At 41.5% G+C, this 72,089-nt stretch overlaps 1 protein-coding gene across 2 annotated transcripts; it reads right to left on the reverse strand.

The window, feature by feature from the left end:
* Positions 1-13,261: 13,261 nt before the first annotated feature.
* mgat1b (alpha-1,3-mannosyl-glycoprotein 2-beta-N-acetylglucosaminyltransferase b) lies at positions 13,262-46,912 on the reverse strand. Of its 2 annotated transcripts, none has more exons than XM_034160878.1 (3): positions 46,625-46,912; positions 27,548-28,745; positions 13,262-15,154 (listed from the first exon to the last, which is right to left on the reverse strand). In XM_034160878.1, exons 2-3 carry the CDS (start codon positions 28,388-28,390, stop codon positions 14,453-14,455), a joined length of 1,545 nt encoding a protein of 514 aa, XP_034016769.1. In that variant the 5' UTR covers positions 28,391-28,745; positions 46,625-46,912; the 3' UTR covers positions 13,262-14,452. The 2 variants fall into 2 exon arrangements, with proteins under 2 accessions (XP_034016769.1, XP_034016770.1); XM_034160879.1 differs by lacking the exon at positions 46,625-46,912 and adding an exon at positions 46,044-46,486.
* Between the last annotated feature and the right edge of the window lie 25,177 nt (positions 46,913-72,089).

The raw sequence follows: 72,089 nt of genomic DNA on the forward strand, positions 1-72,089 counted from the left end.
GTGAGCTGCAATCGCTTCGTGTTTGCTCTTTAACATCTTGCTTATGTCAAACACTGTCTGTCCTCTTTGTTCCAGAATAATAATAATAATAATAATAATAATTATATATATAAGATGTCTGAAATTCGGTTTGCTTTTATTAAATTTCACACATCTTAAACGTAGCAGACACGGACGGATTATTTACTTGGAATATTTGTTTTAGCAAGTTTTCAGGGTCTCTACTGCCATCTCCTGGCCAGTAGTAGAGAAGTTTGAATCTTCGACTGGAATGGGTTGCTTGATGCGAGGACGTTTCGCTTCTAATCGCAGAAGCTTCCTCAGCTAAAATTCTTGCCCCGGTAGTCTGACATCTGTCTTGACTCTTGTAGAGAAGAACAAACAGAAGCCACAAAAGCTGGAGTTTTAAACCTAACCAGACCCCTCCTACCGAGAGGCAGACTGCTATTGGCTAGTGACTAAACAATTGCTTTAATTAGCACCTATTGTGCTCTAGTTAACACCCTTCTAATGACTGGGTAGCTGTCCCTCCTAACGATGGGACTGACGCCTCTCCTGACGAGTCTCCTGATGACGTGAATGACTCATTACCATGAACAAAAGACTGAAACTGCTTTGACCTGAGTACCCCATTGTAAACAGGGGACAAAGTGTGTCTCAGACCCACTCCCCGGTTAAGGCTGGGTTTCAAATGTTTCACATACAATGCCTCCTTCACTCCTCTTTCTTCTCTCTGGCTAAGATTTTAACTTCCTTGTCCTCAAATGTGTGGTTAGTGTCTTTAAGGTGGAGATGAACTGCAGACTGAGGTCCTCCTGGCCAGAAGTGTTCATGGCAGTATTCACCCTCAGTACTGAACGTCTGGGCACCAGTAGATGGCAGTGTTCTATTTATTTTGACCCCGGTTATATCAGACGGTTGTCTAATCACAACTTGACTTTTGGCTTTTGCAAATGCCTTTTTTTTTACAAATAAAAAAAATGGCATGTTTTACAAAAGCACATTTATATGTAAATACCAACACACCTCACATTAACGTGTTGATTTTTACATACAATATATGAGTCAACCAATCAGTGTTAGTGGCTTTTGACAACAGTTTGTGGCTTTCTCCCTCACCGGGAGATTTTTTTTTTTTTTTTTTTTGTGCCATTTCCGGTTTGTGCCTCTGTCTACCATAGAGTGAGCCTTGCTCCGCTCATATTAATATGTTCAATGTTGATGACATTAATGAGCAAAGCTCTTCACTATCTGTGTATATCTCATCAAACAATAATTTAAAATTGAATGCTGCAGAACCTCAACATAATGATAGGCTACTTCACAACTGTCGTTATGATTCTTTTTTTATGACATATTTTATTTTATTATTACTTGATTTACTTGATTTATTATTACTTGATATTACTTGATACTTGATTTTTAAATAGACCACAATGGAAATGAACTTACTAAATAAAATCACGCATGCACGCTGGAAATGAGTGTGAGTCCAGATTATAATTATCAATGTCCAGTGTTCAGTGTTATTAGCTAAATAGTTTCTCCAAAAATATTAGTCCTATCAACATTCCATTTTGGTGGTATTGTCAGCTCTCCCCAGTTTCTCTGTGATCGAAGCCATACACAGGAGCGCACACACAGAGGCTACTTGGCTATTATTGAATTTAATTTTTAATTTAACCAGGTGAGTCCCATTGAGATCAAGATCTCTTTTGCAAGGGAGACCTGGACAATTATAAAGTTTTCAATTCACCTAATCTGCACGTCTTTAAATGTAGGAGGAAACCGGAGCACTCAGAGGAAACCCAAATGGGGTGAACATGCAAACTCCACACAGACAGGCCACAGGTGGGACTCGAACCCATGACCTTTTCGCTGTGAGGCAACAGTGCTAACCACTAATCCACCGTGCTGCCCAAGACTAGCACCTCCCTACTGAGCCAATCTAATTAAACCCTATGTCTCAGCTCATGCTCTGTGTCATCAGGATGTAGGACTACTTTATGTCCCCAAATTTTAAAAGAAGTCAGCAGACTACAGAACCTTCTCTTTCTGTGGGCCTTATTCGCCCTATTGAGTTTTCAAATCTCAGTAGGGTTTCTGATAACACTGCAATTTAACCGCTACACACTGAGAACAACATCAACATCATAAGGTAAAACTCTTTATATATTGTGCCTAAAACTCTCGTGAATATACTATTATAGCAGGATGAAGTCTGGATTGAAAAGACATTCCCGCTAGCTTGGCTCTTTGGCTGACCTGGTAGAGTTCTGGTCTTTAGTTGGAGCAGTCCGGGGTTTGATCCCACCGCCGTCCCGGCCTCAAAGGTCCTACGGTCACATTATCTAAGATTTTAGACATTGTTGTTGTGTTTGTTTTATGTAAACATGCAAGCATCCCAAGTGATTTCACAGTTATTTCCACCTGGAAATAACTTCAACAATTAGTGTCCTCAGTTGCCAAATGCCTCTTGAGTGTTGTTTGAAACGTGTTGCAGGCATCCATTTCAAAATGAGCAAATATTTGCACAAAAACAATAAAGTTTATCAGTTTGAACATTAAATGTCATTGTGGTGCATTCAGTTGAATACAGGTTGAAGAGGATTTGCAAATCATTGTATTCTGTTTTATTTACATTTTACACAACGTCCCAACTTCATTGGAATTGGGGTTATATGTCACATGACATGAATTATTCATCCTATTTGTGTTGCGTTGCATTTACGGTGCAAATTTGGTTCAATTTTCAATTTCAATTTATTTCATTTATATAGTGCCAAGGCGTTTCACACAAGTAAGCTCTAACCTTACCAATCCCCAAAACAAGCACACAGGCTACAGTGGTAAGGAAAAATTCCATCTGAGGAAGAAACCTCAGCAGACCAGACTCAAAGGGGTGACCCTCTGCTTGGGTCATGCTACAAACATAAATTACAGAACAATTCACAAAACGAATATACAGGAAATGTTGCACAAGACAGGAAGGTTTCAGAAACAGACACCACTCTAATCTCTGGATGGAGCCGCACCTCAAACAGAGAGAGAAAACAAAAAAACAGAATCAGGCATCAGAAAGACAACAAATACAGTATAATTGGTCAGCATTAAGCAACAAGAAAAACAGAAGAAATGCTAAGGTGATTGCTGGCTACTAGCCCTAAGCTTCACTAAAAAAACCCAGAATTTAGATAAAATTGAGGCCGCGGCCCGCTCCATTTCCTAATAAAATGAATTTAAAAATGTAAAAAGCATAGAAACATACTATGCCAGTATGCTAGCCATACGAAAGGGAAAATAATTCCGTCTTAATTCTGGAGTTGAAAGTCTCTACAGAATCTGATTGTTTTATTGATGCAGGGAGATCATTCCACAGAACACGTGCATAATAAGAGAAAGCTCTGTGACCCACAGACTTTTTATTCACCCTAGGGACACAAAGTAGTCCTGCACCCTGAGAACGCAGAGCCTGGGCTGGTACGTAGGGTTTAATTAGGTCAGCTAAGTAGGCAGGTGCTATTCTTTGAACACTTTTATAGGTTAGTAGCAGAACCTTAAAATCTGATCTCACTTGGACAGGAAGCCAGTGAAGAGATGCCAAAATGGGTGTAATGTGGTCAACTTTCTGCTTCGTGTCAAAAGTCTGGCAGCATCATTTTGACCAATTGGAGACCCCTAATGCTGGACTGCGGTAAACCAGAAAATAGAACATTGCAGTAGTCCAATCTAGAAGAGGCAAATGCATGAATCAGGGTCTCAACATCAGCCACAGACAGGATGGCACGAATCTTCGCTATATTTCAAAGGTGGAAGAAAGCAGTCCTCGTAATATCTCATATGTGGAGGTCAAAGGACAATGTAGGATCAAAAATTACCCCAAGGTTCCTCACTTTGTCAGTGTGATGTATGACACACAAACCTAGGCTAAGCTTTAGCTGGTCAAATTGATGCAGATGTCTCACTGGACCAAGAACCATCATTTCAGTATTATCAGAGTTTAAAAGTAGGAAATTGATAGACATCCAGATTTTCACTGATGCAAGGCAATCTTCTAAGGATTTTATGTGGATGAGATTACCAGCAGTTATCGGCATGTATAACTGAGTATCATCAGCATAGCAGTGAAAGGTAATCCCAAAATGCCACAATATGTGCCCAAGGTGCGCTATATAAAGGGAGAAAAGCAGGGGGCCTAACACGGACCCCTGTGGAACCCCAAATTTCATGTCACTAAGGTTAGAGGTAGTGTTTTTGTACAAAACACAGTGAGAACAACTGGTCAGGTATGACGTCATTCAAGCAGGGGCACTTCCAGTAATCCCAAAATGATTCTCTAGCCTGTCGAGTAGAATATGATGATCCACGGTATCAAATGCGGCACTGAGGTCCAACAGCACCAGAACCGTAGTGGTGGCGGAATCCATTGCAAGTAGATGATCATTCACCACTTTCACCACAATGATATTTTCTAAAAACAGACTGCAGTGGCTCAAAAAGATTGTTCTCAGTAAGGTGGTTCACGAGCTGCCATGAAACCACTTTTTTCCAGAATTTTAGAACAAAATGATAGATTTGATATCAGCTTACACACCTAGTGAGATACTATCAAATTCTGTAAATCTTGGTAATACCTCAGTAATGGCACCCACCTCAATAGCAGTGTATAGTGGCTGGGTTAAGGCATGCTGGGATAAGTTTAGCCTAATGTCTTCTATTTTCTTCTCAAACTAATCCAAGAAATATTGTGCTGTTAAAGGAGAGCGACTTACAGGTAGGTGGTTGTCCATGAATAAGTGTTGCCACTGTGTCAAACAAGAACTCTGAGTTATGCTTGTTTTTGTTGATCAAATCAGAGTAATAGTTCCACTTTGTAGCCAATAATGCATGCTTATAGTCTAAGATAGCATCACACCATGTGAGGTGTAATACTTCTAATTTTGAACTACACCATTTCCGTTCTAGACCTCGAGCCTTATGCTTGTGGTCACGCAAGTAATCATTGACCAAGGTGACTATGGTTTTTTTTGGGGGGGGGGGGTTAATATAGGTGGCACAATCATGTCGAGTGTAGTTTAGAGCTCTGAGTCTAAACTGTCCACAAGTCTGTCATTCTCCAAACATGAAGCTATCAGGCAGGCAGTCTAGCTTTGAGTTCAGTTGAGGAGTTGATGCATCACCGTAGTGATATATAAGGTTGTTGTTCCACTAAACACGGCAGTGGAACTGTAAACCTAATAAGTGAGTGATCAGAGTCCACTGATAAAAGAGGCATGATGTCAATATTTGTGACAGCAATACCATGTGGGAGAACCAAATCCAGGGTATTTCCACTAATGTGCATTGAGTCCTGAATACATTGCTAAAATCCTAATGTATCCACAATTTCTATAAATGATTTGCAGAGGGGATCAGAAGGCTTTATATGAATGTTTAAGTCACCAATAATCAGAATGTTATCTGCACTAGTTGACAAGTTACAGATGAACGCACCAAATTCATCCAAGAATCCACACATTTTCTACCATTGCACGCTGCGAACCCAGCCCACGCATACACTAGCGGGGGTGGCATTTAGCTAAGTTTGTTTGCTGACGGATGACGATTTTAATGAGCTAATTGTCGTTTCTAATTCTTCTAACACACACAAACACACAAAACATCTACTACGCCACAAGCCGTCTGGAGGCATGAAGAGCTTTTTTAGGACGAAAACCTGGACAAGTTTCTCAGAATCACAATCACAATCAGAATCAGAAGAATTTTATTGCCATTGCCAGTGAACAGGATTCACAGACTAGGAATTTGCTTCGGTACAATGGTGCAACATTAAGAAGAGATAAAATGCTAAGATAAAATATAACATATGTGTCAAAATAAGATAAAATCTAAGATAAAAAAAAAAGAAATATGAAAGGCTGTGTGCAACAGAAAAACAGAGAAACAGAAAAACAGTGCAGTGGGAGGAGTGCAATTAAAAACCAAAGTACATTGTCTAAAGTGACCCGTGATAAAATGATAAAGTGACAGAATTAAGCTTAAGGTGACTGAGTTATGAGGTGTTCATGAGTCTAACGGCAGAGGGGAAGAAACTGTTCTTATGGCGGGAGGTTCTGGTCCGCATGGGCCGTAGCCTCCTGCCCGAGGGGAGTGGTTTGAATAGACCGTGTGCAGGGTGAGAAGGGTCAGCTGTGATCCGACCTGCTCTGCCCAGAGTCCTGGAGACGTGCAGGTCGTGGAGAGATGGAAGTCTACAGCCGATCACCTTCTCAGCAGAGGCCACAATGCGCTGCAGTCTGTGTCTGTCCCTGGCTGTGGCCCCGGCATACCACACCGTGATGGAGGAGCAGAGGATGGACTCGATGATGGCCGTGTAGAACTGCACCATCAGCTGGACAGGCAGGTTGGCCTTCTTCAGCTGCCACAGGAAGTACATCCTCTGCTGGGCCTTCTTGATGAGGGAGCTGATGGTTGACTACCACTTGAGGTCCTGTGTGATGGTGGTGCCGAGGAAGCGGTGACAGACCACAGTTGGTGATGGGGCTGTTGGTGAGGGCGAGGGAGGGCGGGGGGGCTGTGGCTTTCCTGAAGTCCACGATCATCTCCACTGTTTTCTGGGCGTTGAGCTCCAAGTTGTTGCTGCTGCACCAGGTCACCAGCCGGTCCACCTCCCTCCAGTAGGCAGACTCATCCCCATCCGAAATGAGTCCGATGAGGGTGATGTCGTCTGCAGGTGGTGTCGTTCTGACATGATTTTTTTTGTTGGACTGAGGAAGTACCCCGTCTTTTTTTTAAAGTATCATGAACTACATCATCAGAATTATTTTTTAACTATCTAACTGTTTTTCAAAGTTGACAGAGTTTGTGTTGGACTGTGGATGTCAAAAAAACCAGTGACGAACACCAAAATGTAAGTCTCTTTTCTGTTGTTTATAAATTATTAAAATATCAAATCAGAAGGATCTATTTTAGCCATTATATAAAATAAATAATGAATGTTTTTATATTCTTTCAATGGTATGAATATTTAATGTGGTGAAAGCTGGAATGTTCCATTCCATTCATTGAGGCACCTCATTGAATGGAACATTCCAGCTTTCACCACATTAAATATTCATACCATTGAACTCATGAACATTCATTAGTTGTATTTCACAACACTGTGTGTCCTGTTTGTTCCAGTCGTATATGTCTGAAACTCAGTTTGTGTTTATGAAGTACCATGCAGGTTGAAGGTAACAAACACTGAGTATTTGGAATGTTTGTTTTAGCAAGTGTTCAGGCCCTCATGCATGCAGTCTCTTATAAATGTTATGAAAGGCTAAAACATTTTTACATTTTAGTGGTATAATGTTCGTGTATAATGTTGGTGCAATTTACGTCATGTGGTTTCTCCATGTTGTTTGGATTGCAGCACTTCTGTGGCGTGCAAATGGAAGGATTTCCCTAGAGATAAAACAGAGTCATTCTTGTCCAGACTTATAGTTCAGCAGATAACTGAAACAATCCCTCAAATGGTGATGCCAGCACCAAACTGGGCACAAATACTCCTTAGACATTATGACTGGCCACCTGAATTTTCAATAGGCAGCCAGGTAGGGATCAATTGAAGAATTACACAGGTGTCAAAATTAAAAAATGCTCCAATCATATTGAAAACGATACCACGTTATTTGTCTGAACATAAAGATTCCAAAACTGTATAGTTTGAACTACCTTTGACTGAATGTTATGGGGTAAAAACGGTGAGAAAGGTCAATTTCAGTTTGTACAGGGTCAAAAGTTAAAGTTGCTTCAATTTTGGTAAAAAAAAAAAAAAAAAAGGTGCAACTTATTGGTTGAGCTAATAGGATTAATAAATGGAATAGTTCTGAATGTGTTCAGTGCTTGGTCTGCAAAGTAAAGGTCAAACAATGTCAACGTCCACTGGATTCTATGAAATATGACACGTGTTACCCTGTAACATCATAATTATTCCTTTTTAAAAACACTATTAACTCAACAATAATTTGCATCATTTTTGACCAAAATTGAAGTAAAGTTTGACCCCTGTACAAACTGAAATGGGTATCGTTTTAAGGCCCCTTCACACATAGTACGTATAAGTACATATAGTGAAGCACGAAAATATCGAGCCAACATTGGGAGGGACATGTGGTCAGGCAGGCGTGAATGAGCCCGCTGCACACTCGTGCACAAAACCGTCACAGCAGGAACACAGTGCCAGTGGCTGGAGCATCGCACAGCTGCTGTGGAAAAAAATATAGATTCGGGATTTGGACCCACAGGATTCGAACTTGCAATTTACAAAAGCTCTGATTGCCAGCCAGGAACTTTACCACTACACTACCATTGCTGTCCTATAAAAAGTGCATAAAATGCCTGAAATCAACAAGGAGATATATGTATTTAAAAAAATAAATCCATATACCACAGAGCTCACACCGGTGACGTGACATTCAGATTGCTGTGCACTGAGCCATCATTTGTGTCTCTGGTCAGCAGCTGGGAGGTGCCTCCCCGTGCTGTGTGTGCTCTGACCTGGCTGTCCGGCCCCGCATGTGTTCATGTCTGTATATACATATAAGCATTTTATGCAAGTGTGCCCGAAACACACATACGCCACGTTTCAGGGGGCAGGGGCAGCGTGACACACGTGCGAGACACATGCACCACATGTATGTTGCTTTTTGCAATGCCACACTCGTGGGGTCACTTCGAGAAATTTCACATCCAGCTCAAAAGTGATCATCTGCTTACTATTTTCGTACTAACAGTGTGAAAGCCTACACATTTTCTAAGTGTCAGGTGAGCGGTGTTAGATGTTCGTGTTTGTCACCTGGAATTTGGCCGACACCTGCCGCGAGAGAGATCGAATGGGCTCTCACAGGGCACTCTCTGTCTTTCAGTCGCTGGTGTGCGTGAATAGTTGTAGCGACATATGTATGAGGCATTGGAGGCAGCTTTGATTTTTCAAGATTGACAGGCAATTCCTCCTTTGTGCACTAGTCGGCTTAAATCGTGTTATGTGTGAACAAGCCCTTAATTTTGATGCCTGTGTAATTGTTCAATGGACCCCTACCTGCCCCGTATTAAAAATTCAAGTGGCCAAACTTTTTTTTTTAAAGAGTAACGTATAAGAAGTGTTTGGGCCGAATTTGGTGCTTGTTTCACCATTTAACGGATTCCTCTGTAAATATTCTGTTATCTGCTGCACTATCAAAATTAGATTAGACAGAACTTCATTGATCCCTTGGGAAGACTCCCTCAGGGAAATTGAGGAGACTCATCTATTGTATTTTATTCTTGTATGGTCAGTATACCAGTGTAGTATAGAAATGTGTTTCCTCTCCTTCAAAATCATATTAATAGCAACAGAACAGGTCTCAGCCTCACTACATCTAAATTCTGGGTCTGTTAGTGAAGCACAGGCCTAGCTGCTAGCAACCGCTTTACTAATCTCTCTGCTTCCGTTGATGAACTAAAGCTTTAGGTGCTGTTATCTCCACCAGCTGATTCTGGTCTTTTTTTTCTGTCTGAAATGTTGACAGAATCACAGAGGCTGACGCTGCTTTCAGTGGACCAGACTAATCTGGCATTGGCATCTGACGTCTGCTATCAGAAGCATTCAAGAGCTGAAACTTGAGACTCTGTAACAAGGTGGACCATTTATACTTTAATAACTGTTTTTTTCATCTTCATCTTTTTAAAAAACCTTGTAACTGTTAGAATGCTCCAAACAGTGGGTCACCCCTCTGAGTCTGATCTGCTTGAGGTTTCTTCCCCAGAAATGCCAGAGGGAGCTTTTCCTTACCACTGTGGCCTGTGTGGTTGCTCTGAGGGCTTGGTAAGGTTAGATCTTACAGGTGTGAAGTGCCTTGGGTGAGCTTTCTTGTGATTTGGCAATTGCAAAATACTGCTCATGAATGATAGTCACTGTCTTCAAAGTTGTACAACAAAAAAACTGCTGCATTGGATTTTTCCACAAGAACCATTGGGGAGCCAAGATCAAGACCTTTCAAATGAGGTATGTTGTCCCCATTTAGCTCTTGGGTTAATTAATATTGAAATTCTGGGCCTGCCTCTACTTATCTATGTCCCCTGTAATTGTGAAAAGTATTTGTTTCATCTTCAACGTATTGTAAGTAATATTTCAATTCTGAATTTCCCGCCTGTGAATGTTAAAAATTTACAGGTAGAAAAAGTAGTGCTCAGATTAATAACACATTATTAAATTTCCAGCTTCTCCCTTTCTTCACTTGTGGTCACCAAAGCAGGTCCAGTATGGATCTGCATGTTGATTTGGCACAAGTTTTACACTGGATGCCTTTCCACGCCATGTTGCGTGGAGAATGAATATGGGTGGTCTTGAACTGAAAACCTTCTGATCTTGAAACAAGTGCTCTAAAATGCAGAATTAAAAAGCATTTAGAACTGGAGTCAAGCAATTTATGTAATGAACCCTGCAGCAAATCCCCCTTCATGAAGTGAAGGTGCGCCCTCTTAAAATCAATACCGCCAACTCTTTACTTTGTGCTTTTGGACCCACACCCGTTTTTCGACCATAAACAAAGAGCTTTTTACTCTCTGTCCTGTGTCGCTCTCTGCAGAGGGGTCCTGGGTTGTCCTTTTCCCCCCCCATTACAAGAAAAATGTCTGTGAAAACCCTCTAAGAATTGTGAGTGTCAGGGTGTGAAGTTGCTCTGTTTTGTTATCTGTTGGGTTGCTCTTGTTTGTCTTTTCCTTTGTGTGATCTTTTTCTGTCTCTCTTGGTGGGTGTGTCTCTGCTTTCTGGACCACACCCCCATTCTGGGCTCCTCCCCGCGCACCTGCTATCTGCTGCTAATCACCTGGATGTATATATACTGCTCATTTTGCTGTTTCCTTGCCAGATTGATGCGCCCTGTGCCTTCTCTCCAGCCTTCAATTCTGTATTCCTTGTTCTGCCAGCCTCAGTGTTCTCGACCTCCAGCCTGTTTATTCCGACCTCGTCTAAGCCTGATGTTTTTGGTACTGTTGCTGTGTTTTTTGGACTGCCTTCCCGTGTACCGACCATTGCTATTTTCTTCACTAAAGTCTTCCAACCAGAGCTACCTGAGTGAGCCTTGCATTTGTGTCCAAACCACACATCCTGTCAGTGAGACTTTGTAGATGTTGAACGTTAACAACAAACACATGAAAATATAAAAGTTACAATATGATCCCTTGTAAAAATGACGTCTGTTGATCAATTAAGACTTTTTCATTTTAAAACCTTGATGAAAAACACAAATCAAACATTTTTACCATTTGTAGTTTTAGATGAGCGTTAACATGAAAATATAAAAGCTACAATATCCCTTTTAAAAATGACGTCTGTTGATCAATTAAGACTTTTTCATTTTTAATCCTTGATGAAAAACATAAATCAAACATTTTTACCATTTGTAGTTTTAGAAGTTTCATAGGTGTGCTGTGGTGTGTAATTAATGATTGTTTAGGCCTTTCAGAGCAAAATCAGCAAAAAAAAAAAAAAAAAAAAAAAAAAAAAAACAGCGCTGCCCCGAAGATGACACAGGTGGAAGAGGGTGGATTGTCTCCTCTGCGTCAGGGGACAGTTATTGCTCCAAGTGGAGGAGTTCACATATCCTGGGGTTAGGATTAGGTCAGAATTCTAACTTTGTATGTTTTCTAGAGACCAACCAATATGGATTTGGTTCGCCGATACAATATAGGGGGGTAAACAAATTTTTGATACTGACATATCTCCTATCTTCAGCTGTGGTCATGAACTTTGGGTAATGACTGAAAGAACAAAGTCACAGGTACAAGTGGTGGAAATAAGATTCCTTCATTGGGTATCTGAGCTTCCACTTAGGGACAGGGTGAGAAGTTTGAGTACCCGGGAGGGACACAGAGTAAAGGTACTGCCTCTTTGCATCGAAAGGAACCAGCTGAGGTGGTTCAGGCATTTGGTGAGGATGCCCCTTGGTTGTTTCCCCTGGGGAGGGCACGTCCAACTGAAACAAGCCCCAAAGGAAGACGCAGGACACACTGGAAGGATTATATTCCCTAGCTGGTTTGGGAACACCCTGGGATCCCCAAGGAAGAGTAGAGGACTTGGCCGAGGATGGTAAAGAGTGAGTTGCTTGGTGAGCTGCCACCACAACCCGGTGTCGCAGACCGAACGGTCCGCCCCTACAAATCAGTCCGCCTTTTGCATCTGCGCATGCGTCATTTTGGAGCACAGCAGCACCTCTAAGAGAGTCTCTTCACCCAATGCAATCCAATGGATTAATGGGATTATTAAACATCAAATGACAAGGTAAAACCTCTTAAATCATTCTAAAGTCAGCGTTAACAGAAATTCGGCAAAATTCCGTGACACTTTGAAATGACCGACACGCAGTGAACGCATCAGCTAGCAGCTCGTTTAGCTGCGGTGCTCTGATTGCTTCATCTGTCTTTTATGATGAAATAATGCTGAATTTATGTGGAAATTGGGGGGGGGAATGGCACAGTCACACCCGTGTGTTGCTAGGTTAAGCCACTTTCGTGTGGCACTTAGACACTTTTCACAGACAGGTCGATTGTGGTCGCCTGCTGTCTACTATTGTACCAGGTGCGTGAATAGCCACGCCTTTTCTAAGTGTCAGGCAAGCAGTGTAAGATGTTTGTGTTTGATCCCTGGAATTTGGCTGACACCTGCTGCTGAGATCGAATGAGATTGAATGAGCACACGCACGGCATTCGCTGTCTTTTGGCCGCTTATGTGCGCAAATGGTTGTGGCGACAGATGTACGAGGCGTTTGAGAAGGCTGATTTTTCATGAATGGCATGCAATTCCTCCTTCGTGTGCTAGTTGGCTTCAATCGTGTTATGTGTGAAGGGGCCAATAACAATGCTGTCAGAAAACCCTCTGGAGGACAAACTACACAATAACACCATTTCCAACAGCTATGGTTTATTTGGTCAAATAAGTTTTCATATCGGCAGAAATAACACATACCGATGTTTGTGAAAGCCTCATATCGGCTGATTATCAGCCAATTAATATATCAGTTAGGCTCTAGTGACTTTTTCCTCAGAAGTCCAATTTTAAGATCAATATTTCACATGTAGAATTCTGTTTTCATTTTTAAATTGCAACTCTGACTCAATTATACATTCATGTGTCCTAATTCTCTTCCAGATGTATCTGTAGCATGATCACAAATATCAGTTTCCTCCACCACCAACATAATCTGATAAAGTGATGAAGTCAGATTATTTGAGAGAAAACTCAGTATGTAAACATCATTTATTTCCTGTCAGTTAACTCACCTGGTTCGCTGGTACTCATGACTTTTCAGACATACTGTAGCTCTAACATTCAAATGTGGTCATTTCATAAACAAACCAACAACAAGAAACCAAGAACATTTTATACTTCTGCACCTTTGCGGGGAAAAGGTGTAGCTCATAAACAGATTTTGTTCTCATTATATAACGAGTGTCCATTTTATCCTGTGAATCACAGAGCCACACCTTCAGCATCAAATATCAAAATAGTTGACTTTATTTATAAGGTATTAAAGTTATAAACATCAGGCAGTGGTTTTACACGTCACCTTACAGACGTGGGAATCAGACCGCGGTGTGGATAAATACAGTACAGTGATAACTGTTGACCACCATCAGCTTTCCTGTTGTCATCGTCTTGACTACAAACTCGAGCTGACGCCTTGGACTGGACGTCAGTGTAATGTGCTCTCAACTTGGGGTGATCAGGAAAACATCAGTGTCACTGAATCTCTTCTGCAAAGAACTGGAAAACACCCACATTTTAGACCATCAGTACATTATGCACCCAGGCTGGGTTATCCAGTCATAGCACCGCTGGTAACCAACGTCCCACACTCCTCTTGTTTGTCTGGGATTCAAACCTTTCAGTTACAGCGTTGTGAAAAGAGACCTTCAAAGACTTTGGGCATCCCAATACTCTAATTCTGGTATTGTTCCTTGGTGTTTGCCTGATTCTTAAAAATATTTTTGTTACTTTGTTTTTAATTAGTTTGATATAATGAAACACAACCTTGGCATATGTTTGACTTTTAACCTCCTTCAAATGTCACAGAAAAAGAGAACACATCTAACAGATTTGGAACAAAGCGCTTTTCAGCTGCGGCAAACATCTGCATCATGTCAACCAAATGGGCCAGAAGGCACAAAGCCAGCAGCTGGAATAACAGCAAAGTCTTTGAATGTTCCTGAAACTATACCATGAGTGAGAAACTGAACTCTTCAATCTTGATTAAGCACCTGTTTTCTTCTATTTCTCCATCAACCCTTGCTGTGGGTACGCATCTGCGGCGCAGCCCGGTATGTTTTCAAAGCGTCTGACGGGATTCTTTGGTTTGAGAGGGTGTTCCTCTGAACAAAGGGTTTCACCGCTCATCAATACCGTTCATGCCGTGCGGACTGGAGCAGGGTCTCAGCTCCAGCTAACATCATAATGTGTCCAGCCCTCTGGGGGAGCCAAGAACACCCTTCGGCCCCGGTAGAGGAAACTGACCACGCCCCTGTAACCTGTTCGAGGAACTCCTGATTTTAAATCATCCATTACCCCTAGAGTCCGAGCAAAGACTTTAAAACTTTCCCGGCTGGAATACTGCACCCGGTACGGACCAGCTCTCCGTAAACTGCCCCCTTGTTGCAGCTCCTCAATCTTCACCAGTGGGGCGCTGTAAACCTCTTTGATAAAGTTTTTATTGTAGTTGTCTTTCAATAAATAAGACAAGTCCTGTTTGGTAAAAGGCACAAACTCGGTGTTCAGTTTAATATAGCGTAGGTACTGGTCAAAGAACTGACCTAAACTGACACCTTTCCGGCCAAACGTTATAGTCCGGGAGATCTCAGGCCGGATGCAAGAGCGGTCCTTACGCTGCTCCGGCTGACGCATCCAGTCATCCCAGAAGGCAGACGGCCATTTGGGTTCCAGTTCATCCCACATCTCTTTGAGTAGCATCCAGCCAAGTCCAGGAAAGAAGTCCGTCCTGTGGAGCAGCTCAGCTCTGGCCGGATCCACCAGGGCGTCTTTTCCATTGTCATTCCATGCAGAAACACACCACAGGGTGGGGTCAGCACGCAGGATGGGATAGAGGGCGCGGAAATACTCAAAAAAATCTGGTGCCACCTAAACCACAAAGGAGAAAACAAATAGTAATGAAATGCTGCTACAGAGCAGAATCCTAAAAAAATCCTTTACAGGATACATTATAATGTCATACTTAAAAACAAAAACAGAAAAACAAATCTGTGCATCTACAACATATTGTTCACGAGTTATCATGTTCATAAGACAAATCCCTTCATCCTCATTAAAATAGATGTTTGTGCAAATTACAACCCCTAAACACCCAGAGACGTGGCTCTGTGAATCAATTCCGGACTCTGCGCTACAGCTGGCAGGCTTCCAGCTTTTCAGCACAGACTGAGACGCAGCACTCTCCCACAAAAGGAAAGGTGGTGGAATCTGTTTTTACATCAACAGTGGCTGGTGTAATGACGTGACAGTAATCCAGCAGCACTGTACTCCTGTTCTGGAAACAGTTTTTATTAACTGCAAACTGTTCTACTTACCCCGTGAGTTCACCTCATTCATTCTGGTCAGTGTTTACATCCCACCGACAGCTAACGTGCATGAAGCACAATGCACGTTCACTGACCAGTTACTGTATGTGGAGTGGACTAACCCGAACTCTTTAGTTATTGTCCTGGGTGACTTCAACAAAGGTAACCTCTCCCATGAACTTCCCACATATAGAGAGGTCACCAAATGTCTGACCAGAGAGGACAGCATTCTGGATCACTGTTACACAGTTATGAACAAGGCATACCATGCCGTCCCACATGCTGCACTGGGCCACTCTGACCATGCCAGTAGTGAGGACATCTAAACTATGGAGCAGTAAGGCTGTGGAGGATCTACAGGCATGTTTAGAAAAAACAGACTGGGATGTGTTCAAAACTGCCACCAACAGTCTGGATGAGTACACAGATGCTGTGACTTAATATATCAGCTTCTGTGAGGTCTACTGCATTCCATCATGACCCACAGTGCGGTATAAAAATGACAAACCCTGATTCAGTCCTAAACTCAGACAGTTGAGGCTGCAGAAGGAGGAGACTTTCAAGAGCAGGGACAAGGTCAGGTTTAAAGAGTCAAAGTACACGTTTGGGAAAGTGGTCAGGGAAGCTAAACGGCTGTACTCTGAGAAACTCCAACATCCGTTCTCAGCCAGACTTCACTTCTGTCTGGAAAGGTCTCAGACAAATCAAAACCTACAAACCAAACCTCTCCCACTCTGCTAAGGACCCTCATTTAGCAAATCAATTTAATGACTTTCACTGCAGATTTGAAAGACAATGGGATAGTCTTACTACTATCTCCAATGACAATCACCAGCTCCAACCCCCCAGCACCTCCTCCCTCTCATTCATGAGAGAGATGTCAACAAGCTCTTCAAGAGGCAAAACCCACACAAAGCAGCCGGACCTGACTCTGTCTACCCATCTATGTTGAAGAACTGTGCAGACCAACTGTCCCCGGTGTTCAGAGACATCTTCAACACCTCACTGGAGACATGCCAGGTGCCAGCATACTTCAAGACCTCCACCATCACCCTATCCCCAAAAAACAAAGAACTTCAGGACCTAACGACTACAGACTTGTCACCCTGACCTCTGTGGTGATGAAGACCTTCGAGCACCTTGTCCTCACACACCTCAAGGCCATCTCTGACCCCCACCTGGTTCCCCTGCAGCTCGCCTGCAGAGCCAACAGGTCGGTAGATGACACTGTCAACACGGCCCTCAATCTCATCCTCCAGCATATGGACTCCCCAGGAACCTATGCCAGGATTCTGTTTTTGGACTTCACCTCTGCTTTCAATATGATCATCCAGGCCCTGCTGCAGGACAAGCTCTCTTAGCTTGGTGTGCCCGACTTCACATGCTGCCTCCTGTCCAACAGTAGGCAGCAGGCGAAGCTGGGAGGGCACATTTCCACCACATGGTCCATCAGTACCGGATCCCCCCAAGGCTGTGTTCTTTCCCCTGTACTTTTCTCCTTGTATACCAACACCTGCGCCTCCAGCCACCAGTCTGTAAAGCTCCTGAATTTAGCAGATGACACAACCCTCATTGGACTCATCTCTGTCGGGGACGAGTCTGTCTACAGACATGAGATCGATCACCTGGTGTCCTGGTGCAAACAGAACAATCTGGAGCTCAATGCCCTCAAGACAGTGGAGATGGTTGTTGACTTCAGAAAGAACCCAGTCCCGGCCAACCCCATCACCCTGTGTGACCACCCAATCGCCATTGTGGAGTACTTCTGTTACCTGGAGATCACCATCACCCAGGACCTCAAGTGGGAGCTGAATGCTAGCTCTCTCATCAAGACAGCACAACAGAGGATGTACTTTCTGTGGCAGCTAAGGAAGTTCAACCTGCCAAAAACAATAATGTGAGTTTCTACATTGCCATCATTGAGGCCATCATCTCCTCTTCCATCGCCATCTGGTACGCTGCTGCCACTGCTAAGTACAGGAGCAGTCTGCAGCGTATCATCCATGCAGCAGAGAAGATGATCGAATGCAATCTGCCATCCCAACAGGACCTGTACACCTCCAGGCGAGCAAGGAAGATAGTGGCTGATCCCTCTCATCCACGACACAAACTTTTTGTTACCCTCCCCAGACGGCTGAAGTCCATCAGGACTAAAACCTCAAGACACAAAAACAGCTTCTTTCCGTCCACAGCTAGACTTATAAATAATGCCAGAGACCCCCACTTACGCTGCCTCTCCCCAACTCCCACAAAGTACACACTGATCATCCCTGCACTGAAAGGTACTGTACACCTGCATACTTTTGCACAGCCCCGTTCCACTACGTTATATTTATTTGACAGTGAACATAGTTGTGCCTATTTGCTTATTTGTCTATTTGACTCCTTTACGTCTTACAGAATAATTTTTTTCCTCTTCTTGTTATTGTTGTTTATACACAAATGACACCAGATCAATTCCTTGGATGTGAAAACTTACTTGGCAATAAATTCGATTTTGATTCTGATTCTAAATCTATTCCGCTCATATGCAGACCAGGAGATACCTGCGACTTAAAAGTGAACTTTGATACCAAATATTATACACTAATACAGAACCTGTACTGTGGGTAAGTGTGGTGGACAAGTGGTTATTGCACTTGTTTTCAGAGCATAAGGTTCCCTGTTCAAGAACACCTCTGCCCATTCTCCGTGTAATGGTGAGTTGCATCAGGAAGGTCATTTGGCATACCAAATCGGCAACCACATCCATTTCAGATCTGCTGTGGTGAACTGAAGTGAGAAAGGGAGAAGCTGAAGGAATTTACTAATTTAAAACTTGCACTCTTGACTGTAAGATCCCCTGAAGCAGCTTTGGGATATTGTTATTAATGTGGTTGAGGGAATGAATCTATGCTATTTCCCTGCAGCAGTAGGCGGGATTTAGGCAGATTAGAGCAGAGAAGCAGAGAGATGGAATACCAACTTCTGATCTCGGGGACTGAGGTTGTGCCGTGCATGCGGAAGAGGAGTTTGGGTTCTTCACTTCCGGTCTTTTGTTGTGCAGCCGGTGCTTCATTCACAGGAATGATAAACTCCAATATTCTGCTTGCAATCAACAATATCAAACAAGTAAGGTTAAAGGTACTGATAAATCATTCTGAATAATTTACGGAGCCTTACATTTTGTAGCTGCCCTGATGCTTCGTCACTGCTGCGCTGTTATTGCTGCGAAGTTTTGTTGAAGTTAGATTGAAAGATCAAGATATAACCCATGTATCCCAAACGCCAGGAATTATTCAGCTAAAATATATCTTATATAAAATATAGATCTTGCAGTCAATTAGCAACAAAACAAGTTTTAAAAGACAGTTAAAGTTAAGTTTATTCAGTCAGCCAAGGGAAGAAGATCACGCCACCTTTTTATTTTTTAGTGATTTCTGGTCCAAAAGATGAGCTTATCTTCTAGTCCATTATTTTCTTGTCCAAAACGTGGTGCTGAATTTGTTGTCTACACTTCTACAGGGATACAGTTGCTATTTATTTTAATTTATTGAGATCTTATTGTTCTCTGTTCAATTTGTACTTATTTTATTGATATCCCAGTGTAAACTGTATAAATATAAACTATACACTTATTGCTAGTTACATTAATTCATGAGATTATAATGTCTTTGCAATCTTTACATATGGCATGGTACATATGGAAATAAGTGTTTGTTTTATTGTGTCATCTGTGTATCATTGATATATTCACCTTTCTGTGTTTATATTGTTTTTACAAACTTAACTCAATCAATTCTGTAAATACTGATGATTTCTGTTTTACTCTAAATACTACTCGTATTTTATCTGAGGGAACAAGGCTGTCCACTTTGCCAGACCGAGAACTGCTCGACTCAGCATCCAAGAGTCAGCTGGTGGTCTCCTGTCACCTACGTCATCCTGTCAGCCACCGTCTGGTAGAACACCACCTGTGAGGCCTCATGGTTGATCCCAGATATCCTGGACGTCTTCATGATGCAAAAACTGGCAATGTGCACAGTTCTGAAACAACAAAACCTTCATGTAGTTTTGTAATATCATACAAACCTGCTGGGATTGCTGGTGATTTTTCCACAGTTTTGGCATCAGCACTTTTTCGGCACATTCTACTGTTACAGGAGTTTTTTTTCATGGAAAGAGAAGCGGAGGATTGCGCCACTATGCCACTCATGGTGCGGGACAAAACCACCTCCGTGTTGGTCTCATAGGACGGCTTTCAGGTGGCTTTCAGACGGCTTCCGGTTGCTTTTCAGTCGTGTGAGTATCCGAGAAATTGTGAATGAGCTGGACATGCCCCAACATGTCCTGTGAAGCTTCATCACGGCGGTGCTTTGCGCCATGCGGCTCCGCCGCGACGCGCGGAGTTCCTCCACACGTCTGTCTCAATGTGCCGAAAAAGTGCTGATGTCCACGTCTTCCGCAATTCCTGTGCTAGTCAGATGACATACCGGATCAAGACAGCGTCCAGTTTAGAAATGAACGGCACATTCCACTGTTACAGGAGTTTTTGTCATGGAAAGAGGAGCAGAGGAACGTCGCGGCGGAGCTGCATGGCGCAAAGCAACGCCGTGATGAAGCCTCACAGGACATGTTGGGGCATGTCCAGCTCATGCACAATTTCTCGGATACTCACACGACTGAAAAGCAACCGGAAGCCGTCTGAGCCACCTGAAAGCCGTCCTGTGAGACCAACATGGAGGTGGCTTTGTCCCGCGCCATGAGAGGCATGGTGGCGCAATCCTCCGCTTCTCTTTCCATGAAAAAACTCCTGTAACAGTAGAATGTGCCGAAAAAGTGCTGATGTCCACGCCTTCTGCCTTTTTTGTGAAAGTTAGACGACGTCCCGGATCAACAAAGCCTTCACGTTGGAAATGATCTGGTTGTTTGAGTGGGGTTTGAGCCTGTCGATCAGCGCTCGGAGCGCGCCACGCTCTCAGACGCTGCTGTGGGCGGTCTTTAAACTGGCTGGAGCACTCCTTAATCTGTGTAATCCTCATAAAATCGTCGCTGAAAGCCATCTAAATTTTCCGAATGGTGTCCAGCTGGAGGTCTCTCAGTTTCTGGAAAAATTTGATGCAGCAAAGCTCCAAATCGTTCAGACATTTATTCGCAATAAAAATCAGATGAGAGGGGTGGACCACTGCTCACTCAAAGCCTGCTCACAGGCGAATGACGCAACCAACAGGCGTGAAAAAACTCACGCATGCGCACGAAGGTTCAAGCTTGGCTGATGCAATCACACGTGATTCAAATCCATATGGTTTTTGCAAAAAATAAAAAGGTACAATACTTTTTGGACAGACCTCGTATTTCATCATATTGTGTGATACCTCAGTGATATCGAAACAATTTATGACTGAAAATAAAATGTGAATTGTTCTTAATGAGTTTTGTTGTTCAGCAAAAGAACATGGCTATTCTGGAACAATGCCAATATCTCCAAGATTGATGCCAGCCAATATTTCTTTGAAATCCTGGGGAAAAAATACAAATTGCTGCAGTGAGGCCGGCAACCTTCTGATATTGCACACATCTCTGCATGTTGCTGTTGGACTGACTAAAATCTCCCCTATATATATATATATATATATATATAATCATTTTGTTTTCAGGCTGTTATTTGTTTTTCCAAAATAGAGTTTATTTATGTTTGAGAGGTCACTCTCACATTTTTGAGGTGCAAATATGCAGATATGACTCAAGAAAATATTTTATATTTAGTTGTAACTTTGTGGAACAACCTCCCTCATCATGTGGTGTTATTACTTCAAAGGAATACTATGTTTATTTTATGGTGTTGGATTTTTATTGATTGACAATTTTATTATGGTGTCTGATGACTTTTACTGTGCTATTTATGAGTTTTATACAGTTACATTTATGCGTTTTACTATGATGCTTCTCTCTACTTCTATGATTAAAGGTAGTGTCAGTGCTGATGGAACAGCTGGTGGGGGTGTGGCGGTCATGACTGACCAACCTATAGAGGGTATGCACTTACAGTAAGTCATCAAACCACACCCTGAGATAGTATACCTGCATATTGGGTGGAAAATACTGAACACTCCAAATTCCGCAACCTAACTGCAAAATCCTTCTCTGTGGCAAAGTCAGCGAAGGATCGGTATATGGCAAAGATTGTGCGGACTGGCCTTCAGGACCCGTATTTATTGCCGAGGTTTTCTGAGCTGCTGGCATGCAAATCCTGATATCCATTACCTGGACATCTACAACTATCTCGTCAGGCATGCAAATACTTGCAGATCATCTTATCATAGCAAAGGTGAGTTGCTTTGTGTACTTTTTTGTTTTTAATCAGTGCAGCCATAGCACACCGGTTAGTTTATATATATAGTTTCATACCAAAGTAACTTGCTTTAATGATTGTCATTGTTTTATCACAAATGTGGGAGATTGGAAGTTTACTGATGCTAACTCACAAAACCCTGGTTCGGCTTTAAAGTGTAGGTGACATATGTAAAAAAATTTTTTTTTTTTTAGTATTTCAGACTAAAATTAAACAACAGTTTGAAATTTATCCTTTCCTGGTGCGCAGTTACTGAAGAGAGAAATATTCGGATTTTGAACTGTGCGCCACTAAAATCCAGGAACGTCCCAGCGACTCCCAACATTGGAGAAGAAAGAGGAAGTGTCATCAGCGCCGGAACCATTATGTTAATAGTCCCATTAATTTATGGATTTTTACAGGCTCCTGACAACTCCCTTTCCACTGAGTGGTTCAGGTCAGTGATGCACATTTTTTATATGTGTCAGAATGGTTAATTTTCGCTGATGTAATCCTTTTGATTGGCAGGTGGAGCACTTTTATTGACGCATGCGCGCATGTACGGTGTCTGCGGCTTCTCCACAGTCTTTTAACTTGCAGCGCAAGCACACGAACCTCAATCCATCAGCTACAGAATGTGCCAGAAGCAGATCAGTGCAGCAGAGACTCAAACCATCATGGACTTTTCTTCATCCAGGACAACAAATTAATTATTATTTTCAGACTGAAACTGACAGGTAAGACTACATATTTACACCTTGTTTGAATGGTTTTAATATTTAATAACATGCGCACATGGACAACCCCAATTCCAATGAAGTTGGGAAGTTCTGTAAAATGTAAATAAAAACAGAACACAATGATTTGCAAATCCTCTTCAACCTATATTCAACTGAATACACCACAAAGACAAGATATTTACTGTTCAAACTGATAGACTTTTTGTTTTTGTGCAAATATTTGCTCATTTTGAAATGGATGCCTGCACCACATTTCAAAAAAGCTGGAACAGGGGCAACAAAAGACTGGGAAAGTTGCTGAAATGCTACAAAATGTGATCATAAAACAGTAAGAGACACAGTGCAATGAAACAGCAAGTCTTCCCGAAAAGGCTGTGGGAGTGGACAATGGCCTGTGACAGAGGCACCATTCAGAGTTTCCTGGCTGGGTGCATCGCTGCACGGTACGGAGTGCTGCAAAGTCCTGAGGAGGACAACAAGAACTACACAGCAGATAAGTGGCTCAAAGGGTTTGTCTCCTCTGAGCCAAAGACGTCAGCAACATCACCGCCTTTTCTATAAAACACAAATCAATCAATCAATCAATTTTTTTTTTATATAGCGCCAAATCACAACAAACAGTTGCCCCAAGGCGCTTTATATTGTAAGGCAAGGCCATACAATAATGATGTAAAACCCCAACGGTCAAAACGACCCCCTGTGAGCAAGCACTTGGCTACAGTGGGAAGGAAAAACTCCCTTTTAACAGGAAGAAACCTCCAGCAGAACCAGGCTCAGGGAGGGGCAGTCTTCTGCTGGGACTGGTTGGGGCTGAGGGAGAGAACCAGGAAAAAGACATGCTGTGGAGGGGAGCAGAGATCGATCACTAATGATTAAATGCAGAGTGGTGCATACAGAGCAAAAAGAGAAAGAAACAGTGCATCATGGGAACCCCCCAGCAGTCTACGTCTATAGCAGCATAACTAAGGGATGGTTCAGGGTCACCTGATCCAGCCCTAACTATAAGCTTTAGCAAAAAGGAAAGTTTTAAGCCTAATCTTAAAAGTAGAGAGGGGTGTCTGTCTCCCTGATCTGAATTGGGAGCTGGTTCCACAGGAGAGGAGCCTGAAAGCTGAAGGCTCTGCCTCCCATTCTACTCTTACAAACCCTAGGAACTACAAGTAAGCCTGCAGTCTGAGAGCAAGCGCTCTATTGGGGTGATATGGTACTACGAGGTCCCTAAGATAAGATGGGACCTGATTATTCAAAACCTTATAAGTAAGAAGAAGAATTTTAAATTCTATTCTAGAATTAACAGGAAGCCAATGAAGAGAGGCCAATATGGGTGAGATGTGCTCTCTCCTTCTAGTCCCCGTCAGCACTCTAGCTGCAGCAATTTGAATTAACTGAAGGCTTTTTAGGGAACTTTTAGGACAACCTGATAATAATGAATTACAATAGTCCAGCCTAGAGGAAATAAATGCATGAATTAGTTTTTCAGCATCACTCTGAGACAAGACCTTTCTGATTTTAGAGATATTGCGTAAATGCAAAAAAGCAGTCCTACATATTTGTTTAATATGCGCTTTGAATGACATATCCTGATCAAAAATGACTCCAAGATTTCTCACAGTATTACTAGAGGTCAGGGTAATGCCATCCAGAGTAAGGATCTGGTTAGACACCATGTTTCTAAGATTTGTGGGGCCAAGTACAATAACTTCAGTTTTATCTGAGTTTAAAAGCAGGAAATTAGAGGTCATCCATGTCTTTATGTCTGTAAGACAATCCTGCAGTTTAGCTAATTGGTGTGTGTCCTCTGGCTTCATGGATAGATAAAGCTGGGTATCATCTGCGTAACAATGAAAATTTAAGCAATACCGTCTAATAATACTGCCTAAGGGAAGCATATATAAAGTGAATAAAATTGGTCCTAGCACAGAACCTTGTGGAACTCCATCATTAACTTTAGTCTGTGAAGAAGATTCCCCATTTACATGAACAAATTGTAATCTATTAGACAAATATGATTCAAACCACCGCAGCGCAGTGCCTTTAATACCTATGGCATGCTCTAATCTCTGTAATAAAATTTTATGGTCAACAGTATCAAAAGCAGCACTGAGGTCTAACAGAACAAGCACAGAGATGAGTCCACTGTCCGAGGCCATAAGAAGATCATTTGTAACCTTCACTAATGCTGTTTCTGTACTATGATGAATTCTAAAACCTGACTGAAACTCTTCAAATAGACCATTCCTCTGCAGATGATCAGTTAGCTGTTTTACAACTACCCTTTCAAGAATTTTTGAGAGAAAAGGAAGGTTGGAGATTGGCCTATAATTAGCTAAGATAGCTGGGTCAAGTGATGGCTTTTTAAGTAATGGTTTAATTACTGCCACCTTAAAAGCCTGTGGTACATAGCCAACTAACAAAGATAGATTGATCATATTTAAGATCGAAGCATTAAATAATGGTAGGGCTTCCTTGAGCAGCCTGGTAGGAATGGGGTCTAATAAACATGTTGATGGTTTGGATGAAGTAACTAATGAAAATAACTCAGACAGAACAATCGGAGAGAAAGAGTCTAACCAAATACCGGCATCACTGAAAGCAGCCAAGATAACGATACGTCTTTGGGATGGTTATGAGTAATTTTTCTCTAATAGTTAAAATTTTGTTAGCAAAGAAAGTCATGAACTCATTACTAGTTAAAGTTAATGGAATACTCAGCTCAATAGAGCTCTGACTCTTTGTCAGCCTGGCTACAGTGCTGAAAAGAAACCTGGGGTTGTTCTTATTTTCTTCAATTAGTGATGAGTAGAAAGATGTCCTAGCTTTACGGAGGGCTTTTTTATAGAGCAACAGACTCTTTTTCCAGGCTAAGTGAAGATCTTCTAAATTAGTGAGACGCCATTTCCTCTCCAACTTACGGGTTATCTGCTTTAAGCTACGAGTTTGAGAGTTATACCATGGAGTCAGACACTTCTGATTTAAAGCTCTCTTTTTCAGAGGAGCTACAGCATCCAAAGTTGTCTTCAATGAGGATGTAAAACTATTGACGAGATACTCTATCTCCCTTACAGAGTTTAGGTAGCTACTCTGCACTGTGTTGGTATATGGCATTAGAGAACATAAAGAAGGAATCATATCCTTAAATAAAAGGGACACAAATAAAAGGACATCTGATCTGTTCCGGATAAAACACTGCTGCCGATACGTTATTCGGCATGTGTTTTAGTATCAGGGAACTTTGTTTGTTTTTTTTACATTTTGAATAAAGAAAAATAAAGTTCAAGATGTTCAACAAAAGAAAAACCTGCTGAGTGGCAGCTTCCAGATGAACGCTCCCTCAAAGACAAATTCTGCTTATGGTGTATTGGCAAAATGGACCCAGAATGCATTGCATCATCAACATCCAGTGGGTTTTTTTTAGTTAGCTGAAATTTCAGTCCCGTTCTTTACAGAGCCTGACATCTACATTTGCTTATACGTGTGGAAGAGAAAGCCACGCAACTTTACCCAATCTTGCAAGAGTTTGAGCTAGTAATCTCAACAGGATAGCTTAGCACTGCCAGCTGTTAGCGATGTCTATGCTTACTGGTTTAGAAAAATTTAAGTTATAAAAACATGACATAACCTTGAAATATCGAAGGTTACATCGGACAGCAGAACAATATTCTCTGTGGTTGCTGTGTGCTACTTCAGGGCTCCTTCACACAAATCGTGCGAAGTTTGGTCAACGTGCACACAAAGCAAGAATTTCATGCAAAATGTGTGGACTCATACCTGCCTCAAATGCCTCATACACCTGTTGCTACAACTATTTGCGCACACCAGCGGCTGAAAGACAGAGTATGCGCTGTGCGATCCCATCGCACCCTCTCGCGGCAGGTGCCGGCCAAATTCCAGGTGACACGCATGAACATCTAACACCGCTCACATGGCACTTAGAAAATGTGTGGCCAGTCACACTCTTGGCACAACAACAGACTGCAGACAATCACTGTCGTACTGCTGTGAAATTTGTCCAAGTTCCCCACAAGTGTGACTTTGGAAACACACACTGACACGTGGGTGTGTGCGCTCCACTCACAGGAGACGAGGCTTCCAACAGAAGCAGCTGTGAGAATCTGTGGATCTGGACATTCCAGCTGGACAACACCTAGTGTGTTTGGACAGACATGGACTAACGACTATCCACTGTGAGGCGTGTGTGTCTGATTGCTGTTCTTATGTGGACATAAATAAAAACATATATCGCTATGGCGACAAGCTGCAGCAAGTGAGCGTCCGTACGGAGCGGACACTGACAGCACCCCAGGTTGAAACGGACCATCAGATCAGAACATGCAGTGGGTGATCTGACTGTCACATCACCCACATAAGCTTTGTTCCACATGACGTGGAGCTCCTCCTCCCTGACAATATGGTCCATCGCAATGTTTTACTGCAGACATCATAATTTTCCATTTCGATAAACATTGTACAACCTTCCAACCTCACCTGTCAATCCGTGCTTTAGGAACAATTACAGCTACAGTCCAACACGTTCATCACAGAAGACCAACCAACTCTAAATGTTCTAAACTTCCTCAGTGAGTAGCTCGTGTGGGGTTTACGGCTGTATGTCAAAACTATGGCTCATGACTCTTCAACCACACTGTTCCAGTAAACAAATGAATTAATACTGACAGTAACAGCAAAAGCTTATGAGCAAATAAACTCCCAATAAAAATGCCTGTTTTATGCCTGAGTATTTTAGTGAAAGACATGAACGTGGTCTTGCTGATGACGGACCCCACTAACAGTTTCCCCATATTACTTACTACAGTCAAAACGCTACAATAAAAAGTTCCACCCGTCAGCCACAAGTTGTTATAACATGACGAGTGCCGGAAGTGGTAATTCATGCAGGATCACTCACCTCCAGGTCATCCTCGACTATGACCACAGTGGACTGGGAGAACACGTTGAAAACTTGGTTCAGCGCCCATCGGTAATGTCTGGCAATTTTGTAGTAGCCCTGGAACTTCCTGTGTTCTGGCCGAACTGGGATATCAGACAGATCTGGTTGGCTGATGTGCATCACTTGATCACCATATGAACCAATGACACGAGCCGTCTCAGCATGGCCACAATCCTGGCTAACAATGATTGGATAGAGTTCTGGAGAAGGGCGGTATTGTAAGAGTCTATCTAAGCTCCGCCTTACAGTCACTCTGTCACAAGCGATGAGTAAAATGGGGATGATGGCTTTTGAGCTAGTAACAGAAGTCTCGTGGCGACTGTTCTCAGTGATCTCCTGCTTCATTCCTGTGGCCAGCTGTCTTACTGAAGTGGGACTCTGGGTTTGTTTTACTTCACTTTGGTCCCTGTTTTCCAGGCTGACTTTCACAGGAAGTGGAGGATCTGGTAGCTGGTTGACAGGCTGGTCCTTCGCTTCTTTTGTATCGTCCATTTCTCTTTTCCCGACATCTTTGTGCTGAGCCCAAACTGCTCTGTGACTTTCAATCTGCTTCAGCAGTTTCTTCTGTTTCTCAAGCTGAAGTTCGACCTCCTCTGCCAATCGGATCACCTCGCCGGCCAGGTTGGCCTGGCCTCCCTTCCCTCTTAAACCCCACTCTTCCTTTCCACCTGGTTCAGCTCCACCTCCGTCTCCAAGATGGCCAATGGGAGGACGACCCCAAAGATAAAGAAGAAGCAAAGCATTCCAGGCAACAAACAGTAAAGCACCACACAGTATAAGAGAGCCTTTCTTACGAACCATGGCCCACTGACACTAAAAAAAAAAAAAGAACGGGGTCGTGGGAAAGGCTACAGGTAGTACAGAACTAGGCTGAACTCCCAAACTCTACTGGGTGGAAAGATAACCAGGGTCCACATTCTGACTACGTACAATGTCACATCAGTTCTGTATTTTTGGGACGAGTGTTCAAAATGATTGCGTATGATGTTGTTGCGGAATGCACACCATGAAAAAAACATTAAGACTGCATAATGAGCCAGAAAAGGTGCAAGATGCTCAACACTGGATTTGGAAAAGTTAATGAAAAAAACTGAAGTGGGGTGACTTTGGGTCCAGGCAACGTGACTCCTTGGATCTTTATCCGTGGACCATCATCCTAAGAAGAAAGCAGAAAAACAGCATGTCAGCAGAATGACCACAGCTCACTGGAGCACAGAATAATAAAGCAAAAAACTGTCAATATGATGCTATTTTCCCCGCAGCACACATGAGTCCTACGTGGGCCCTGGGGTCTGTTGGTGCCGGGCTTATTGCAGGATTCTGTAATCCCATTTAGAGCTGGGTGGACTGAGACAATGCAGATGAAATATCTTGTCCTTGGACACAGACAAGCAGCATGAGCAGGATAGTAGGGGACAGTACACATGAAGACAAAAAAAAAAAAAAAAATCATCAAATATGGTTTAACTTGAAGTTTTGGGACACTTGTTACCCCGAACAGTCACTTTATCTACAGCGATTGACAACACTTCCTGTTCGATATGATTCTGGTTTAAACAAATCATATGACCGTGTTTTGCATTTTGTATCCCCAGTTATACAGCTTCATGATGAAGTGGTCCAGAGGAGGGTTTTCTTTCACCAAAACATCAAATCTTGGTTTGCATCTCAGATGTACCTTCTGGCAAATTCTTTTTAAGAAAACCATCCTCCTGTACAATTTCATCATGAAGCTATATAATTGGAGATAAAAAAGTGCAAACATGCACTGTGCACAATTTCTCCAATCACAGTCAGAGAAGCCTGTAACTTCTTCTGGGTTGTCTGGGTGTCTTGGTGGCTTTCCTCACTCTTCTCCTTCTTGCACAGTCACTCAGTTTTTGAGAACTGTCTACTCCACACAGATTTACCATAGAGTGTCATACTGTTTGTATTTTTGATTTGTTTTTTGATGAAATTTTTGATTCACTGTGCCACGGACACTAATTCACGGGGTACAGTGAATCAACTTAGAATATAATGAAAAAAGACATGATTATAAAGATTTCTTCAAAATTATTAAATATATGCTGATGCATATACAAACTATAATCCAGCAAACCAGCTATGTAATGTGTGAGTGTGTTATATAGTGATATAAGTCCTTTAGAAACTATTATAAATACAACTGTCATAACTTCTGTTCAAACATGAAAAGTTGTTATATACAAAAATTACAGAAATAATTAATTGAAAAATAAATGTATACGCTACAACAAGTAATATTTGTCATCCACTTGATACTGGGGCTTAGTAAAACTTTCTACACTGATTCACTGTGTCCCGATTCCCGAGTGCATGTGACATACATGAGTCATGTTATCAAATAGCTGATAGTTTAGAGAAGACATAACACATACTAATCAGCTGGATGGGGTAGTGTTCTAACTAATCATTTTTGGGCCACCTTTCCTCTGTTGTAAGAACTACAAGAATACAAAGATAGGAAAAAAACTGATAGGAAAAACTGACTTCACTTGGCACTTAGTTTTACCCTTAATGTATCCAAAAACAAAACACTAATTTATAAGGGGGGTATCTTTATGCATAAAAATATGGCATAACTGCTGCAAATATATGTACTTTTGCAGATATAGCTACTGATTCACCGTGCCCTGGTTTCCCCTATATATGTGTGTGTATGTACAGTATGTATATATATATATAAAGTTGATTTACTGATTGAGTTGTAATCAGGCTGCAGGATTTAAAGGCTTTTCATGACATTCCCTCCTTCTCCCAAGGTGGCATAAAAAAATTGCAGAAAGGAGCACCAGTAGTTTTTCAGGTGCATGTGCAAGGTCTGTGCTCACTTTCAGCGGACATAAAGTTAGCTGGCTAGTGAGTAATAAATTGAGAAACAGAAGAAACAATGTTAACTTTTTGCTGCCTTAGCAACAGTGAAGTTTCAATCATATCAGTGGAAAGGAGTGGATACACAAACCATCTATTTTTGAACCAACATCTGAATCATCTCTCACACCAGTACAAGAGGACAAACTTCAGGAGTTAAACAGTGATGGAGGACCTTACCCCGTCCTTGTGGATTAAAGTTAAAGGGGACTACCCAGAACCAGCCCCGGTGCCACTGAAGGAATTATTGCTGTTCCCATTCACACACTTGTGTGAGTCCGGATTTTCTGTTCTGACGCCACCAGAACAATGCTCCGCATTAAAAACACGAGTACACACATGGTACCACACTATGACCTTCTTGTGTTAAGAAAACAGGCTCATGGCACATTGTTGTGGAGTTAAGGACTTATTTTGTGTTTTGTGCAGCAGTTAAGGTTGAATAACACTTTTACATTATCCATCTGAACATGACATTGGTAGTAGATCAGCACCAGGTCTGTAGACACCCCCCACCAGCCCCTCAGTAATATGAGAACTACTGTCCAGTCTACATAGTCAAAAATCCCAGTTATAAAGCAGATTGAACTGTCGTGATCCTCAAAGCATTATATAAAGCTATTATTAGTCATTATCTGCTCTGTGTCAGCCTGATCCCGTCAGATTTCAGAAGCTAAGCAGTGCAGGATCTGGTTAGTACTTGGATGGGAGACCTCATTGGAACACCAGCGGCTGTGTGTGTTTCTCCAGGTAAAACTGGAGTTGCGTCAGGAAAGGTATCCTTGCGTGAAACTTGTGCCAACTACCTGTGCGGATCTGGCTGTATCCACTGCGGCAACCCCAAACACAAAACGGAAGCAGCCAAATGGACAACAACAACATTAACTTTTCTTTCCATTTTTATATACGACTTAAAGAACAATGAAAACAAGTAACATTTACTCATGATCCTGAATGAAAACAAGGTGTACCATATTTAAAAATTATACTTTTAAATAAAAATACTTGTTACATGAAATTTCAAGATGGACAGTACCAGTAAATACACTCAACAAAAATATAAACGCAACACTTTTGGTTTTGCTCCCATTTTGTATGAGATGAACTCAAAGATCTAAAACTTTTTCCACATACACAATATCACCATTTCCCTCAAATATTTTGTCACAAACCAGTCTAAATCTGTGATAGTGAGCTCTTCTCCTTTGCTGAGAATCCATCCCACCTCACAGGTGTGCCATATCAAGATGCTGATTAGACACCATGATTAGTGCACAGGTGTGCCTTAGACTGCCCACAATAAAGGCCACTCTGAAAGGTGCAGTTTTATCACACAGCACAATGCCACAGATGTCGCAAGATTTGAGGGAGCGTGCAATTGGCATGCTGACAGCAGGAATGTCAACCAGAGCTGTTGCTCGTGTATTGAGTGTTCATTTCTCTACCATAAGCCGTCTCCAAAGGCGTTTCAGAGAATTTGGCAGTACATCCAACCAGCCTCACAATCGCAGACCACGTGTAACCACACCAGCCCAGGACCTCCACATCCAGCATCTTCACCTCCAAGATTGTCTGAGACCAGCCACTCGGACAGCTGCTGAAACAATCGGTTTGCATAACCAAAGAATGTCTGCACAAACTGTCAGAAACCATCTCAGGGAAGCTCATCTGCATGCTCATCGTCCTCATCGGGGTTTCGACCTGACTCCAGTTCGTCGTCATAACCGACTTGAGTGGGCAAATGCTCACATTCGCTGGCGTTTGGCACATTGGAGAGGTGTTCTCTTCACGGATGAATCCCGGTTCACACTGTTCAGGGCAGATGGCAGACAGTGTGTGTGGCATCGTGTGGGTGAACGGTTTTCTGATGTCAATGTTGTGGATCGAGTGTCCCATGGTGGCAGTGGGCTTATGGTATGGGCAGGCGTCTGTTATGGACGAAGAACACAGGTGCATTTTATTGATGGCATTTTGAATGCACAGAGATACCGTGACAAGATCCTGAGGCCCATTGTTGTGCCATACATCCAAGAACATCACCTCATGTTGCAGCAGGATAATGCACGGCCCCATGTTGCAAGGATCTGTACACAATTCTTGGAAACTGAAAATGTCCCAGTTCTTGCATGGCCGGCATACTCACCGGACATGTCACCCATTGAGCATGTTTGGGATGCTCTGGACCGGCGTATACGACAGCGTGTACCAGTTCCTGCCAATATCCAGCAACTTCGCACAGCCATTGAAGAGGAGTGGACCAACATTCCACAGGCCACAATTGACAACCTGATCAACTTTATGTGAAAGAGAAGTGTTGCACTGCATCAGGCAAATGGTGGTCACACCAGATACTGACTGGTATCCCCCCCCCCCCAATAAAACAAAACTGCACCTTTCAGAGTGGCCTTTTATTGTGGACAGTCTAAGGCACACCTGTGCACTAATCATGGTGTCTAATCAGCATCTTGATATGGCACACCTGTGAGGTGGGATGGATTATCTCAGCAAAGGAGAAGTACTCACTATCACAGATTTAGACTGGTTTGTGAACAATATTTGAGGGAAATGGTGATATTGTGTATGGGGAAAAACTTTTAGATCTTTGAGTTCATCTAATACAAAATGGGAGCAAAACCAAAAGTGTTGCATTTATATTTTTGTTGAGTGTACAAAAAAACCCATTGTAAATGGTGTAAGAAATCCAAGGATCTCAATTTATAACTTCAAATTGTTACGTCCACCAAGAACGTAATAAAATCACCAGCATTTGTTTATTTGTCTGTCTGCCTTTTAGCAAGATTACAACAAAACTACTGCACGGATTTTGATGAAATTTTCACCACAGATACATATTAGAGCATGGAAGACTCCATTAAATTTAGTGGTGATCTGGATCCAGATCCAGATTCTGGATCAAGTTTCACTTTGTATAGTCGTTGAAGGATTATGTCAAAACTATGTCAAGGATTCTCACCAAATTTTCACCACGGATACATATTAAGCCATGGAAAACTCCATTAAATTTTAGAAGTTATCCGGATCCGAATCCAGATTCTGGATCAAGATTTCACTTTATATATGCTTTAAAGGATTACGTGAAAACTACTTCATGGATTCTCACGAAATTTCACCACAGACAGATAATAGGGCATGGAAAACTCCACTGAATTTTGGAGGTGCTCCGGATCCGGATTCTGGCTCAAGATTCACATTATATACTCTTTGAAGGATTACATCAAAACTACTTCACAGATTTTGATGAAATTTTCAACACAGATACATATTAGGCCATGGAAGACTCCACTGAATTTTGGAGGTGATCCAGATCCAGAACCAGATCTGGATTCTGGATCAAGTTTCATATTGTATAGGCTTTGAAGGATTACATCAAAACTACTTGACAGATTTTGACAAAATTTTTAACACAGATACATATCAGGCCATGGAAGGCTCCATTAAATTTTGGAGGTGATCTGGATTCGAATCCGGATTCTGGATCAAGATTTCACTTTTTGAAGGATTACGTCAAAACTACTTCACAGATTCTCACCAAATTTGCACCACAGATAGACATACGGGCATGGAAGCCTCCATTAAATTTTGGAGGTGATCCAGGTCTTTGATTGGTGGATGTCAGAAATCTCTGATTGCTCTTGTTTATTCATTTATTTATTTGTCTGTCTGTCTGTTCGCAGGCCTACTTCAAAACTACTGCACAGATTTTGGCAAAATTTTCAACACAGATAGATACTAGGCCATGGAAGACGCCATTAAATTTTGGAGGTGATCCGGAGCCAGTTTCTGGATCAAGATTTCACTTTATATATGCTTTGAAGAATTACATCAGAACTACTTCACGGATTCTCACCAAATTTGCACCACAGATAGAGATTAGGGCATGGAAGACTCCGCTGAACTGTGGAAGTGCTCCGTTTGCGGATCCAGCTTCTGAAAATGTGCAGTGATCCCAGCAGCAGCACAGACTGGCTGCTCACTCCACTGATATCCCACAAACAAAGCAAGATGAAACACACACTTTTTAGTCAATCAGGTACCAGGTTTAATTCATCACATTAAAAAAAACTTTTCTATGCAAATTCCAGTCGGATTAGGTCAGAATGGGTCATCCCTAACTTGATTATACAGTGGCCTCCAAAAGTACTGGAACACTTGGTAAAATTTCTAAAAGATTTAGACTTTAGAATGATTTAAGAGGCTTTACTTTATCATCTGATGGTTAATAATCACATTATTCCCTCTGATCGCGTTGGGTGTAGAGAGTCTGACTCAGACAGTCAAACTCGGGCGTGCTGCTGTGGCGCTCTGATCGCTCTCCTGTCTTTTATCACAAAATAATGCATCTCTCACACCAGCGGAAATAATTGTTGAGCAAAAGCTTCAGATATGAGATAGCTGAGATTGGAGTGCAGTTTTAACCCCTTAACGCCTGAATTTATATAGCTGTATATAAAAAAATGTTTTGTGTGTGTTTTTGCCTTTAAGTAGATGGTAAATAATGTTGAGATTATTAATTTCACTTTTGCACAAAAACTAGATAGTAATACTGGGTATTCTGGTAATGACTTTATGTTATAATGTTATAATAATAATGATGGTATGTTGCAAATTTGCGACAACAGGCATACAGGTCAATTTGGTAAGTTGCAAATTTGAGCCAGAGATTGTAGCATATATGCGACGATGGGCGTTAAGGGGTTAAGTAGTAAAGAGGTGATAATCGGTGCTGATGCTCCGAAATGATGCGTAATGAAGGTGTAGTGAAGGCGGGAGGGACCAATTTTTTTTAGAGGGGACCGTTTGGTCGGCGACACTAGATCAAACTTTGTCAGTCAATAAAGGATACAATCCTAAATAATGCTCTCATATATGAAATAAATTATATTTTTTAAGAGTTACAATTTTTTGAAAATTCATTCAATGTTAAAGATAAGGATTTTCCAATTTTCCAAGGTTTTTCCTAACTTTGCCCTTTGACCTTGAAAGCTGAATTAGTTGTTGTCTATCAGGATATGAATCCTCAGTGAAAACAATATATCAATTTCACAATATGTGAAAAAATTGTGGGTTACAGGCTGTTCAGAAATAAACAAACAAACAAACAGGGGTGAAAACATTACCTCCGTCAACGCTTTCCTTAAAGTCAAACTGTAAGCAAGGATTTTCTTAAAAAGAAGACCTGAAAGTTCAGCTACAATTTACCAAAGGGTACATCTGAGATGCAAGCCTTGATTTGATGTTTTGGTGAAAGAAAATCCTCCTCTTTATACCACTTCATCATGAAGCTGTATAACTGGTGATACAAAATGCAAAACATGCACTATGCACAATTACTCCAATCACAGCCACATAACTGTAAGTATAACTTCTTCTGAGTTGTCTTGGTGTCTTTCCTCTCACTCTTCTCCTTCTTGCACAGTCACTCACTGTGGGATATTATACAGACAAACAAAGTTGTGCTTCTGATTGAGTTGATGCATCAAAGTTTAACAGACACAATAGTGTTTGTCCTCATATGTTTAATTTTGTCAGCACTTGGCTGGCACGGACTCAGTCAGTCTGACACTGTTAGCACATCAGGAAGTAAGAAACAGGTGTGTTTAAAGATGGAAAAAACAAAAACTACCCCGTATCTCCACTGGGCAATTCTATGGGAACAGAACTACAATCAGAACAAATTTTGAAATGAAGAACTACAATATGGCCAGTTTTTACTGTTAAGCCCCGTTTACACACAGACGGTAAACTCTCCCGGAAGCGTCCCGGCAGAGATTTTGCCCCCTCCGGGCCGTTTTAGGGATCAAACGCCGTAGTTAACGCCGGCACACGGGGGCGTGGTTTGGTTCCAGCTTCACCAGGAATCGTCGAAAAAAATTATTCAACATGTCGAATAATTCCGGGAGCACTCCCGGAGAAGTGGCCTGACGATGGAGACAACGCGAACAACGGCATTTGATACTTTTTAATCACCGTGTCATCCCGCCCCTTCCTGTAGTGCCACAGTTTACACCGCTGTAATTGGCGGCTGGCGTTGTATCCCTAATCAACAGCATGTAAAATGACAATAGAACCCACATCGGCGTCCCCAAAGGCGTTTTAACCGGCGACAGAGGCAGACAAAATGGTGGCGCTAGCGGACAGTACGCTGTTCTAAACGCCACCTCCCGGTTAACGGCGTTCCAAACGGCTGATAGGCGGCGGTCAGTATAAAAACGCTAGCGCGCTGCATGCAGGTCTCTCACTCGCGGCCAGCTCCAGATATTTTTGCAGAGAAGCTCCAGTATGCCTCCTAAAATAAAACTGGCAGCGGCAAGGACTTACCAAGAGGTCTGGTTCAGAAGCAGAGGGTAGTCCTGTGGTGCAGACGAGCAACACGTTGAGGAGGGGAAAAGGAGAGAAAAGAAAAGGCTGAGAGATGAGCTCCCTGTCACTCCCTCCCCCTGCACTGACAGCTGCTTCAGCCTATTATACTCTGGGGGCGGTGCCTATAAGCAAAATTTCCTGGAGTAACGCAGGATTTGCCTGGATAAATCCAGTGGTACACAGGGCATTATCGGCGGCAGCAGAACACCGCCGTTCTCACGCGCGTCTGAACCTGCGATTGTAAAGGATAGAACTGAGTATTAACCCCCGTTGCCTGACGTGTGCCAGATGCTACGACGTCAAAACTCCGCTTTATTCTGCGGATTTAGCGGCATTTTATCCGCGTATTTGCGGCTAGTACGGCGCTCAAAACGCAGGCGAAATGCTCCGCCCCTTTCCACCGCAAAAACAGCCGGAACTACCACGAACTTCAGTCTACGTACTACCCGCCGATAAAACCGTCTATGTGTAACCTGGGCTTTACTGTGATTCCATTACCATACAATTACCGATGAACAGTACAGGTATTCAAAAAAAAAAAAAAAGACGAGCAAGGAAAGTGTCATTAATCCAGGGTGTCCAGCATTAGAAGTGACTAAGCCAATTACTGCTGATAAATATAGATGCACAATAATCTCGTTAGGGTGGACATTTGACCTAGAACCTGGGATGAGGACCGGCTGTTGGGCTTTGCTCCTGTGCCATCTGTGACCCCAGTAACACCACCTGTCCACAAAGGCCTCTTCATTTTTCAAGACAAGCAGATGGAACTAACACCATCAGTATTCATATTATATTCATATAAAATGTTGACTTCTGTATTTAATAGGTGGCATTGTCTGCCTAAACTTGCATGCAGCGCGGCCTGATCTCTCACGAGTGCAGTGATTCAACACAAATGCGGACTGGTGTCGCCGACCAAACAGTCCCCCCTAAAAATCGGTCCACCTATCTTCACTTAGCATGCATCATTTCGGACCACAGCAGGACGTCTGAGTCTGACTCTCTACACCCAAAGCCATCAAAGGGAATAATGTGATTATTAACCATCATATGACAAAGTAAACCCTCTTAAATCATTCTGAAGTCAGTATTAAGCAGAAATGAGGCCGTTTTAAACAGAAACAAGGTGATAATCGGTGAATCACTAGTGATGCTCTGAAATGACGTAGGCGCAGCAGCAGCACATCAGACTCAGACATGCTGCTGCTGTGCTCTGATCAGTCCCCCATCTTTTATTATGAAATAATGTTGAATTTATGTGGAAATGATTGTTGTTCAAAAGTTTCAGATATCTGTCACTGAGATAGATGATGACCGGAGTGCAGTTTGAAGCAGAAATGAGGTGATAATCAGTGAATTACTGCTGACACTCCAAAATGACGCACGTGCAGTGAAGGCATGGTGGACCGATTTTTAGCGGGTTGGCATTCGGTCAGCGACACTGGTACGCTTTTACTTTGAGGTTCATATTTCGGAAGAAAAATGGAATTTAACATTTCAATTTATTTGTCCAAACTTTCAGGATGGAATAATGCAGCTAATTTGCTTCAACTGACTAATTTGCATCAACAATTGCATCTTTGCCCCAAAACACACTCAAAAACACAGAGAACAGGCTGGCTCTGCCTTCTGCAGAGAAAAGTACACGAGACAGCAGCGCAACTGGCTGAAATCTTGTTGTGCAGCAGATAACTGAAATGCAAAGGCTATACGCCCAGCCGTTGGGCAGATAAGTCATACACTGAACATTACACGCCCAACTGTTGAGCAGATAAGTCGTACATTGAACGTTACATGCACAACCGTTGGGCAGATAAATATAATATCTTATTCGCCCAACCGTGATCGTGTATTTGACACGTTTTGTGCATCTAAACTACGTTTTTTACACCACTTTTTAAGGCTCTATTGCAGTATTTGACACATTTAATGGCGCCATCTTAATTACTGTGAAAACACTGCAATGGATCAAAACAGACAAACTTCATAAGCATTTTGAACGGAAGCCTGTTAACGATGACGAAACAGTTTTTGAACAAAATGCTGCTTGTTGGCTGTAAGATGGAGTTAGTTTGACACTGTCCCCTGGGTGTGATGAGCCAAACAGAACCACTTTAGATCACAACCCTCCGCAGGCTGCAAGCCCTCCCGCAACCGGCGAAAAAATATCTGCCTTTTTTCCGTCCCACATTGAAACCGGAAGTGAGCTTACAAGCGCGCTCATTGGTCGGTTGTGGTTGGGTGTATATGCTCGCATGTTTACTTTATTGAACCAACGGTTGGGCGTATAGCCACTCCGTAAAGGAAAATCTTTCAAATGGTGGTACAAGCACCAAATTGGGCACAAATACTCCTTAGACATTATTCTTTTAAAAAAGCAGACAACCCACTTAAGTTTTCAATAGGCAACCAAGTTAATGAAGAATTACACAGGGGTCAAAATTTACAAATGCTCCAATCATATTGAAAAGTATACCACATTATGCGTCTATAAAGGTTCCAAAAAGTTTGGACTATCTATGACTGAATGTTATGGAGTTATGGGTAAAAGCAGGAAAAACGGTGACAAAGGACAGTTTCCGTTTGTACAAGAGTCAAAAATTAAAGACGCACCAATTTTGGTAAAAAGTGATGCAAATTATTGGTTGAGCTAATAGGATTAATAAATGGAATAGTTTTGACTGTGTTGAATTTTTACTGTAAAAAGTAAAAGTTCAAACAATGTTGACGTCCATTGGATTCTATGACGTGACAAATGTTACCCTGTAACATGATAATTGAGTACAACACATGGTGCAAACTATTCCTTTTTAAAACCCTATTCATTCAACCAATAATTTGCACATTAGAGAGACAGGGCCATGACATCATCCTTTCAGAAATGTTCCCTATTGCTTGTCCACACAGAGATGCAAATTCAGCATTTGTTTTTCAGATTTATCGACTCTGGGAACAGGTTTCAAAATGTTGCAAGGGAGCTGCCTGCTTTTTTTATTCCCCAGCTTACAACGTGATTGATGGGCGCAGTGCAACAAGGGAGAAGGTGCATGTCACTCACTCGCATTACCACAATCCTTTATTCAAGTAAATTCAACATCTTCAACACCTTTTATTAGTTAGTCATGAAAAATGAAAGCAGATTTTCACACTTATCACTTGGCAAAGTAAACGTGCATTGTTAATTTAATGATGCCATAAGTCCTGGCTATATAACAACTGCACACGTGCACATCGCGATGTCGATGCTCAAACGATATAACGTGCAGCCCTATCCAAAACCCAAATTCAGAGACACACACGAACCAACAAACTCCAAACCACAAACTCTCACACACAAAAACCAACAAACTCCAAACCACAAACTCTCACACACAAAAACCAACAAACTCCAAACCACAAACTCTCACATACACACAAACCCAAAAAACACCAAACCACAAACTCTCACACACAAAAACCAAAAAACTCCAAACCACAAACTCTCACACACAAAAACCAAAAAAAACTCCAAACCACAAACTCTCACACACAAAAACCAAAAAAAACTCCAAACCACAAACTCTCACACACAAAAACCAAAAAAACTCCAAACCACAAACTCACACACACGAACCAAAAACCTGCAAAACCCAAACTCACACACACGAACCAAAAACCTGCAAAACCCAAACTCACACACACGAACCAAAAACCTTCAAAACCAAAATTCACACACACGAATAAAAAAAAAAACTGCAAAACCAAAATTCACACACACGAATCAAAAAACTCCAAAAGCCAAACTCACACACACACGAACCAAAAAAAAAAACTGCAAAACCAAAATTCATACACACGAACCAAAAAACCTGCAAAACCCAAACTCACACACACACAAACCAAAAAACCCCTGCAAAACCAAAATTCACAAACACACGAACCAAAAAAAAAACTCCAAAAGCCAAACTCACACACACTTAAACTCACAGGCTCACAAGAAGCAAAAATCTCCAAAAGCCAAAATTCACATGTTCACAAGAAAAAAAAAAAAAAAAAGCCAAAATTCATATGCTCACAAGCAGCAAAAACCTTCAAAGCCAGAATTCACATGCTCACAAGAAGCAAAAACCTCCAAACCCCAAACTCACAAGAAGCAAAAACCTCCAAACCCCAAACTTGCATGGTCATGAGACGCAAAGACCTCCGAAAGCCAAAATTCACACAAAGCAAAATCCTCAAAAGCCCAAATTCACACTCTCACAAAAAGCAAAACCCTCCAAAAACCAAATTCACACACAAGCCAAGTAGGAAAAACTAAAGCGCACCAATATATCATTAGCTGATAGTTTCAGCAATTATGAGCCTTTCACTAACACACACACACACACACATATATATATACATATACATATATATATACATATACATATACACACACACGAGGTCTGTTAGAAAAGTATCATACCTTTTTATTTTTTTCAAAAACCATATGGATTTGAATCACGTGTGATTGCATCAGCCAAGCTTGAACCTTCGTGCACATGCGTGAGTTTTTTCACGCCTGTCGGTTGCGTCATTCGCCTGTGAGCAGTCTTTGTGTGAGCACTGGTCCAACCCTCTCATTGTTAATGAAATGGCGGAATGATTTGGAGCTTTGCTGCATCAATTTTTTCCTGAAACTGTGAGAGACCTCCAGGTGGACACCATCCGGAAAATTAATATGGCTTTCAGGGACGATTTTATGGGGATTACACAGATTAAGGAGTGCTCCAGCCGGTTTAAAGACCGCCCACAGCGTCTGAGAGTGCGGCGCACTCCTAGCGCCGATCGACAGCCTCAAACCCCGGTGAAACAACCAGATCATTTCCAACGTGAAGGCTTTGTTGATCCGGGACGTCATCTGTCTTTCACAAAAAGGCAGAAGGCGTGGACATCAGCACTTTTTCGGCACATTCCACTGTTACAGGAGTTTTTTCATGGAAAAAGAAGCGGATGAATGCACCTTAGACGGCTTTCAGACGGCTTCCGGTGGCTTTTCAGTCATGTGAATATCCAAGAAATTGACCATGAGCTGGACATGCCCCAACATGTCCTGTGAGGCTTCATGCGGCTCCGCCGCGACGCGCGGAATTCCTCCGCACGTCTGTCTCAATGTGGCGAAAAAGTGCTGATGTTCACGTCTTCCGCAATTCCTGTGCTAGTCAGAAGACATACCGGATCAAGACAGTGTCCAGTTTAGAAATGAACAGCACATTCCACTGTTACAGGAGTTTTTGTCATGGAAAGAGGAGCGGAGGAGTTCCGCGCATCGCGGTGGAGCCGCATGGCGCAAAGCAACGCCGTGATGAAGCCTCACAGGACATGTTGGGGCATGTCCAGCTCATGCACAATTTCTCGGATATTCACATGACTGAAAAGCAACCGGAAGCCGTCTGAAAGCCACCTGAAAGCCGTCCTGAGAGACCAACACGGAGGTGGTTTTGTCCAGCGCCATGAGCGGCACGGTGGCGCATTCATCCGCTTCTTTTTCCATGAAAAAAACTCCTGTAACAGTGGAATGTGCCGAAAAAGTGCTGATGTCCACGCCTTCTGCCTTTTTGTGAAAGTCAGACGACGTCCCGGATCAACAAAGCCTTTACGTTGGAAATGATCTGGTTGTTTGAGCAGGGTTTGAGCCTGTCGATCGGCGCGCTCTCAGATGCTGTGGGATGTCTTTAAACCGGCTGGAGCACTCCTTAATCTGTGTAATCCCCATAAAATCGTCTCTGAAAGCCATATTAATTTTCCGAATGGTGTCCACCTGGAGGTCTCTCACAGTTTCAAGAAAAAATTGATGCAGCAAAGCTCCAAATCAATCCGCCATTTCCTTAATGACGAGAGGGGTGGACCAGTGCTCACACAAAGCCTGCTCACAGGCGAATGACGCAACCGACAGGCGTGAAAAAACTCACGCATGCGCACGAAGGTTCAAGCTTGACTGATGCAATCACACGTGATTCAAATCCATATGGTTGTTGAAAAAAATAAAAAGGTCCGATACTTTTCTAACAGACCTCATATACACATACATATATATATATATATATATATATATATATATATATATATATATATATATATATATATATATATATATATATATATATACACATATATATGGAGAGAGAGAGAGAGAGAGACACTGATATGGACACTGTAACCACTACATCATATGGGCACTCCAACAGCATTGTGTACACTGCTGTCAAGCCCATTCACTCCAAGGAACAGAGGAACAGTAACCAGCTGTCATTCATGTTCAATCTGAGTAGGTGTTTAACAGTGACAACATACAAGTCCTGTACAAGTGCTGTGCTGCCAACTGGGCAGAGCCAAAATAGAGAAGTGTATTTTTCTGGAAATACAGAGGGTTGTGACACCAATCCAAGTGAAGGTTACATATAGGAAGGGTAGACTATCTATACCGTTAACATAACGTTGCTGTGCCTACACGGTGGCACGGCCGCCATTACCAAACTGGGCAAAAAGGACACAAAGTACCCAGATGTGCAATACAGCGTGTGTGTTGAGTGAACAAGATTTATTCAATTACACAAACGTAATTTTTTCAAGACAAAACCTAACATTATTCATTGGAGAAATGAGTTAAAACTTTATAAGTCTTGATCATTGATTGATTCCATTAATGCTTCAAAACTAGTTTCTTTTATAGACAAATTTGATCTGTAAACGTGTGGTTGCCCTATACTTTATTGTGTTACGAGGGTAGGCTGAAAAGTTCTAAGGCTCCCCATGAAGGAGAAATGCATTAATTGCATTATAGCGAGTCTTAGAACTTTTCAGCCTACCCTCGTATATGCAAATAATATACAATAAGCCCCCTGTGTTCTTTTAGTGTTTAATTTTGTGTGTGCAGCCATTTCAAGATTTTGTACAGTACCTGTTTTGTTTGTATTTGATGCATAAAAACAATGGGCTTACATGGGCTGTAAATCCAGCTGCTTTTAAGCATGCTGTGGTTCAAGCCCTTCTTAAAAAAAACTTCACCTTGACTCTTCAGTTTTATCTCATTTTAGACCTGTGTCACATCTGCCATTTCCCTCCAAGGTTTTAGAAAAGGTTGTTTTTGTACCATTAGTCATTTTTAGAAGACAACCACATCCTTGAAAAATTCTAATCTGGATTTACATCACAACATAGCACTGAATCGGCACTTTCAATACATAATGACATCACTCTGTCTGTGGATGCAGGGAATCCTGCTGTGCTGGTTCTGTTGGACCTCACAGCAGCCTTTGACACTGTGGATCACACAGTACTTGTTTCCCGGTAAGAACATCTTGTTGGTATTCATGGTACTGCACTTAAGTAGTTTAAATCAATCAATCAATCAATCAACTTTTTTTCTTCTATAGCGCCAAATCACAACAAACAGTTGCCCCAAGGCGCTCCATATTGTAAGGCAAGGCCATACAATAATTATGAAAAACCCCAACGGTCAAAACGACCCCCTATGAGCAAGCACTTGGCAACAGTGGGAAGGAAAAACTCCCTTTTAACAGGAAGAAACCTCCAGCAGAACCAGGCTCAGGGAGGGGCAGTCTTCTGCTGAGACTGGTTGGGGCTGAGGGAAAAAAACAGGAAAAAGACATGCCGTGAAGGGGGGCAGAGATCGATCACTAATGATTAAATGCAGAGTGATGCATACGGAGCAAAAAGAGAAAGAAACAGTGCATCATGGGAACCCCCCCACAATCTACGTCTAAAGCAGCATAACCAAGGGATGGTCCAGGGTCACCCGATCCAGCCCTAACTATAAGCCTTAGCGAAAAGGAAAGTTTTAAGCCTAATCTTAAAAGTAGAGAGGGTATCTGTCTCCCTGATCTGAATTGGGAGCTGGTTCCACAGGAGAGGAGCCTGAAAGCTGAAGGTAAATCATCTTTGGCTGAGAGGAGTGACTCCATTATGATGTTGCCATTGAGGTCAATAATAGCAAAGCACAATCTGTCCTTTCATTGTTATGCAGATGATCTGAAAATCTATCTGCTTATGAAGACAAATGGAAGCGATGTTTGACATAATTATTGAATTGTTTTCATGATGTAACGCAGTAGCTGTCCCAAACTTCCTTTATCTGAATGATGGTAAAACAGAGACCACTGTGTTTGGACTTTCTGGCATGCTGGATGTTGTGCTGTCAAACTTTGGTGTTCTGCCTAATTATTTAAAACCAGCTGTCAAGAATTTGGGAGTGACATATGACAGCTGTTTGACGTTTGATCAACAGATTAACTCTGCTGTCAAAGCAGGTTTTTTCCCAGCTACGCCTTCTGGCTAAAGTAAAGTCCTTTCTCAGTAGGTGAACTTACTTGATTACTCTAATCCACTTTAAGATGTGTTAACCAGTCATCACTTGCACGCCTCCAACTTGTGCAAAATGCTGCTGCTCGTCTTTAGCAAACACTTTCAGCATATTACGCCTGTACTTCACTCATTCATTTTAGAATTGATTTTAAGATTTTAATGTTTGTTTTTAAAGACATTAATAGCCTTGCACCATACTACTTGTCTGAAATTTTAACTCTCTGCACTTACAGTAAGATATTACAGGTGTCTGGCCAACGTTGCTTCCATGTTCTGAGGTCAAAACACAATGTCTAGCATGATCGTGCTTTTGCTGTAGCTGAACCGACTGTGGAACAAGTTACCTCCTGATTTACATGCTTTTTAAAATTAAAGCTCAAGACTTTAAACTGGCTTTTAATACCTAGTGGTGCTGTGAGATGTTAGTTTTTATGTGCCGTTTTAACTCTATTGTACGTTTGTTTCATTTTTGTGAATTCTGGATCTTTGATTTTATTGTAAAGCACATTGGACACCGTCTGGCTGCTGTAAATGGCTATAGAAATAAATGATTGATTGGTTTTAAAATTGTAAAACATCAAACCTCAGTTACATTTCTTTCTCATAAGGGTTTGAAAAAATCTGTTAATAATTACCATTGTGTTATGTATATAATGAGCAGATATATCTGTATCATAAATTTTTAACTCTGTAATATTGGTATCAATGGGTATGTCTCCAAAAATATCTTATCAGTCCGAGACAAACAACAACGAGACACACACAAGCAAATAAAGGAAAACCAAATCCACAATTCTCAGTACACAGCTAATAAATTAAACTGGCAAAAACAGACCTGGATTCAAATTCCAGCTGACTGTGAGAGGAAAGAACTGATCGTTCACCAAAACTGTTCTGCAACTCTTTCCAACAGAAAGGCAGGTTCACTGGACCATGGGAAGGTGATACGGACAGACAGACAGGTTCACTGGACCATAGGAAGGTGATACGGACAGACAGACAGGTTCACTGGACCATGGAAGGTGGACCATGGTGATCCGGACTGACAGACAGACTCGCTGGACCATGGTGATCCGGACTGACAGACAGACTCACTGGACCACGGGAAGGTGATACGGACAAACAGACAGGCTCACTGGACCACGGGAAGGTGATCCGTTCCGAAAGACAGGTTCATCGGACCATGGGAAGGTGATCCGTTCCGAAAGACAGGTTCATCGGACCATGGGAAGGTGATCCGTTCCGAAAGACAGGTTCATCGGACCATGGGAAGGTGATCCGGACCGACAGGCAGGTTCACTGGACCATGGGAAGGTGATCCGGACAGACAAGAGCCACAGAATTCTAGCATGTGGCAAGAGTGCTTTAGACCATGTGACCGTAAATCCAGCATGAGGAGGAGCAAAGCTGCGGTACTTTCATAGTGGACCGTCCCGGTCCTGATCTTGATCAGCTGAAACACATTCGGCTCCAAAGCTCGGCGGCTAGCCTCTTAGCTAACCTGGGCTAGCAGAGGTTCGACAGTGAGACGTTCACGGTCCATTGCTGTTCTGCCACACAAAATAACCAAAAAAAAAAAAAAAAAAACAACTTGTGGACACTCAGCGACACGGTGACAAAGCAGTTCCTCTGACCTGACCGGAGCTCTGTGGACTCTCTGAGACTCAGTCCAGCTGCTTGCTGCCCGACATGCACCGGAAGTGTTCCGCCAACATCTCGTTCTTCTACTTCTTGGTTGTCGGCAAGTTAGGCACGTTCAGTGCATTGCTGCCCCCTTCAGGTCACTTCTTCTTCTTCTGACGGAATGTAACGCCGATTAAAGGTACATATCGCCACCTGCCGTACAATATAAAACATTATTGATCAAAATGACGATATACACACACACAAATACGTATATATATATATATATATATATATATATATATATATATATATATATATATATATATATATTTTTTTTTTTATATATATTATGGCCCCCATAATATATATAATATATATTATATAATAATATATATTATATATATTATATAATAATATATATTATATATATTATATAATAATATATATTATATATATTATATAATAATATATATAAAGCTTCTGGGGAAAACCTGGTCTTGTTAGGAGAGACGGCATCCATCCCACTTTGGATGGAGCAGCTCTCATTTCTAGAAATCTGGCCAATTTTCTTAAATCCTCCAAACCGTGACTATCCAGGTTTGGGACCAGGAAGCAGAGTTGTAGTCTTATACACCTCTCTGCAGCTTCTCTCCCCCTGCCATCCCCTCGTTGCCCCATCCCCGTAGAGACGGTGCCTGCTCCCAGACCACCAATAACCAGCAAAAATCTATTTAAACATAAAAATTCAAAAAGAAAAAATAATATAGCACCTTCAACTGCACCACAGACTAAAACAGTTAAATATTGTCTATTAAACATTAGGTCTCTCTCTTCTAAGTCCCTGTTAGTAAATGATATAATAATTGATCAACATATTGATTTATTCTGCCTAACAGAAACCTGGTTACAGCAGGATGAATATGTTAGTTTAAATGAGTCAACACCCCCGAGTCACACTAACTGCCAGAATGCTCGTAGCACGGGCCGACAGAGCTTTAATTCATTTGAAAGCTTGACTCTTAGTCTTGTCCATCCAAATTGGAAGTCCCAAAAACCAGTTTTATTTGTTGTTATCTATCTATCTAAGATAATTATAGTGGGCGATTTTAACATCCACACAGATGCTAAGAATGACAGCCTCAACACTGCATTTAATCTATTATTAGACTCTATTGGCTTTGCTCAAAATGTAAATGAGTCCACCCACCACTTTAATCATATCCCAGATCTTGTTCTGACTTATGGTATGGAAATTGAAGACTTAACAGTATTCCCTGAAAACTCCCTTCTGTCTGATCATTTCTTAATAACATTTACATTTACTCTGATGGACTACCCAGCAGTGGGGAATAAGTTTCATTACACTAGAAGTCTTTCAGAAAGCACTGTAACTAGGTTTAAGGATATGATTCCTTCTTTATGTTCTCTAATGCCATATACCAACACTGCAGAGTAGCTACCTAAACTCTGTAAGTGAGATAGAGTATCTCGTCAATAGTTTTACATCCTCATTGAAGACAACTTTGGATGCTGTAGCTCCTCTGAAAAAGAGAGCTTTAAATCAGAAGTGACTGACTCCGTGGTATAACTCACAAACTCGCAGTTAAAGCAGATAACCCGTAAGTTGGAGAGGAAATGGCGTCTCACTAATTTAGAAGATCTTCACTTAGCCTGGAAAAAGAGTCTGTTGCTCTATAAAAAAGCCCTCCGTTAAAGCTAGGACATCTTACTACTCATCACTAATTGAAGAAAATAAGAACCCCAGGTTTCTTTTCAGCACTGTAGCCAGGCTGACAAAGAGTCAGAGCTCTATTGAGCTGAGTATTCCTTTAACTTTAACTAGTAATGACTTCATGACTTTCTTTGCTAATAAAATTTGAACTATTAGAGAAAAAATTACTCATAACCATCCCAAAGACGTATCGTTATCTTTGGCTGCTTTCAGTGATGCCGGTATTTGGTTAGACTCTTTCTCTCCGATTGTTCTGTCTGAGTTATTTTCATTAGCTACTTCATCCAAACCATCAACATGTCTATTAGACCCCATTCCTACCAGGCTGCTCAAGGAAGCTCTACCATTATTTAATGCTTCGATCTTAAATATGATCAATCTATCTTTATTAGTTGGCTATGTACCACAGGCTTTTAAGGTGGCATTAAAGGCACTGCGCTGCGGTGGTTTAAATCATATTTATCTAATAGATTACAATTTGTTCATGTAAATGGGGAATCTTCTTCACAGACTAAGGTTAATTATGGAGTTCCACAAGGTTCTGTGCTAGGACCAATTTTATTCACTTTATACATGCTTCCCTTAGGCAGTATTATTAGATGGCATTGCTTAAATTTTCATTGTTACGCAGATGATACCCAGCTTTATCTATCCATGAAGCCAGAGGACACACACCAATTAGCTAAACTGCAGGATTGTCTTACAGACATAAAGACATGGATGACCTCTAATTTCCTGCTTTTAAACTCAGATAAAACTGAAGTTATTGTACTTGGCCCCATAAATCTTAGAAACATGGTGTCTAACCAGATCCTTACTCTGGATGGCATTACCCTGACCTCTAGTAATACTGTGAGAAATCTTGGAGTCATTTTTGATCAGGATATGTCATTCAATGCGCATATTAAACAAATATGTGGGACTGCTTTTTTGCATTTATGCAATATCTCTAAAATTAGAAAGGTCTTGTCTCAGAGTGATGCTGAAAAACTAATTTATGCATTTATTTCCTCTAGGCTGGACTATTGTAATTCATTATTATCAGGTTGTCCTAAAAGTTCCCTGAAAAGCCTTCAGTTAATTCAAAATGCTGCAGCTAGAGTACTGACGGGGACTAGAAGGAGAGAGCATATCTCACCCATATTGGCTTCTCTTCATTGGCTTCCTGTTAATTCTAGAATAGAATTTAAAATTCTTCTTCTTACTTATAAGGTTTTGAATAATCAGGTCCCATCTTATCTTAGGGACCTCATAGTACCATATTACCCCAATAGACTGCAGGCTTACTTGTAGTTCCTAGGGTTTGTAAGAGTAGAATGGGAGGCAGAGCCTTCAGCTTTCAGGCTCCTCTCCTGTGGAACCAGCTCCCAATTCAGATCTGGGAGACAGACACCCTCTCTACTTTTAAGATTAGGCTTAAAACTTTCCTTTTTGCCAAAGCTTATAGTTAGGGCTGGATCAGGTGACCCTGAACCATCCCTTAGTTATGCTGCTATAGACTTAGACTGCTGATGCACTGAGTGTTTCTTTCTCTTTTTGCTCTGTATGCGCCACTCTGCATTTAATCATTAGTGACTGATCTCTGCTCCCCTCCACAGCATGTCTTTTTCCTGGTTCTCTCCCTCAGCCCCAACCAGTCCTAGCAGAAGACTGCCCCTCCCTGAGCCTGGTTCTGCTGGAGGTTTCTTCCTGTTAAAAGGGAGTTTTTCCTTCCCACTGTTGCCAAGTGCTTGCTCACAGGGGGTCGTTTTGACCGTTGGGGTTTTTACGTAATTATTGTATGGCCTTGCCTTACAATATAAGGCGCCTTGGGGAAACTGTTTGTTGTGATTTGGCGCTATATAAATAAAATTGATTGATTGATTGACTTCCGTAACTGGTTTCAAAGTACATGGCGTTCACAACAAACAGCTACGGAGACTTCTGAAAAAAAGTACTCGTGTTTCTGACAGCGGTGACGTAGCTATACGTCACTGTAAATGCTGACATACAAATGAATTAAGTATGATAAGTGAACCAAACTCAGTTTTCATCAACCTGTTATGAACACTCACTGGAAGACCTGCTTTACTTGATGTTTCCCATTTAAGACAAATTAGAAAAAATAACTTTTCATATCCAGTGTCCTTTGGGGCATTCTTTCAGACATGTGCAGATCTGCCTCACTTACTTTGCGCATTCCCGCCCACACACGTCCATGGTGAGCCCGTGTTTGGACCACCAGTGCTCTCTCCAACCTGTTATTCACTCATTGATGATAAACTGTCTGGAATTAGTTTGGTTTATAAATCAAAACCATAAGTCAAAACTGCTTTGCTTTTAATGTCCTTTGTGACACGCTAGTACTGTTCCATGTTGAAAGTAAAGGACTTGTCCTTACAGCAGTGGGCAGAGCGCTCAAAGACAGAAGCTCTGACTCGTTGTTTGTGTTGGATTTGTGATCACCTTTGTTTTTCCTCAGAAGTGTCAGCAGTGCTTAAACGCAAAAATGGCTTGTGTAGCTGACAGTGTACCGGAGTCAATACTAAAAGTTAGCAGTTAGCTGTAGCTTCAAGAAAATTAAATTGACCTGAATATGAAGGATGAACAAAACTAAAGAGAATTACGCTGTCATTTGTGTACTGGATGCTCACAGTAAATAAGTTACTGTAATCTAATTTATTTGACTACTGTAAACTCAAAATAAACAAGTTACTATAATCTACGTTTTTAAGTTTATTTGGGTACTGCAAACTCAAAATGAATAAGTTACTATAATATAATTTATTTAAGTTCATTTGAGTACAGAGAATTAACAAAAAATTAGTTAATCAAATCTAATGTATCTAAGTTAACATAAATTACTTTTTTTAAGGCAATGACTTTGCTTTTTTTTTTTTAAGTAAAGTCAACTTATTATATTTTACAGTGTATTAGAAGCGTTCTAGCGTGCACTTGAATGGAATGTAGGTGCTTGTTGGGAGAGGGTCGTAACACGGACCCGCAACAGGGGGCGCAAATGAACGGACAATGGATAAGACAAAGATTAACAATTTAATGTTGTGAAACGCACAACTGAATACAGACACAGATAATGTCAATTGTACACAAGGTGACGTGCGGGCAGGCTCGAAGATAGGATACCTCTGGCGATCGGAGAGCCGGGACCCACACAGCTTCCACCACCAACGGCCTGAAGAACACCGGAGCTGCCAAGTCCTGAGTCCCCAGGTGGTCACCGTCTTCTGTTGCAGACCCTGGTACTGCTGGCAGAAGATGACAAAAACAGTTATGATGAGTGTGTATCCACACACCCAGTAATCCTTTTTCTACAGGTCTTCAAGGAGGGAAAACCTCCACCTCCAAACAACTACGTGCAGGTCCTGATACTACTTATCCGTGAGGAGAGAAGTACGTCGTCTCCTGTTGGATCTGCAACCCCAGCCTCCAGCTGAGGAAAGGTCCAGGAACGCCTGCAAGGCAATCAAAAACTCACTGTGCGATCGGCACCAAAACTGCAGAGAGGTTTACCTTCAACGGTAGGTGATTTCTCGGCGAGGAGGTGGAGTAATGATCCGGCTTTTGTAGAGCTGCAGGTGATTGGTGACAGCTGGTGTAAATGAGTGACAGCTGTCACTCTCTGTCTCGGCGCCCTCTCATGCTTGAAGCCCGCACTCCAAGCAGGGCGCCGACTGGTGGTGGTGGGCCAGCAGTACCTCCTCTTCAGCGGCCCACACAACAGTGCTAACATTAAGAACTGATGCACAGATTAATTCCAAAGTTTACATAATTGTGATGTTGTGTTATGACGACTCTTTTTGAGTGGTAACGGTTTAATTTTCATGCAGTCACAGTAAAAGCAGCAGTTGTGAGAAGGTTTAGTGGACCTGCATGGCCATAAGTCGTAAACGCTGCCTGTTAAAATCAAAACAAAGCACTTATAAGGGCTGTGTCATCATGTTGCCTGTAAAAAACAATGTCACGGAGACATTCCACATTCATGTACCAAGCAGCAAAAAAATCAGCTGACATGCGGCTTAAAATGCCTGCAGCAATCAATCAATCAATCAATCAACTTTTTTCTTGTATAGCGCCAAATCACAACAAACAGTTGCCCCAAGGCGCTCCACATTGCAAGGCAAGGCCATACAATAATTATGAAACACAGTCTACGTCTAAAGCAACATAACCAAGGGATGGTCCAGGGTCACCCGATCCAGCCCTAACTATAAGCCTTAGCGAAAAGGAAAGTTTTAAGCCTAATCTTAAAAGTAGAGAGGGTATCTGTCTCCCTGATCTGAATTGGGAGCTGGTTCCACAGGAGAGGAGCCTGAAAGCTGAAGGCTCTGCCTCCCATTCTACTCTTACAAACCCTAGGAACTACAAGTAAGCCCGCAGTCTGAGAGCGAAGCGCTCTAATGGGGTAATATGGTACTATGAGGTCCCTAAGATAAGATGGGACCTGATTATTCAAAACCTTATAAGTAAGAAGAAGAATTTTAAATTCTATTCTAGAATTAACAGGAAGCCAATGAAGGGAGGCCAACACGGGTGAGATATGCTCTCTCCTGCTAGTCCCCGTCAGTACTCTAGCTGCAGCATTCTGAACCAACTGAAGGCTTTTTAGGGAACTTTTAGGACAACCTGATAATAATGAATTACAATAGTCCAGCCTAGAGGAAACAAATGCATGAATTAGTTTTTCAGCATCACTCTGAGACAAGACCTTTCTGATTTTAGAGATATTGCGTAAATGCAAAAAGGCAGTCCTACATATTTGTTTAATATGCGCTTTGAATGACATATCCTGATCAAAAATAACTCCAAGATTTCTCACAGTATTACTAGAGATCAGGGAAATGCCATCCAGAGTAACGATCTGGTTAGACACCATGCTTCTAAGATTTGTGGGGCCAAGTACAATAACTTCAGTTTTATCTGAGTTTAAAAGCAGGAAATTAGAGGTCATCCATGTCTTTATGTCTGTAAGACAATCCTGCAGTTTAGCTAATTGGTGCGTATCCTCTGGCTTCATGGATAGATAAAGCTGGGTATCATCTGCGTAACAATGAAAATTTAAGCAATACCGTCTAATAATACTGCCCAAGGGAGCATGTATAAAGTGAATAAAATTGGTCCTAGCACAGAACCTTGTGGAACTCCATAATTAACTTTAGTCTGTGAAGAAGATTCCCCATTTACATGAACAAACTGTAATCTATTAGACAAATATGATTCAAACCACCGCAGCGCAATGCCTTTAACACCTATGACATGCTCTAATCTCTGTAATAAAATTTTATGGTCAACAGTATCAAAAGCAGCACTGAGGTCCAACAGAACAAGCACAGAGATAAGTCCACTGTCCGAAGCCATAAGAAGATCATTTGTAACCTTCACTAATGCTGTTTCTGTACTATGATGAATTCTAAAACCTGACTGAAACTCTTCAAATAGACCATTCCTCTGCAGGTGATCAGTTAGCTGTTTTACAACTACCCTCTCAAGAATCTTTGAGAGAAAAGGAAGGTTGGAGATTGGCCTATAATTAGCTAAGATAGCAGCCAGCTACTGCACAAACACACATCCAGATCCAAATTTCCACAGACTCTCTCAAAGTAAAATAAAAATTTTACTTTCACTGAAAGCTCCATTGAAAGGAACACAAAGCAAAAGACGAAAAAATGAACAGTCACACACCTAGTTTTAAAGATTTACAAATAATAAGTCCACAACATCAAAGACGCCCCCACATACACATCTCGCGCGGGCGCAATCACCAGCCAGTCGATTAAAGGTCCACTAGTCCCCACACAGATGGACACCCAGAGAACATTTTCAAGTTCCACTTGTCCTCAGGTACGGCTAGCCGGCCAGAGAGTAATGTCCAGGTGTACTTGCCCTCAGGTTCTGATCTCCTGCACATAATGTCCCATCACAACTCTGCCTTCAGCTCAACTTCTGTCATGATTGCGGCACGTTAGATAGAGTCTAGAGTTTTGTCCAATATGAGACATGAATCTGCATGTCCAGGCAGTCCGTAAAAACAGCTGGTAGAGACAGTCCACGTCCATGATCACAGCAGCAGTAAACCAGTATCCTGTGACACAAACAGCACATCACAATTATGTTCCAAAATCTGACAGACTCTGAAGAAGTTAAGAGTATGTATGCCTGAGAACATTGGGGCTTCAAATAAGATGACAAGTGGTGTCCTGGTGGATGTCCTCCCAGATCTGGACCAGGGCATCACTTAGCTCCTGGGCAGTCTGAGGTGCAACCTGGCAGAGTCGGATGGACCAAAACTTAATGTCCCAGAGTTGTTCTATTGGATTTAGGTCAGGTGAGCATAAGAGCAGGTCAGTGGTATCAATTCCTTCATTCTCCTGGAACTGCCTGCATTTTCTTGCCACATGAGGTGGGGCATTGTCCTGCAAAAGGAGGAACCCAGAATTGACAGTGCTCATCCTGTTCTTCCTTGCACAAATGAGCAGAAACCACTGCTGCTGATGGACCTTCTACGGCCCTGTCCAGCTCTCCTAGAGTAACTGCCTGTCTCTTGGAATCTCCTCCATGCTCTTGAAACTGTGCTGAGAGACAGCAAACATTCTGACAGTGGCTGGTATTGAGTGCCATTCTGGAAGAACTGGACTTCCTGTCCACCCTCTTTAGGCTCCAGGTACCGCAACACGCTACCAGCAGTGACACTGAGCCTAGCCAAATGAAAAACTAGTGAAAAATCTGTCAGAAAAGAAAAGGGAAAAGCTCTTTTCTAATGCAGCATCATTTTATAGAAAGACTTAAACCTACACATTATTTAAATACTTCAGAATAAGCATTTTAAGGGGACAGCTTTTACTTCATTCAGTACCAATTATAGTCTCAGGCCTGTAGCCAGGATCTGAAATTGGGTGGGGGGTGTGTGAAACTGGACCTTTGTAGGCAGGGTGTGCTAGAACCCTAAAGTGACCCAGTAATGCCTGAGCTTAGATATTTCATTTAAAAAAACATACTGATTCACATCCCACTTTAGTTATGCAGAAAAGTTAAATTAAGTAAACTTACTTTTATATAGCTCATCAATTAAACTATAGAACTATAGTAAAACTTAGACTCATAGTGATGGACCCCGAGTGATGTCTTCAAAAGTGTACCTTTAATAAAGGGGTGTTGTGGCGGGCACGTTTTCCCCCACAACACCCTCTTTCCGTCTGGATGCAGCCCTGGTCTCTGAGCAAGAACAATCAAAAATTTGGGCATTTATGTGGAAAGCGTAACCTGATTTAGAGGTAAGAAGGCTTTATCAGCACATTTACATCATACCATGATCAAAAAGAGATTTTAGGTGTATTTTGAGGTAAAAAAAACAAACAAAAAAAAACACAAAACATTGTCAATTATGTGTCATGGGTCTGCAGCTGTGTTTTTAGTTTAACCACAGTGAGGACACAGAGAAACACTTTGAGCAGACTTTGAAAGAAACATTTTAAAATATGCTCGTAAAACTCTGCTCTTTACACTGTGCGCTAGGGCTGCAGCTATCGATTATTGTAGTAATCGAGTATTCTATTGATTATTCTGGCGATTAATCGAGTAATCGGATAAAAAGTACTTTTGCATTTTAAAACATAGTCCAGGGCTCTCCCTAAGTCATGGCACAGTGTCACTGTGTCACCACGGAGACTGTCAAATTTAGTGTAACCCTTTGTGTTTTTCTGGGTATTTTTTTTTTTTTTCACATCTTTACAAGTTTTGGATCTTTCCTGGTGTCAGGAGCTCAGTCAAAGTCTTGACATTTTGCTGAAATGGTGATGGGATGTGGCTTTCTGTTTTTCCCCAACTTGTAAAATTTAACCATTTTTATTTATTTATTAAGGTGGTGGACTGGGTCCCTGCATGAATTTCTTTTTAACGCTCCCTCTGCGATTCAGCCAATGCATTTCATTTTCTGCTGGAGGTTGAACATGCAGCCTCGCAGTCACTGGTTTATGTATTATTATTATTATTATTTTATTTGAGTTCCCGTGTTTGTGAAGCATTGTGTGTTGCCCCAAAAAAGCGAAAATTAAAAAGCGAAACACTCATTGCGAGTCACACATAAGAAAGAGCGGACTTCTTCCAGAGACTGTGGACGGGACGGAGCTGTGTGAGGGCAGAGCTGAGCTGCTCACACCGGGCAGAGAGAAACAGCAGCCGTCCGCCGCGCAAAGACCGGCCAGCCGACGAAACTGTTTAAAAATAAAAAAAAATAAAAACACTGCTTTGCTTTAAATGCAGAGTAAGCTTTTCAGATGATCAGCGTGGCCTGTATTTTTCCTAAAAGGCTTTATTTCACTCTGTCACGCTGGAAAGCTGTAGCTCTTGTGCTAATTTGATTAGCTTGCTCTACTTCTTGTTTTTCTGGCGTCATTACAGCGCCACACACAGGCCTGGCATATGTACTACAACGTTAAACGAAGCTTCGAGGCACAGAATTTGCCTCGAACATTTTTTGTAATCGAATTACTCGACTAATCGTTTCAGCCCTACTGTGCGCTGACACACTTAAACACAGCGCCTCCCCCTTCAACCGCTTATGCGATCCCGGATAAGTGTTTGAAGATGAGAGTGAAATCTCTGCCAAAAAATAAATAGTAAGTAATAAATCAACTTTTTCATGATATTGTAATTTCTTAAGATGCAACTGCAAAGATTCTGTAAGAAAACAGAAAAGGTTTAATTTAGAAGATTGTTGTTAATATTTGTTGCTCATATTTTTCTTTGGGTTTATTTAACAATCTTCACTCACTCACTCATCTTCAACAGCTTACTCCAACCAATTAAGGGTCATGGGGGGGTTGGAGTCTATCCAAGCAGTTATAGGGCCTGAGGTGGGGTTCACCCTGGACAGGACGCCAGCGTGTCGCAGGGCCACATAACGACAAACAAACGCATTCACACCCACCTACAATTTAAAGTTTCCACTACAACTAACCTGCATATCATTGGATGTGGAAGGAACCCATGCAAACACGGGGAGAACATGTAAACTCCATACAGAAAGGCCACAGGAGGGAATCAATCCCATGACCTTCTTGCTGTCAGGCAGCAGTGCCATCCACTAGGCCACTGTGCTGCCCCTGAACAAATAGTACATTTTATATAAATTCGCAGCAGGGGTGGTGGCCAAGTGGTTAATGCGCTTGGTTTCAGTTCAGAAGGTTCCGGGTTCAAATCCCACCCCTGCCACATTTCTCCATGTCATGTGGAGTTGCGTCAGGAAGGGCATCCAGCGTAAAACCTGCAGGTCCACCTTGGCTTTGCTGTGGCGACCCCGAGTGCAAACAAGGGAGCAGCTGAAGGGACTTGCATATAAATTCCCTAAGAAGCCAAACATGAGATCAACCATCAGATCACAGACACGTGAAGATGAGTTTGTCCAACTTGATGGCTGTTTTTAAACAGTCACCCAGACACAAGTGAACTCAAAAGCATGTAACTGACTTTTCTTTAGAGTTCTTTAGGTGTCTTTAGAGACACCTGAACTGAGGCCTTCGAGTAAGATGGACATCTGTTCCTCCTTTTCAAAGTGGGTGAATCTGTCCTGTTTGGTGCAGAACATGAGAGTCTGTGGCTGTAGACGTGTCTCAGTTTATTTTAAGTCACACAGATTTTTCTCACCCAAAGTTACACTTTTTCCAAATCTTCATAAGAGCCCAAATCCTGTGCTACGTATCACAAATTAAGAAAATCATATACTCATAGCTTTCCTGCAGTTCGTTCCTGCAATAAATATGGTGTATAACATTCACACCTGTATCGAAAAATGTTGTCATGGACATTAGAGATCTGCAAATCTCTATTTGAAATCATGCAACAAGAGCTGCACACACACAATATTTGCTCACAAATATATTTTATTTGGATATTTGTCTCAAACAAACAGTAGAGTCAGTAAATACAATGGTTTGAATCTGCTGCTATGAATTGCAGCTTCTGTGCACCCCGCACCAAATATCTCTGCAAACTGTGGAGCAAAAGTGGTTAATACCTGTCAAGCCAGGGGGTGCACACCATTTAGTCAAGGCACGGCAATGTAAAATAAGGGGACGGGCACCATGACGTAAAAAATGCAGATAAACCTTCCTTACCTGTCAGTCTGGTCATGCTTTCTGCATAAATACACGTTATCCATTCTTTCTGCTTAGATGGCAAACTAGGGCAAATCCAAATGGAAGGGGGGGCGCAGCTCCCTATAACACCCCTAGATTAAAGCTCCACCTTTGAAGACATTTTCTTAGTACTACTACTACTTAAAATAATAATAATTTCAACAACTAAAATGTTTAGAAAGACTTTCTATGTTAGAAAAATGGTGGAAAGAACTTAATTGTTACATTTATAACAACATAGATTATAAATTGTACATTTTACCATTACAGTGCTGTTAATTAAATGAGGTCAAGAAAGACTGTCTTTATTTATTTTTTATAAAACAAGTATTTATTTTCATCGAAGTCAAGAAAGATGGACTTTATTTAATGTTTAACAAAAACGTTAGTATTTAAGTTCAACTTAAAATGGCAGGACATGTATTGTATTGTTAACTTTGTTATTGTTAAAAATACACTTCCAATAAAGTGAGTATTGGCAAAACTGGTTATGATTTTCATGTTGAGGTGGCAGGGGGTTATTGTCGGCAGCTGCGGAAAGTAACAAAGTAACTCATAATCTAACTTAGTTACTTTTAAAATTGAGTAATCAGTAAAGTAACTAAATTACTTTTTCAAGGAGTAATCAGGTTACCTTTTCAAAGTAACTGTGGTAACACTGCCCACAAACAGAGACAGTGGTGGACGACATCAAACGCACTACATTTTTCACTCATGGTAACAGCAACACGACACTAAACTGACTAAACCAATTGAACTACAAAAACACAAATCAGCAACACTAACAACACGAACTAACATGAACCACAATAACATTTAAAACCCAAAACATCAAACTCCCATGGTGCATTACAGCACAACATCCACTGTTCACTGTTAGCTAATATCGCTAATTTCTTCAAAAACATTAGTCCTATGAACTTTCCCTTTTTGCAGCATTCAACCTTGACCCAAAATACATAAGCACGCCAAATAACATGTCAGCTCTGCCCAGTTTCTCCATGACTGAAGCCATACACACGCATAAAGAGGCCACTTGGCTATTATAATACAGAAAATGGTAACAATGGTGACAAAGGTCAATTTCAGTTTGTACAGGGGTCAAAAGTTAAAGCTGCACTAACTTTGGTAAAAAGTGATGCAATTTATTGGTTAATAGGGTTTTAAAAAGGACTAGTTTGCACCAACTTTCATGCTTAGTTATGTTACAGGGTAACGTGTCATACATCACAGAGTCCAATGGATATCAACATTGATCATTACTTTGGAGACCAAGCATTCAACACAGTCAAAACTATTGTATTTATTCATCCTATTGGCTCAACCAATAATGTGCACCACTTTTTACCAAAATTGTAGCAACTTTAACTTTTGACCCCTGTACAAACTAATACTGACCGTTGTCACCATTCTTGCTGTTTTACCCCATAACATTCATACCTTTTTGGCATATTTATGTTTGTGGTCTGGTCCTCTCTCACACACACACACCACACCACTCACAAGCTGCTGCCTGTCCATTCCCTCCATGCAGTGGAACAGCACAAAATAAAATCTGTTAATTCCTTTCAAATCATTGCCAGAGTGCCGCTGCAGAGTTGTCTTCTTGTGTGTCATAACGGATGGACGTTACACATGGATTGGATGAAAGTTGCATGCTGAGCATCTCCCAAAGTGAACATAAGTAGTACAGTAGCGTTCGGAATAATAGTAGTGCTATGTGACTAAAAAGATTAATCCAGGTTTTGAGTATATTTCTTATTGTTACATGGGAAACAAGATACCAGTAGATTCAGTAGATTCTCACAAATCCAACAAGACCAAGCATTCATGATATGCACACTCTTAAGGCTATGAAATTGGGGTATTAGTAAAAAAAAAAAAAAAAAAAGTAGAAAAGGGGGTGTTCACAATAATAGTAGTGTGGCATTCAGTCAGTGAGTTTGTCAATTTTGTGGAACAAACACGTGTGAATCAGGTGTCCCCTATTTAAGGATGTTTAATTCAACTTGCATCTCTATTTTAGATTTGCTTGCGCCTTTGAAAATCCAAAAGGCTAAGTGTGCAGCTGAGCCTTGGTTAAATGACACCATTCGTGCACTGAGGCGAGAATGTAGAAGGGCTGAAAGGAGGTGGAAAAAAGGATAAGCTTCGTGTGTCATTGGACATTTTAAGGGACTGTTTGTCAAATTATCAGAGAACAGTCAAATCTGCGAAAGCTGATTACATGTCAAATTTAATTGTGTCAAATATTAAGAGACCCCAGGTCCTGTTTAATGTTTTAAATTAGTGAATCCTGTGGCGTTAAACAGTGTTGTTTACTCTCAAGCATTGTGTGTGATAGCTTTCTCAACTTCTTTATTGATAAAATATCTGCCATCAGGGCTTCAACCTCTGCCTCTTTTGAGGCAAATCCCTCCATGAACAGTCTGTTCTACGGCTTTTGAGCAAATTACTCTGTGATCTGTCTGTTGCTGTGCAAAAGCTCCGACCCTCTAGCTGTCCACTTGATTGTCTTCCTCCTAAACTGCTCAAATATGCATTTGATGTGGTTGGCCCTTATTTACTGAAGATCATGAATCTATCGCTGACTTCTGGCTGTGTCCCTAGTTCTTTTAAGCATGCGGTTGTTCAGCCCTTGCTTAAAAAGCAAAAATTTGGACTCTGAAGTCCTTGCAAATTATAGGCCAATTTCTAAGTTGCCTTTTCTGTCCAAAATATTGGAAAATGTGGTTTTTAAACAAATTCAAACTTACTTGGAGGCTAATGGCATTTTTGAAAAATTTCAATCTGGTTTTAAGTTGCGCCATAGCACTGAAACTGCACTTTGAAGAGTTTTTAATTATTTAATTTTAACTGTTGATTCTGGTCATTCTATTGTTTTAATTCTTTTAGATTTAACAGCAGTGTTTGACACAGTTGACCATAAAATTCTGTTGTCGCGCCTTGAAAACCATGTTGGCATTAAAAGGTACTGCCTTACGTTGGTTTACATCCTATTTGGAAAATCGGTCATTTGCTGTGCACCTTGGCCCTTATTCGTCTGACGTTGCCCCACTAAAATACGGAGTACCACAGGGTTCCATTTTGGGCCCTTTGTTGTTTTCTCTGTATATGCTGCCACTTGGGTCAGTTTTTTAGAAAATATAATATTCCTTTTCATTGCTTTGCAGATGATCTGCAAATTTATCTTCCACTGTACCCGGGCAGAGACAATTTTAAACTTTTGAATAATTGTTTGAAGGAAGTGAAGGACTGGTTGACCCATAACTGTCTTAATCTGAATGACTCTAAAACCGAGATTGTGGTATTTGGGAACTCATTTGATGCCACTGCTCTGGGCTCGCTGAGTAACAACTGCCACCCATCAGTAAGGAATCTTGGTGTTGTCTTTGACAGTTCTTTTAAATTTGAAAAGCAAATTAACTCTAATCAAGTCTAGCTTTTTTCAGCTTCGTCTCTTGGGTAAAGTTAAACCCTATTTGCCCCGGGCTGACTTGGAGAGAGTGATTCATGCTTTTGTCACCTGTCGTTTGGACTACTGTAACTCCCTGTATTGTGGGCTAGATCAAATGTCCATTCACCGTCTGCAATTGGTACAAAATGCCACAGCGCGGTTGCTTACGGGCACCAGAAAGCGGGACCACATAACTCCTGTACTGGCCTCTCTGCACTGGCTTCCAGTCAGTTACAGGATTCATTTCAAATTGTTGCTGTTGGTTTTTAAATGTTTAAATGGACTGGCTCCCTCTTACCTCTCCGAGCTTCTATCGGTTCATGCTCCAGGTCGAAACATGAGATCATGAAACCATGAGATGGGCCAATCAACTGACTCTGGAAGTGCCGAGATCCCGGCTGAAAACCAGGGGAGACCGTGCATTTTCAGTGGCGGCTCCGAGACTCTAGAACAGGCTTCCTTTGAATGTCCGTATGGCCGTCTTTAAACATCTTCAAGTCTTGGTTAAAAACTCATTTGTTTGCTCTGGCTTTCAACTCAAGCTAGCCAATTCCTGATTTGGTTGTGATTATCATTTTAGCCATTTTGTTCCTGCTGTATTTTTATTATTCTTATTATTATTATTATTTGGGTGTGTCCAGCACTTTGGGCAGTTTTTCTGTATTAAATGTGCTATATAAATAAATTTGACATTGACAAGCCAGCACCTGTGGAACATGCCTTTCTCTTTGAAAGCCTGAGGAAAATGGGACGCTCAAGACATTGTTCAGAAGAACAGCGTAGTTTGATTATAAAGTTGATTGAGAGGGGAAAACTTATACGCAGGTGCAAAAAATTATAGGCTGTTCATCTACAATGATCTCCAATGCTATAAAATGGACAAAAAAAGCAGAGATGCGTGTAAGAAAACGGAAGCTCCAGGATGATCAAAGACAGTCTGGAATTACCTGTAAGTGCTGTGACAGTTAGAAGATGCCTGTGTGAAGCTGAGTTATTTGCAAGAATCCCCCGCAAGGTCCCTCTGTTAAATAAAAGACGTGCAGAAGAGGTTACAATTTGCCAAAGAACACATCAACTGGCCTAAAGAGAAATGGAGGAATATTCTGTGGACTGATGAGAGTAAAATTGTTCTTTTTGGGTCCAAGGGCCACAGACAGTTTGTGAGACGACCCCCAAACTCTGAATTCAAGCCAAAGTTCACAGTGAAGACAGTGAAGCATGGTGGTGCAAGCATCATGATATGGGCATGTTTCTCCTACTATGGTGTTGTGTCTATATATCGCATACCAGGGGCCTGTACTACGAAGCGGGTTAACTTACTCAGATGTAACCCAGGGTCAACCTCTTAAACCGGGGTTGACAAAACCTGGTTTCCTCAAGTGGTGTTAATCGGTACTACGACAATGAATAAGATGTTGATTTGTTGAACCTGTGTTAACCTAATTGGAGTTTGTGTGCGTTCACATAAAAGGGGTGGGTTGCAGCACACATCACCATTTTTCAATGATGGCGCGGTCACCTTATTTTACCGAAGAAGAATGCTCGATTATTATGTGGAGCTACATGGAATTTAAATTAATGTTAAGGGGGAAATCAAACACATCGTCTGCCAATAAAGCAAGACAGGCTTGTTGGCAATGTATTGCTGATCGGGTAAATGCGTACATACAATTCAACTGTTCCCCAAATCTGTTACAGATGATTAACCTGTGGAATGTCTAATATGTGTAAAAAAAAAAAAAAAAAGACCTTTCATTAATTACGCCCAGATGCAACATGATTCAGAAGTGGGCATAGGCCTACTAATAAATGTTAGGTTAATTTAATGTTTCTTAAATATTGAAACGTTTGCACTTGCTTGCTTGCCTCTACTGGTGGTTGGCTCTCACTGCGGTATTGTATCACTTCCTGTTCCGGAGCACAGCGGTGTTTTTCTGTATCTGTTAGCTGTTTAATCTGCGCAGTTAGATTGATCTAGTTATCTAGATTACGATTTGTTTCCCAGTGTAATCTTTACGTGCCTTAACTAAAGCACTCCTTCTGCTGAATCACCTCTAAATTATTTACACATTATTCACTTTGCGTGTTTTTAGGAATCCGCTAGCTTAGCGTAGCTACTAGCTCTTAGCCGATTTAGCATGGCGGCTTCTCCTGTCTCTCCCGCACTTTTCTGCTCTGGGTGTGAAATGTTTAGTTATTCCTCGGCCTCCTTTAGCAGTAATGGTACTTGTAATAAGTGTAGCTTATTCGTAGCTTTGGAGGCCAGGCTGGGCGAATTGGAGACTCAGCTCCGCACCGTGGAAAATTCTACAGCTAGCCAGGCCCCTGTAGTCGGTGCGGACCAAGGTAGCTTAGCCGCCGTTAGTTCCCCCCTGGCAGATCCCGAGCAGCCGGGAAAGCAGGCCGACTGGGTGACTGTGAGGAGGAAGCGTAGCCCTAAACAGAAGCCCCGTGTACACCGCCAACCCGTTCACATCTCTAACCGTTTTTCCCCACTCAACGACACACCCGCCGAGGATCAAACTCTGGTTATTGGCGACTCTGTTTTGTGAAATGTGAAGTTAGCGACACCAGCAACCATAGTCAATTGTCTTCCGGGGGCCAGAGCAGGCGACATTGAAGGAAATTTGAAACTGCTGGTTAAGGCTAAGCGTAAATTTGGTAAGATTGTAATTCACGTCGGCAGCAATGACACCCGGTTACGCCAATCGGAGGTCACTAAAATTAACATTAAATCGGTGTGTAACTTTGCAAAAACAATGTCGGACTCTGTAGTTTTCTCTGGGCCCCTCCCCAATCAGACCGGGAGTGACATGTTTAGCCGCATGTTCTCCTTGAATTGCTGGCTGTCTGAGTGGTGTCCAAAAAATGAGGTGGGCTTCATAGATAATTGGCAAAGCTTCTGGGGAAAACCTGGTCTTGTTAGGAGAGACGGCATCCATCCCACTTTGGATGGAGCAGCTCTCATTTCTAGAAATCTGGCTAATTTTCTTAAATCCTCCAAACCGTGACTATCCAGGGTTGGGACCAGGAAGCAGAGTTGTAGTCTTACACACCTCTCTGCAGCTTCTCTCCCCCTGCCATCCCCTCATTACCCCATCCCCGTAGAGACGGTGCCTGCTCCCAGACTACCAATAACCAGCAAAAATCTATTTAAGCATAAAAATTCAAAAAGAAAAAAATAATATAGCACCTTCAACTGCACCACAGACTAAAACAGTTAAATGTGGTCTATTAAACATTAGGTCTCTCTCTTCTAAGTCCCTGTTGGTAAATGATATAATTGATCAACATATTGATTTATTCTGCCTAACAGAAACCTGGTTACAGCAGGATGAATATGTTAGTTTAAATGAGTCAACACCCCCGAGTCACACTAACTGTCAGAATGCTCGTAGCACGGGCCGGGGCGGTGGATTAGCAGCAATCTTCCATTCCAGCTTATTAATTAATCAAAAACCCAGACAGAGCTTTAATTCATTTGAAGGCTTGTCTCTTAGTCTTGTCCATCCAAATTGGAAGTCCCAAAAACCAGTTTTATTTGTTATTATCTATCGTCCACCTGGTCGTTACTGTGAGTTTCTCTGTGAATTTTCAGACCTTTTGTCTGACTTAGTGCTTAGCTCAGATAAGATAATTATAGTGGGCGATTTTAACATCCACACAGATGCTGAGAATGACAGCCTCAACACTGCATTTAATCTATTATTAGACTCTATTGGCTTTGCTCAAAAAGTAAATGAGTCCACCCACCACTTTAATCATATCTTAGATCTTGTTCTGACTTATGGTATGGAAATAGAAGACTTAACAGTATTCCCTGAAAACTCCCTTCTGTCTGATCATTTTTTAATAACATTTACATTTACTCTGATGGACTACCCAGCAGTAGGGAATAAGTTTCATTACACTAGAAGTCTTTCAGAAAGCGCTGTAACTAGGTTTAAGGATATGATTCCTTCTTTATGTTCTCTAATGCCATATAACAACACAGTGCAGAGTAGCTACCTAAACTCTGTAAGGGAGATAGAGTATCTCGTCAATAGTTTTACATCCTCATTGAAGACAGCTTTGGATGCTGTAGCTCCTCTGAAAAAGAGAGCTTTAAATCAGAAGTGTCTGACTCCATGGTATAACTCTCAAACTCGTAGCTTAAAGCAGATAACCCGTAAGTTGGAGAGGAAATGGCGTCTCACTAATTTAGAAGATCTTCACTTAGCCTGGAAAAAGAGTCTGTTGCTCTATAAAAAAGCCCTCCGTAAAGCTAGGACATCTTTCTACTCATCACTAATTGAAGAAAATAAGAACAACCCCAGGTTTCTTTTCAGCACTGTAGCCAGGCTGACAAAGAGTCAGAGCTCTATTGAGCTGAGTATTCCATTAACTTTAACTAGTAATGAGTTCATGACTTTCTTTGCTAACAAAATTTTAACTATTAGAGAAAAAATTACTCATAACCATCCCAAAGACGTATCGTTATCTTTGGCTGCTTTCAGTGATGCCGGTATTTGGTTAGACTCTTTCTCTCCGATTGTTCTGTCTGAGTTATTTTCATTAGTTACTTCATCCAAACCATCAACATGTTTATTAGACCCCATTCCTACCAGGCTGCTCAAGGAAGCCCTACCATTATTTAATGCTTCGATCTTAAATATGATCAATCTATCTTTGTTAGTTGGCTATGTACCACAGGCTTTTAAGGTGGCAGTAATTAAACCATTACTTAAAAAGCCATCACTTGACCCAGCTATCTTAGCTAATTATAGGCCAATCTCCAACCTTCCTTTTCTCTCAAAAATTCTTGAAAGGGTAGTTGTAAAACAGCTAACTGATCATCTGCAGAGGAATGGTCTATTTGAAGAGTTTCAGTCAGGTTTTAGAATTCATCATAGTACAGAAACAGCATTAGTGAAGGTTACAAATGATCTTCTTATGGCCTCGGACAGTGGACTCATCTCTGTGCTTGTTCTGTTAGACCTCAGTGCTGCTTTTGATACTGTTGACCATAAAATTTTATTACAGAGATTAGAGCATGCCATAGGTATTAAAGGCACTGCGCTGCGGTGGTTTGAATCATATTTGTCTAATAGATTACAATTTGTTCATGTAAATGGGGAATCTTCTTCACAGACTAAAGTTAATTATGGAGTTCCACAAGGTTCTGTGCTAGGACCAATTTTATTCACTTTATATATGCTTCCCTTAGGCAGTATTATTAGACGGTATTGCTTAAATTTTCATTGTTACGCAGATGATACCCAGCTTTATCTATCCATGAAGCCAGACGACACACACCAATTAGCTAAACTGCAGGATTGTCTTACAGACATAAAGACATGGATGACCTCTAATTTCCTGCTTTTAAACTCAGATAAAACTGAAGTTATTGTACTTGGCCCCACAAATCTTAGAAACATGGTGTCTAACCAGATCCTTACTGTGGATGGCATTACCCTGACCTCTAGTAATACTGTGAGAAATCTTGGAGTCATTTTTGATCAGGATATGTCATTCAAAGCGCATATTAAACAAATATGTAGGACTGCTTTTTTGCATTTACGCAATATCTCTAAAATCAGAAAGGTCTTGTCTCAGAGTGATGCTGAAAAACTAATTCATGCATTTATTTCCTCTAGGCTGGACTATTGTAATTCATTATTATCAGGTTGTCCTAAAAGTTCCCTAAAAAGCCTTCAGTTAATTCAAAATGCTGCAGCTAGAGTGCTGACGGGGACTAGAAGGAGAGAGCATATCTCACCCATATTGGCCTCTCTTCATTGGCTTCCTGTTAATTCTAGAATAGAATTTAAAATTCTTCTTCTTACTTATAAGGTTTTGAATAATCAGGTCCCATCTTATCTTAGGGACCTCGTAGTACCATATCACCCCAATAGAGCGCTTCGCTCTCAGACTGCAGGCTTACTTGTAGTTCCTAGGGTTTGTAAGAGTAGAATGGGAGGCAGAGCCTTCAGCTTTCAGGCTCCTCTCCTGTGGAACCAGCTCCCAATTCAGATCAGGGAGACAGACACCCTCTCTACTTTTAAGATTAGGCTTAAAACTTTCCTTTTTGCTAAAGCTTATAGTTAGGGCTGGATCAGGTGACCCTGAACCATCCCTTAGTTATGCTGCTATAGACGTAGACTGCTGGGGGGTTCCCATGATGCACTGTTTCTTTCTCTTTTTGCTCTGTATGCACCACTCTGTATTTAATCATTAGTGATCGATCTCTGCTCCCCTCCACAGCATGTCTTTTTCCTGGTTCTCTCCCTCAGCCCCAACCAGTCCCAGCAGAAGACTGCCCCTCCCTGAGCCTGGTTCTGCTGGAGGTTTCTTCCTGTTAAAAGGGAGTTTTTCCTTCCCACTGTAGCCAAGTGCTTGCTCACAGGGGGTCGTTTTGACCGTTGGGGTTTTACATCATTATTGTATGGCCTTGCCTTACAATATAAAGCGCCTTGGGGCAACTGTTTGTTGTGATTTGGCGCTATATAAAAAAAAAATTGAATTGAATTGAATTAAATAGGCTACCTTCACTGTATGATTGCTATTCCTAATCCTGTCAATATTTCAGATGCAATAGCAGTGCCAAACGCACCTGGCAGCAGGTGAAGATGAAATATAAAAACATCCTTCAGAACGGTAGGTTTATATACATAGCTTGATAAGCCACACTTTGCCTAATTAATGGACATGCATTAGACCTATTTTGATATTAGTAATTACACGCGATTGCATAAAACCCTTCTTTGATTTGCATTGCGGATAAATGGCCAGGGAAAACGACAAATGCATCCAACAGTTTAGATAGAGCAAGTACTACCTTGCGAATCATACGACATACAGTATTCTTGCTCAGATGTTCAGCATCACTGATGGAATACATAAATTGTCCACTGGCAAAATAGGCACAAGGCACATTATCTGCTCGATCGTCGGGGCATTGCTACACTGTAAAAAATGACTTGTTTTTACAGGAAAACGCTGGCAGCTGTGGTTACCAGGGAATTCCTGTAAAACATACAGCAGCACAGTAGATAACATTACAGACATAATATGTATATGGATTTACAGTGAATGAACCACGGCTGACTCACATTAAAAGAACTGTTAAATCTACAAACAAGAGCTCTCTTTTTTTTGTACATTTAACTGCTGTATTTTTTACAGGAATTCCCTGGTAACCACAGCTGCCAGTGTTTTCCTGTAAAAACAACAGTCTTTTTTTTTTACAGTGTACGATGGGTGATGTTACAGACTTCTGGCCCGATCAGCTGACAAACGAATTCCCTTGGCTGAGAATCTATATCTAATATCTATCTATATCTAATCTTCATACAGAATATCGTCCGGGTATGTCAGCGGATTCTGGCGGTCTTTAAAAACCCTCGCCCTGCGAAGAGAGCCCCTCACAATTTGTGCCCCAATATCAAACGGATCATCCAGGTAGGCCGGCATTGTCTTCAGAGTGATTGACGGTGGATGGATGGTACTTAAAGGGAATGGTTAAGCGAAAACCTCAAGCTAACCTAGAACATAACCTGCTCGGAGCAGGTTTGGCACGCAGTGTAAATTGCCATGGCAGCATACCTAGATCAAAACCTATCCACCTTTCATAGTACGGGTTAGCCGGGAAGTTACTCCACACGTCATCAACTTACTCCCGAAGTTACCCTGATAAGCCAGTAACCCCGCTTCGTAGTACAGGCCCCAGGGCTCATGGATCAGTTTGGATATGTCAAAATACTTGAAGAGGTCATGTTGCCTTATGCTGAAGAGGACATGCCCTTGAAATGGGTGTTTCAACAAGACAATGATCCCAAGCACACTAGTAAACCAGCAAAATCTTGGTTCCAAACCAACAAAATTAATGCCTCGCAGATGTGAAGAAATCATGAAAAACTGTGGTTATACAACTAAATACTAGTTTAGTGATTCACAGGATTGTTAAAAAAGCAGTTTGAACATAATAGTTTTGAGTTTGTAGTGTCAACAGCAGATGCTACTACAACCCCTGGCAAAAATTATGGAATCACCGGCCTTGGAGGATGTTCATTCAGTTGTTTAATTTTGTAGAAAAAAAGCAGATCACAGACATGACACAAAACTAAAGTCATTTCAAATGGCAACTTTCTGGCTTTAAGAAACACTATAAGAAATCAAGAAAAAAAGATTGTGGCAGTCAGTAACGGTTACTTTTTTAGACCAAGCAGAGGAAAAAAATATGGAATCACTCAATTCTGAGGAAAAAATTATGGAATCACCCTGTAAATTTTCATCCCCAAAACTAACACCTGCATCATATCAGATCTGCTCGTTAGTCCATCTAAAAAGGAGTGAACACACCTTGGAGAGCTGTTGCACCAAGTGGACTGACATGAATCATGGCTCCAACACGAGAGATGTCAATTGAAACAAAGGAGAGGATTATCAAACTCTTAAAAGAGAGTAAATCATCACGCAATGTTGCAAAAGATGTTGGTTGTTCACAGTCAGCTGTGTCTAAACTCTGGACCAAATACAAACAACATGGGAAGGTTGTTAAAGGCAAACATACTGGTAGACCAAGGAAGACATCAAAGCGTCAAGACAGAAAACTTAAAGCAATATGTCTCAAAAATCGAAAAATGTACAACAAAACAAATGAGGAACAAATGGGAGGAAACTGGAGTCAACGTCTGTGACTGAACTGTAAGAAACCGCCTAAAGGAAATGGGATTTACATACAGAAAAGCTAAACGAAAGGCATCATTAACACCTAAACAGAAAAAAACAAGGTTACAATGGGCTAAGGAAAAGCAATTGTGGACTGTGGGTGACTGGATGAAAGTCATATTCAGTGATGAATCTCGAATCTGCATTGGGCAAGGTGATGATGCTGGAACTTTTGTTTGGTGCCTTTCCAATGAGATTTATAAAGATGACTGCCTGAAGAGAACATGTAAATTTCCACAGTCATTGATGATATGGGGCTGCATGTCAGGTAAAGGCACTGGGGAGGTGGCTGTCATTACATCATCAATAAATGCACAAGTTTATGTTGATATTTTGGACAATTGAAAGGATGTTTGGGGATGATGAAATCATTTTTCAAGATGATAATGCATCTTGCCTTAGAGCAAAAACTGCAAAAACATTCCTTGCAAAAAGACACATAGGGTCAATGTCAATGAGCAGATCTGATTTGATGCAGGTGTTAATTTGGGGGATGAAAATTTACAGGGTGATTCCATATTTTTTTCCTCAGAATTGAGTGATTCCATATTTTTTTCCTCTGCTTGGTCTAAAAAAGTAACCGTTACTGACTGCCACAATCTTTTTTTCTTGATTTCTTATAGTGTTTCTTAAAGCCAGAAAGTTGCCATTTGAAATGACTTTAGTTTTGTGTCATGTCTGTGATCTGCTTTTTTCTACAAAATTAAACAACTGAATGAACATCCTCTGAGGCCGGTGATTCCATAATTTTTGTCAGGGGTTGTATTATTGTGAACACCCCCTTTTCTACTTTTTTTTTTTTTACTAATAGCCCAATTTCATAGCCTTAAGAGTGTGAATATCATGAATGCTTGGTCTTGTTGGATTTGTGAGAATCTACTGGTACCTTGTTTCCCATGTAACAATAAGAAATATACTCAAAACCTGGATTAATCTTTTTAGTCACATAGCACTACTATTATTCTGAACACTACTGTACATGAGAAAAGGGGAGTGCAGTTCAAATCGAGCTCCCAGAGGCATTGCTGACCATCAGAATGACCAACATAACGACCAAATTCTGTTGAGAAGACGGGTTATCAACCGTACGCTTAAAGTATCTGACACCTGTGACAAAGTTGTCACTCTTGTTTGATTAAAACCAACAACAACAAGAAAACACACAGTTTAATATCGTGTTTCTTTTTTCCACTGCACTGAAAAAGTACCAATCCATGAACTCAAACC

Source organism: Thalassophryne amazonica, chromosome 20, assembly GCF_902500255.1.
Source record: "Thalassophryne amazonica chromosome 20, fThaAma1.1, whole genome shotgun sequence".
NCBI lineage: Eukaryota > Metazoa > Chordata > Actinopteri > Batrachoidiformes > Batrachoididae > Thalassophryne > Thalassophryne amazonica.

What these genes read in the sequence shown, in the direction of transcription:
- mgat1b (XM_034160878.1), bottom strand. Translation starts at nt 28,390, where the DNA reads ATGGTTCGTAAGAAAGGCTCTCTTATACTGTGTGGTGCTTTACTGTTT. An exon ending in TAGTCGAGGATGACCTGGAG is followed by an intron (nt 15,155 to 27,547) that starts GTGAGTGATCCT and finishes TTTGTGGTTTAG; the next exon opens with GTGGCACCAGATTTTTTTGA.